Source organism: Pinus tabuliformis, chromosome 1_1, assembly GCF_031772625.1.
Source record: "Pinus tabuliformis cultivar Carrire ecotype Pingquan chromosome 1_1, CPIR1, whole genome shotgun sequence".
Taxonomy (NCBI): Eukaryota; Viridiplantae; Streptophyta; class Pinopsida; order Pinales; family Pinaceae; genus Pinus; species Pinus tabuliformis.
Window position 1 is genome coordinate 308,139,236 of NC_142297.1, and position 72,089 is coordinate 308,211,324.

General features: G+C 38.3%; 2 pseudogenes; both read left to right on the plus strand.

Moving 5' to 3' along the window:
• The first annotated feature begins 9,044 nt into the window (after positions 1-9,044).
• On the plus strand, positions 9,045-27,160 carry LOC149212777 (ubiquitin-conjugating enzyme E2 enzyme activator PEX22-like; annotated as a pseudogene).
• A 1,495-nt stretch (positions 27,161-28,655) lies between these two features.
• Positions 28,656-29,816, plus strand: LOC149212778 (metacaspase-4 pseudogene; annotated as a pseudogene).
• The last annotated feature ends 42,273 nt before the right edge of the window (positions 29,817-72,089 follow it).

Sequence of the window (72,089 nt, forward strand, 5' to 3'; positions counted from 1 at the left end):
ATATTATTATACATGTTAGGGATTAATATTATTAACCCAAGGGATTATTATTATTATAAATGAAAGGATTCGTAGACTCAATGGATTAATAATATAAACCAAAGGGACTAATAAATCTAATGAATTATAAACCCAATGGATCAATATTAAACCCAAACACATTAAACTCAAATGATTAATATAAAAACATAGGGATCAATATTAAATCCAACATATTTAGAATATAAACCATAGGATTAATATTAAACCCAAGGCATCAATATTAATCCAAATATTAGATATCCTAATATTAAAACTAATATAATAAATCCTAATATAAAATATTTATATTTTAATCCCAACATGAGACTGATCTAGGGAGGCCCCCAAGATCTAAAAAAAATGAAATGCAAGAAGAAAAGAGGAGAATACATCGTAAACAAAACCACAAAGAAACATTTTTTAATTGAAACATAGAATAAAGGTAAAAGCTACATTGTGGTGGACGCTTTATTATTTTACAAAATGTGACTTGTTACTTATAACATTTTTTAATTACAATACCACGAGTAAATCACATGGGTGGGTAAATACCATGGGTGGATGAATACCATGGGTAGATGCCAATTACAATAACATGGGTGGATAAATACCATGAGTGGATGAATACCATGGGTGGATGCCACTTACAATATCATGGGTGGATGAATACGATGGGTGGATAAATACCATGAGTGAATGAATACCATGGGTAGATTCCACTTACAATACCATGGGTGAAAAATGTGAGTGGATAAATATCATGGGTGGATGAATACCATGGGTGGATGCCACTTTCCTTTTGAACCATTCCCCCCGTTAAGAATAAATGGTCCCCATTGTGTGAAGTTCCCTCTTGAGAAGCCTTTGTTTAATATGAAGAGTAGTTGAAGAGAAGGGTTTTTTGCAGTTAACCCATAACTGTGATGAACAAAGATCTGAGGATAAAGATACCCTATAATGCTTGTGACCAACTGTGACACTCACAATCTTCAACCTAGCAAATGGAATTTGATAAAGTGTGAGTTTGTAGATGACCCATAACCATGAAAAATGAAGATCCGAGGATAGAGTACCCTGTAATGGTTGTGACCCACTATGATACTAACAATGTGCAGCCTAACAAATGGACTTCAATGACAAGGGTTTTGTGTGGTTGACCCATAACCTTGGTTTGTGGGTGACCCATAACCATGATGCTTGTTATTCTGCTTGGTAGAAGTATGACGGCTTGTCTAGTAGATTCTCCTATCTAATGAGATGTTGTAAAGGCTTCTTTCACATTATAAACCTCTTACTGCAACTTTGTTGATAACTTCCTCTACAAGTGATGGAATCAAATTCCTCAAAGACCCTTTTGATATATTGAAGAGATATTTATATTGATATAAGACACTTGAACTTTAAATTCATGGTATGCATAGTTGCACAACGGTCCAGACATATGTAACTTCAATTGCTCATATTTCTCAAACTGGGTTACGAAATCAAATTCCATAAAAAACTCATTTGAGCTCACAAAAAATAATTTCAAATGAGCTATTTTGCACCTTATAAAATTATTTTTGGAGGTTGTAGAACTTGCATGAAGTTTGTTGAAGATTGATGTGAATCTTTGAAACTGAAATATGCTTTAATCCTCATTCCCATGTTGTCGTAACCTGAATCTGATACCACTAATTGGATATTGGGGGGAGGCCCCATTATCTAAAAAAACTTGAAATTCCAAAGGGAAAGAGGAGAATACATAGTGAAAAAAACCACAAAGAAACTTTTTTTAATTAAAAGAGAGAATAATTGTAAAAGCTACAAAATGTGACTTGCTACTTATAATCTCTTTTAATTACAATACCATAAGTAAATTCCATGGATGGGTAAATACCATGGGTGAATGAATATAATGGATAGGTTCCACTTACAATACCATGCGTGGATAAATACCATGGGTGGACAAGTACCATAGATGGATAAATACCATGGGTGGACAAGTACCATGGGTGGATGCCTCTTACAATACCATGGGTAAATTCCATGGGTTGATGAATACAATTGGTGGATAAATACCATAGGTGAATGAATACCATGGGTAGATGCCACAATACCATGAGTAAAAACTGTGGGTGAATAAATATTATGGGTGGATGAATACCATGGCTGGATGCCACTATTTATTCAAATCAAAGACTCAATAATATAACTTGTAATTTTAAACCCAAATTTTGCAATGATGTGATGCTACGTCTAAGAAATTGCAATGAAATGTAACATTGTGACAATGATTAGCATATTTATTATAAGATTGCGACAATGTTTGTCATAATGCGACGTAGGATTGTTTTTTGTACCAATCCAACGTCATAATATCAAACCCTAATAAAATGTTGCAATGTGATGTTGAAAAATTGCAATGTAATGTAACATTACAATAATGATTTTGATATTGTGGTTGTCACATTACGACAATGTTTTCCACAATGTGATGTTGGATAGGTTTCAAGATAGATTTTTGCGATGTTAGATAATATATATTTATAATAAACTCAAGGTATCAATATTATGTACATAAAGGATTAATAAAACGAAGGTATTTTTACTATTATAAATCCAATGGATTAGAAACCTAGGGGATTAATAACCCAAAAGCATAAATATTACAAACTCAAGGGATAAATAAACCTAAGGAACTATTAATATTATAAAATCAAGGAATTAATATTATAAACTCAAGGGATTAATGTTATAAACCCTAGGGATTAATAAACCCAAGGGATTAATATCATACACAAAATGGATTTTTAATATTTATTTATTTATTTTAATTTTTATTTATTTATTTATTATTATTTTTATTTATTTATTTATTTTTTATTTATTTTATTTTTTTATTTTTTATTTTTTATTTTTTCTCTGAATTTGGCTACTCCTATATTGATACATAATATAAGTATAGAGAGGCAGAGGCCTCGAGAGTTCTAGCCTCAAAGAAGGCATGCTTACAAAAAATCACTTGAAAACCTGACAAGAAATCCTTCATAGTGACTTGCTTTGAGACTTCTTGTGTCTTGAAACTGTAACTGAAAACTGGGACAGAGTCTTTGGAACTAGACAAAAGCTCAAAACTGCACGGCCTTTCCATGACCGAATGAGGACCTATAAACCTATTGACCCAATACAAAATCGAAGAGGACATATACCGTAAGACAGTGGTTAAGATAGTAACCAAAAAACTGGAGAGGGTTGCCCACGCAGGGGAAATCAACGAGTCAATATTAGCAAAAGACCTGATACTGATAATTGTAAGACAAGAAATGACTTTGGATTCTAAGAGGATAAGACGTCTTCTTACCACTGCGGAGCAAAAACAGAAGGTACGGACCTATTCAATCATTTAGCAAGGTAGGAGGCAATTCCTCAATAATGCGGTAGCCAAATTGTCAGAATCTTCATACTCAGAGGGTTGGCCTTTTTTGCCTGAAGAACCACCCTCTGTAGGAGCGCTAGGACCGGCGTGAATGGTAGTTTCCTGATTTGCTGGGCCACCTGGATCCTTTCGCTGAGTAGTCTCAGTTTGCGTGGAATCGATCTTGTCTGTTGTCGTCGGCTCCAAGGGAGCACCTGGACCAACAACCCCCGAACCAATAGCTCCTGAACCAACAGTGTCTTCACACAGCTCAATGGTGACTGACGCAATGAAGGAAGAGTTGCCTAGGGAGCAGGGGAAGCGGAAGTGAGCCGTGTGGGATTGGGAGTGGTAAGAGCAAGCTTCGGTGATAATTTGCCCTCTTCCTCTGCCACGACCACTTCTGGTTGCAGGGGATCTATTAAAGTTGAATTCCGAAGCATCAGACAAAGGTTCAGAGGTCATGGAGGATGGCTGGCGAGAGACATGACCACGGGAGCTGCCTCTCCTGCAGCTCATCCTAGAGTGAGTTTTGGGCATTTTGAGGAAGGCAAGAGGAGCGGAGCCAACAGCAACGGAGGAGACAGAACGGGAGTTGCAGAGGAAGGGGCAGGACTGATTAAAAGGAAGATGGATGCATTGATGAATGGCAGCGTTCTTATCCCGAGCTAGATAGTGGACTAATCTTTCTCGAGAGCTAGGAGTGACATTCTCGCTGGAACAGCTTAAGCACAAGGGAGGAGCTAGAATGAAGAACAAACAAAGTGCCATTACAATTATACTGTTGAACTGAAGGGTGGTGGGGTGTTGTGTTAATGCAGCAATTAATTTGTAGTCTTGATTCATTAATTCAATCCTCATGCGAGGTCGGTTGGCGGTAGTGATGGGCCACGCACCTCCCTTCCACACCGTCGTCCAACTGTATGCCATATTATACACCCACATCCGGGTGGGATAGATCTTATTGCACCAGGAGAGTGCAGTCGTGCTTGAGTTGTGAATCATTGGAATTATTCAACGGGCTAGAGAAAAATGGGAGCTCTTGATCGGCCCCTTGATTAGCCAGTCTTTTTGCTACCTTATTAGCTGTATGTCGGATGTGCTTGAAGGATATGTTGCAAGGAACTTTGAGCCATTCTTCAATTTGTTCCAATCTACTTAGAAGCATCTAACTCGAAGTTATTTTTGTAGCTTAGGATCCTAATTGTAGCCTGATTGCAACCTCTATAAGGATTTGAGAATCGCCTTCGACCTCTAGAGGGAGAAAATTTTTGGTTTCTGCTATGCATAGACCCTGCCATAAGCTTTCCAGCTCGGTAGCGTTGTTGGTGTCTTTGCCTAATGTTCCATGATAGATATGCAAAACTGAGCCTGCCGCGTTTCTAAAGATGCCTCCATAGCCAGCCGGCCCAGGATTTCCCTTAGCCGCACCATCAAAGTTCAGCTTGTAAGGGTGGATGGCAGGAGGTGACCAAAAATGAGCTGACTCAGAGTGAATGGAGGTGCTGGGTTTGATATGATCTATAGAGGTGAGATCAAGGTTCCAATTGGCGAGAATGAGATGCTCCTGGGGTAGGACTGGCATATCTGAATCTTGCCATCGTTTAAGAGCCAAAGTTTCTTGAAGATTCTGCCTGAGAAGAAACCAAAGGGTATCAAGAGGCGAATTATGATTTTTGAAGATCCTGTTGTTTCTTTCCTTCCAAATGATCCAATAGATGAAGCCTGGAAGGAGGTGCCAGAGGGAATTAAGAAGAGGACTTTGGAAAGGGTTCCGAGGCCAATTTCTGATGGTGTTTACTGTGTCTCCCTCTTTTCTACCTGATCTTCTATTGCACTGAGCTGCTCTTTCCCACATTTGAGCTGCTAATGGGCAAGTGTCCAAGAGATGATTAATGTTCTCTGAATGTAGATTGCAGTTGGAGCATCTGGATGGCCCAATAAATCCACACTTTTGCAGGTTATCCCAAGTGAGGATCCTTTGTTTTCTTAGAAGCCAAAGGAAGGTAGAAACCTTAGGCCAAATGTTTGGTTGCCAGACTTGGTCCCAAAGTGGGTCTTTTATAATCTACAAAGGTTGATAAAGGATTTGATAAGCCTCCTTGGTAGTGAACAAGCCCTTGGTAGTGTATCCCCATCTCAATCGATCTTTCTGATCTGATAGTTTGATTTTCCTGAGTTTGAGCTCATTGTCAATCTCATCATAGGTTTCCTCCTGCCAGTTGGCTTGCCATGTATTTTTCGATCTCCAAAGCTGAAATCCGTGGGAAGAATGTTGTTGCCAGAATTGATGTACATAGATTTGCTCATTTTGCTGCATGGTTATTTGCCACTTGGGTTTGTGAAAAAGAGAGGCAAGTTTGGGAATTTGTTGCCAGGAATCTTCCCAGAATCTTGCAGTGTTGCCTGAGTGGATTTCCCAAAAGCTGTGCGCTTGAATGAAGGCACTATGAATTTTGGCAACGTTCTAGATTAGTGAGCCAGGAGTGGTAGAGGAGAATCAGATTAGCTCCTCCACAGGACTGCCTGGAGCGTATTTGGCTTGCCATAGACGACCCCAGGGAGTAAGCGGTTTGGAGAGCCAATTCCACCATATACATGCCCCCATGATATTGTTGCTATGGAGGGGGTCCCTCAGGCCTAATCCCCTAGCTGATTTTGGGAGACAAACCTCTGACCATTTAACTAGGGCCCATTTTCTGTTGTGGCCTGAGGAGCCTCAAAGAAAATTTCTTTGAAGATTGTGAAGAACCCATTTTGGGGTAGCCAAGATTGAGAACCGGTACAGAGGCATGGCTTGGAGGACAGATTTCACGAGGATGATTCTGCTTGTAATTTTGAGAGAGTGGTAGGTTTAGGAGGAAAGCTTGGTTTCTAAATTGTTAAAGGAGGGTCCTCCAGGTGGCATGTTTGATGGCAGAGTTAAACAGGGGAGCCCCCAAATATTTCGAAGGAAGCTTGGCTATCGAAAAGCCCAGAATCCAGGCTATATTCCTTTGAGTGAGAATGGGAGTATGGAAGAAAAAGAGTTGAGATTTGGAGGCATTGATGGATGTGCCAGAGGCGTCTGAGAAAAGATTGAGCAGGTGTTTGAAGGCAGAGGCTTCTTGTACTGAAGGATAGCCAAAAAGCATATTATCGTCAACAAACTGTTGGTGAGTAATGGGGGATTGGCCATGCAGTGAAATGCCCTTTAAAGAGTGTGAAGTAGTAGCAGAGTGAAGAAGGCGGCTTAACCCTTCAGCCATGAGAACAAAAATGAATGGGGAAAGAGGATCTCCTTGACGAATACCCCGAGAAGGATGAAAAGGAGGGGAGGGGGATCCATTGAGAAGGATGGAGAAGCAGGGGGAGGAAATGAGATTCATGATCCATCGTGTCCAGGTGGCATTGAAGCCGAATGCTAATAAGATGTGTTTAATATAGGTCCAGCTGAGTTTGTCGAAAGCTTTGGAGAGATCTAGTTTGAGAATCATACCTGGTTTTTTCAATATCTTGAGTGAGTGGATCACTTCGTGGGAGAGAATGATACCATCCAGAATCTGGCGCCCTTCTACATATCCTGTCTGCTCTGGCGAGATAAGGAGAGGGAGAAGAGGTTTGAGTCTATTCACCACTACTTTAGATATAAGCTTGTAGATGACATTGCATAATGCAATCGGCCTAAATTTATCAGGAGTCTTGGAATCTTCCACTTTAGGAACGAGCGCTATGAAGGTCGTATTTAGGGAAGGTAGAACCCAGTGCATCGATCGTGATTCATCCACGAGCTCCCAGACCTCTGTTTTGATATGCTCCCAGAAAGCATGAAAGAAGTTGGTTGTGAATCCATCAGGGCTGGGCGCCTTACCATCCTTGAGCTGGGCCATTGTGTTCTCCACTTCCTGCATGGAGATAGGCTAGAGAATCCTATTGTTGTGATCCTCATTAATGATTTTAGGAATGTGTTGCACTATAGTTTGTATGGCTTGATTTCTGCTACCCGGCGGTTCTCTAAGAGTGTCCTAAAAGTATTCTTGGAATTCCTGTACTATGTCTTCATGCACATCCAGGTGCTCCCCTTGTTGATTGTTGATGAATGCGATGTTGTTGTGTATTCTCCTTTGAATGGTTGACCTATGAAAGAACTTAGTATTTTTCTCCCCGTCCTTGAGCCATCTGATCCTGGATTTTTTTTTACAGAGAGTCTCTTCTTGTTGCCTACGCATTTCAATCTAATTTAGGAGTACCTGCTCTTGTAGTGCATAATCCTCCATTCAACCCTCTGATATGATACATTGTTGCAGTGTGTTCATTTGCTGCTCCAGTGCTTTCCTTTGATTGAATATGTTGCCAAACTGAGTGCGATTCCAAGTTTTCAGCACTTGCTTAAGGTATTTTAGCTTTTGTTGAAATTTAAACATCTTGGCTCTGCAGGGGGAGTGAAGGATTTCCAGGTAGCTATTAACACATCTTTGAAATTGGGATGAGAGAACCAGAAGGATTCGAAGCGGAAAGGTCTGTTGCTCTTTGACTCTGGACGCGACCACTGAAGCATTATAGGCCAGTGATCTGAGCCTGCTTGAGGCAAAATGGAAGCATGGAAATCTCCGCCCAGATGAATGGCGTTATCCGACAGGAGGAAACGATCAAGTCTGGAAGCTATATGCTGAGATCCTCTTCATTTGTTGGTCCATGTAAACATACCATTCGAGGTCTGAAGATCCATGAGATGATTTCTAGATATGAAGTCTTTAAAGCCAATGTTGTCCCCTTCCAGTCTTGCTCGACCTCCAGATTTTTCCTCCAGCGCTATAATGATGTTGAAGTCACCACCACTTATCCATAGGGGATGGCTTCTGCCAGAGCTAAGAGCTGTGAGAGTGTTCAGCAAATCCAGCTTTTTTTGAAGATCTTGAGGAAAATACACATTAGTGAGAAGACCATGGATATTGGTACCAATGAGGTGGAAAGTGGTTTGAATGAAGAAGTGAGAGGCATGAAAATCTTGAAGGGAGAGAATTTGAGGGTTCCATAAGATTTCTAGCCCTCCAGAAGCGCCTGATGCATCCACAGAGGCTGAGCGAAAACTTGTCCAAACTTTGTTTAGAATTTTCTCCAATACAGTGCTATTGCCTTTGGTTTCTTGTAGAAAGACTAATGTAGGCCTTTCCTGCTGAATCATGTTTTTCAAAATTCTATGTTTTGTAGGGTTGTTAAGCCCTCACACATTCCATGAGATTAGCTTCATGAGGAACCGTGGGGAAGAGCTTTAAAGAACTTGGTCAGCTTGGGGAATTCTCTAGAATCCACCAGCATTTCTCCAATAATGATAGTCCTTTGCAAATCTGTTTTGCGCCCTCATTTTTTCGTGTCTTTCAAAAAAAAATTACCATCCCAAGGACTACCTACCTGAATGCCAAGATATTTGTTTTGTTGTGCTCTGATCAGAACTCCTTCAAGTTTGTCGATCTCCCTTGGGGGAATATCACTGAAATATTTCTGTCGACACGCTGCTTCCAGTTTGAGTAGGTCCAGACCTCCTAGATCTTCACTTTCTGGTCCCTCCTCCATGAGTGATGGTTTGTCCTGTTCCTCCTCATCTGACCTTTGATTAATATTGTGGGCTAGAGAAGCATCAATCTCCATGGCGGAAGATGGTATAGTTGTTTCTGAAGCGAGATTTTTGTCAGTAGAGGTTGAGGCGGGAGTGCTGATTGGAGCGGACTTAGAGGGCAGAGCTGAGGGATTTGGGGGAGGCACAGGGGTGGAAGAGGAAGGATCTGAAGGCGGGATGAGTGTATGATCCTCCATGAAGATTGGAGAGGACAAGATTCCAAAGCTATTCCGAGTTTCAGGTTTCTTGGGATCTTCTGGAGCAACTGGAGGTTTCTTGGTTTGCTTTCTACGGCTAGGAACTCTTGTGAATCCTTCAATGTCTTTACTTTTCTCTGATGCGGATGCTTTTGACTAAAGATTCAGAGGGAAATCCGTGAAAAGATGGCCATGCTCATGGCACTTTCTGCAGCGAAAAGTAATGTGCTCGTAGTCTATTGTTTGTACCCATTCATAATCATCATGGAATAAACTTACCGAATCCGTGAGTTCTTTGGTTAGATGCATGTGTACACAGATCTTGGCATAGGAGGTGTATCTTCGGTATTTGGTTTCCTCAGCGACTTTGATGAAGACTCCTAGGCTGTTGCCAATGTCCTTTAAAGTCTCCTCGTTCCAATATTCCACAGGAAGAGAATACAAGCGTATCCATACCAGAGCCCAGGTGAAGTCCTCTTTGTTTGGATTGAACCTCGCTTTCCATTCTCAGAGATATAGGCCTGCAGAGTTGAAGAAATAGGGACCAATATTATAAACACAAAGGATATAAACCCAAGGTTTCAATATTAAACCCTAAAATTAATCCCAATATTAGAAATCATAATATTATAGCTAATATAACAAACCGTAATCTAAAACTTTAATATATTAAACCTAATATGAAGCCCAACAGTATAACGTGTAATTTTAAAACCTAATTTTGTAATGTTGTGGTGTGACATTGAATAAATTACAATGAAATATAACATTGTGACAATGATTAGTAGTTTTAGTATCACATTGCAATAATGTTTGTCATAACAGGTCGTTGGATTGTTTTTTGTATCAACCCAACCTCACAAACTCAAACCGTAATATAGTGTTATAATGTGACATTGAAAAAATTGCAATGTAATGTAAAACATTGTGATAATGAATGTTAGATTTGGATGTCAAAATGCGACATTGGATAGATTTCTGCACCATTCAAACGTCACAACAATAAACCCTAATGTTAAATCAAATATTATAAACCATAACATTATAGAACCAAAAATATCAACCCTAACATCAAAACAACGATTATAACCCTAATTTTGTAATGTGGTAATGTGACTTTGAATCAATTTTAATTCAATGTAGTGTTCTAACAATGATTGTCTTTACCACCTACACTAAAATTCTTTATCTCAAACATCACAACATTAAACCCTAATGTTAAACCAAATATTATAAACCATAACATTAGTGACTCCAATGATTCCTCAGAAATCAGATAACTTTGCCAACTCACAGAGTAGTGACACATTAATAAAGATGCGCAGTGGAAAGCAGAATGATAAATCAAAAAGAAAAGTAGTTAACCTGTCCTATCTGGAATTGGATCCTGTAGTCATTAATATTCTCAACAAAGGTTTGGGGTTTGTAGTGACACCTAAAAACCTTCCCTTTGAAAAGATGATTTGTAACATAGAGGAGGGGATCAGTAACCTTACTGTGGAGGATAAAGAAACATTGAGGCAAGAATGCTCTCTAATCATGAGGAAAACCAAACTCCCCAAAAGAAACCTGAGTAAAGAGGAACAAAAAGCCTTCAATTCCTTGCGAAGCAATGACAAGGTCGTGGTTCTTAAAGCAGACAAAGGAGGAGCTACGGTCATACTGGACAAAGAAGAATATGTTTGTAAGATGAATGATCACCTAAATTGTGGCAGCTATAAGAAGCTAAGCAGCAATCCCATCCCCAAAATCGTGAAGGATGTAAAGAAGATTATCTCTAATTCAAACCTCGACGAAAAGTTAAAGAAGAAGTTGATCCCCTCCTGTGAAACTATTCCCAAAATCTATGGATTACCCAAAATCCATAAGGAAGGGGTCCCCCTTAGACCAATAGTTAATACTATTGGTTCCCCAACCTATGAGCTTGCGAAATATGTTGCAAAAATTCTCAAGCCCCTTGTCGGAAACACTGATTCCTTCATCAAGGACTCCCAGGACTTTGTGAATCTTATTAAGAATGAAAAATTGGAACATGATGATATCCTTGTAAGCTTCGACGTGGTATCCTTATTCACTAAGATCCCTCTTGATGAAGCCATTCAGGTTATAAAAGAAGTTGCTGATCCTGGGACTGCAAAGCTGGCTGAGATCTGCCTAAGGTCGACTGTGTTCACCTTCCAAGGAGTATTTTATGAACAGACATCCGGTGTGGCAATGGGGTCCCCCCTTTCGCCAATAGTGGCCAACCTTTACATGGAATACTTTGAAAAGAAGGCCCTGAATTCATATCCTTTGAAACCAGCCTGGTGGAAGCGATTTGTCGATGACACCAATATAAAATGGACTCATGGTAAAGCAGAACTCGAAAAGTTTTTCACTCACTTAAACTCGATCTCTCCAGATATAAAGTTTACAATGGAACTTGAAGAAAACAAGAGCATTCCGTTTTTAGACGTCCTAATCATCAGAAAAGAGGATGGCTCTTTGGGCCATAAGGTTTTCAGGAAATCAACCCACACAGAGAGTTACCTCCATGCTGATTCCCACCATCACCCTGCACAGAAGGTTGGTGTTCTAAACACGCTGGCCATCAGAGCCCTTCGAATTTCCGACTCAGAGCACCTGGAAGAAGAGAAGAAGCATCTAATCTTAACTTTTAAAAGTATAGGCTACAAGGAGCAGGAAATTAAAAAGGCCATAGAGAAAGCTGAAAGAAAGTTGTTGTCTCATGAGCCTAAGGCTCAAGACCAGCCTAATTGTGGTATTGTTTTTCTACCGTATATCCATGGGATTACGGACAAAATCGCCAAAATCCTAAAAAAGAAAAACATTGTCACTCATTTCTCAGCCCCAGGTACTATCAAACAAAGTTTGAAGTCCGTTAAAGATGATATCGACAAGCAACAGCTTAAAGGAGTTGATAAAATAGAGTGTTCCTGTGGAAAATGCTACATTGGTGAAACAGGTCGCTCCCTCCAGACAAGACTCAAGGAAAATGGCGCGGATATTAAGAACGAAAGATCTCGTACTTCAGCCCTGGCAGAGCACTCCTTAAAAACTAAACACCATATCTGTCTGGAAAGCGCATCAATTATCGCTAGGGAAGAGAAACATCAGAGACGAAAGATCAGAGAAGCGCTTGAAATTATCAAACATCCTCATGATCTAAACATAGATAATGGTGTGGAGATTAGCGGGAGCTGGCTTCCCTTGATCAAGGAAATAAAAATCGCAAGCGCATCCCCTGGTAAAGGCCTCAGCAGGTAAGTTATCCCTCTCCTTTCTTGTGTCTTCAGTCTTTGTTTTCATTTAGATCTAGGTATAGAATTTCGGTTAAATTCTAGAATATATTAACCCTAGATATTAAATTAATTTCCTACTAGTATTAATATTCCCTAGGTTTAAAATCAATTTCATATTAGAATTAATATTTCCCTAGGTATAATATTAATCTCATATTAGAATTAATATTATATATTAAAACAAATTAATATTAATAATATAATTAATATAATTAATTTTATTAATAATAATTAATATATTAATAATAATATAATTAATTAATATTAATTAATATATTAATAATATAATTAATATAATTAATATTAATAATTTAATATTCCCTAGGTTAAAATCAATTTCATATTAGAATTAAATATTTCCCTAGGTTTAAAATTAATTTCATATTAGAATTAATATTATATACTAAAACAAATTAATATTAATAATATAATTAATATTATTAATATAATTAATATAATTAGTATTAATGATATTATAATTAATAATAATATAATTAATATAATTAATATTAATTAATATATTAATTAATTGATAATAATAATATAATTAATATAATTAATTTAATTATTATTAATTAATATATTAATAATAATATAATTAATATAATTAATATTAATAATATAATTAATATAATTAATATTAATAATTTAATTAAATTATTTAGAATTAATTTTTCCCAGTTTCAAAATTAATTTCATATTAGTATTAATATTCCCTAGGTTAAAAATCAATTTCATATTAAAATTAATATTTCCTTGGGTATAAAATTAATTTCTTGTTAGAATTAATAATATTATATATTAAAACAAATTAATTTTTAAAAACATATTAACATTATATATTAAATCAAAAAAAATTTAAATATTAAAATTATATATATAATATTAATAAAAATTAAAATTAATATTTTTATAAAAATTTTAAAAATCTAATTAATATTAAATTATATAAAAATTAAAATAAAAATTATTATTTCAGCCGACAGTTTGTTATTCCAAATGTTTTATCCTCATCACTATTTATTATTATTTCTCCGTTGCTCTTCTGTCATCATCATTCTCTTATCCTGAAGATGGATCCCATTTGGGATTTGAAACGTTGGTACAAAAATGTTAAAACTGTGGATTCTCCTATCAATGATTCAAAAGATTCAAGCCACAGATCTCTGAAATCCATAACCATAACATTATAAAACAAAAAAATATGAACCCTAACATTAAAACCCAATATTATAACCCTAATATTAAACCCAAGATTACAAACCCTAATATTAAATCCTAATTTTGTAGTGCGACAATGTGCCTTTGAATATATTGGAATGCAATGTAACATTCCAACAATGATAATCATTATCTCTTACAAAAAAAACCCTTATACTAAACACTATATATTAAACACCCTATATTATAATCTCTAATATTATACCTAATATTATAAACCATAATATTAAACTTAATAATAGTTGACCATGGTTGACCTAGGTTACTTGTGGTTGAACATGACTGCCAATGGTTGACAAAAGTCAACCATGCTAAATAGTGTCAACTATGGTGGACAAGGGTTGACCATGGTGCCCACAAATAGCTATTTAAAAATCCTAAGAATTATAAACCCAAGGGATCAATATTAAACCAGACCACACTAAACCGGTGGGAGCAATAAATCAAAGGAATTAATATTAAAAACACAAATTTTAATATAAACGCAACAAAATTATATTATAAACCTCAGGATTAATATTAAACCCAAGGATTAATAACATAAACCCAAGGGTTTACAAACCCTAGGGATCAATAAATCAAAAGGATTATTATTACACACACAAAGGATTTTCACTATTATAACCTCAAGGTATTATTAATAATATAAACCCAAAGGATTGATATTATACGGCTGATATATAGTTGATATAACAGAAGTCAACCATGAGATTACTATTATATGCTTGATATATGGTAAACATAGAGTTAACCGAGTTTGATCATAGTAAACTATTTAAACTTTCAATATGATGCTAACTATAGGGGTTTAGCTCTATTTATCTAGTATAGTTGACTATGTTTGACTATGTGATTGAGCATGGTAATCATGTTGACTACAATTGACTATGATTCTCATGTTTACTATAGTTGACCATGTCAATAATTGTCAACATGTCTTAATGTATATATTATTTATAGTTAAGACATTACAAACATGTAGATTTTAATATATCACTAATATATCATTAATGTCATAGTACACTTTTATCAATCTTATTTAAATTTTATAATAATTTTATTAATTTTATGAGTATATCTTAATATTATATTAATATCATAATTAAATATTAATAATATATTTAATATTAATGATCTATTAAGTAAATATGGTATTACTACGTAATATTATAAACCGTAATAATATAAAGGTAACATAATAATAAAACATATTAAAATGTCGTAATACTAGTTTATAGATTAATTTATTAACCTATAGTTGTTAATATATTATTAAGTTATTAATAGGTTATTAATAGTAATAATGCTAATTGATTTAAATTGTAGGTACATATTTAAAAAGGAAAAGAAAAAATTTATCACACGTATATTAAGTTATAATAATACATATATTTAATTAAACATTTCATTTGAAATTACATTTTAATTTTAATTAAAAAATATTATTTTAAAATTCATTTTTCAAATCTTTTTAACCTTATGAACTACTTTATCTTTTTCTATTAATTAAAACTCAAAATTATTTTTAATTTTATTAATTTTTTATTAACTAGTTCATACCAATTTGGTGAATTTGGTTGACTTTTCATATTTCCTTTTCTTTGACTGTCTTTAATTTCTAACGTTTGAAGAAGGCTTTTGATTTCTTCAGCACTCTTATTCTCTGTCTCATCAGAAACTACATCCCTACTCACAATAAATTTTTCATTGGTCAAAATACGGTACCCTTTCTTCTCATTAGAATAGCCAATCATTGTGCATTTCAAACTTCTTGAGTCAAGCTTAGTTCGTTTTTCTTTCGGAACTAAGGCATAACATACTAATCCAAAAACCCTAAGATGTTTAACTCGAGGTTTGAAACCAAACCAAGCCTCAGAAGGTGTGATTCTGTCTAAAGAAGCAGTTGTAGATCTGGTTTTTAAGTAGACAACTCTATGAATTGCTTTTGCCTAATATCTTGGACTTAACCTTTTAAAAGTTAACATAGATCTCGCCATTCCTAAGAAGGTGCGATTCATTCTTTCTACTACCCAATTTTGTTGTGGAGTGTAGACATTTGTAATATGTCTTTTATGCCATTATCATTGCAATAAATTTTGAATTCATTTGAAGTGAATTCTCCCCCATTATCTGTCCTGAGAGTACCTATCTTTTCTTTGACTTCATTTTCAACAAGTTGGCAAAAAATTTTGAACTTTTCAAATGCTTCTGACTTTTGCTTTAAAAAATAAACCCGAGTCATTCTACTGAAATCATTAATGAAAAGTAAGAAATATTTGCTACCACCGAATGAAGTCTGTAGTGGTCCATAAACATCACTGTGAACTAGTTGTAGCAGCATGTTTGCGCGCCATGAAATTGTTGGAAAGCTTTCTCGACATTATTTTCCATAAATGCAAGCTTCACATTTTGCATTTTCCTTTTTGAATGTGGGAAGTCCTTTAACCATCCCTTGTTTCTACAATTGAGAAAGACTATCAAAATTTAAATGGCCATATCTTACATGCCATAATCGTATAGGTGAAATTCATGTAGTCACTGCCCCTGCAAAATCAAAATGCCTTGGAATAACTGTACCTTTCATCCTTAACAATTTTATATCTTCATAACCTGTCATCACAGTTTTCAAGCTTAGTTTGACTGAATTAATCTTCACTACGCCATCTTCCATAATTACCTGTTGTCCTGCTTTTCGAATCGTGACTAAAGATAACAATTTTTTCTTAAAGGTTGGCACATACCATACATTTGAAATCATTTTTTCTCCAATGCCAAGGAGAAAAAATTTAACTGTTCCTTTTCCATAAGGAGCATGTTTTGTATCATTTGCAAGAAAAATGGAATTAAGTTGGAAATCTTGAAAATTCCAAAAAAATTCAAGTTAGCAAGTCATGTGCTGAGTTGCTCCTGAATCCAAGATCCAAGCATCTTCATAATCACTTCTAAGATGGGATGAAAGTTGTAATGCCGATGAAGAAGTAAAAACATATTCCGAGTTATCATCATCTTGATCATTTGCAAATTTTGTTGAGCGCTGATGAAACTTGGGAATTTTATTAAGAGAAGTTCAACAATCTTCAGCATAATGTCCAACTTTGTTACATCTTCACCATACAATTTGACTTAAGTCTCTTCCTCTTCCTGGAGATTGTCCTCTGCCTCTGCTTTGACTTCTGTTTTGAGGTTGTCCTCTACCTTGATTATTATTTCCTCTTCCTTGATTGTTTCCTCTGCCTTGAAAATTACTCCTGCTTGAACTGTTTCCACTATTAAAGTTGTTTCCTCAACTTTGGCTTCTACCTCTACTTTGTACATTATGTACTACTTGATTCTGATTGAAATTCCCTCTGGCTCTGCTTCAAGAACTGTCAGTTGATGATTTACTAGTGCTGGCCTCTGTGAAAAGAACATCTTCACCAACTTTCTTTTTCTTCCCAAAGGTTTTATCATGTTGGGTCAACATATCGTAGAGCTCATCAAACTTTAGCTTCTCTAACTTTCCAGTTAATTGTAGAGTCTCCAAAAAATGTGTGTAAGAAGAAGGAAGTCCAACAATTAAAATTGTGACCATAAAACTATCATCTACAGCTAGAAACCCAACATTAATGATTTCCTACCTAATATTCTTAAGTCTTGAGATATATTAAAGAACATCACCTCCTTCAGTCAATTTTTGTTGCAACAATTTTAATTGTAGATCAACTTTCTTTGATTCAGACTAAGTATCAAAGAATTCTTTAAAATTTCTCAAAGCAGACCATGCATCTATAGCATTTTCTATATGGACATACATTTCATCGTTCAGAGAAGATTTAATGAGAGCTAATGATTTGGCATTCTTAACTTCCCATTTTTCTAGTGCAGCTGCATTTGTGGGTTTTATTTGACTTAATATCACCATCACACATACCCTGCCACAATTCATTATAAATGAGAGTGCTTTCGATGAGGCGTTGCCATGTTTTATAAGATTTTGTACCTTCAAGTTTGTTGGAATCATAAAACAAATTAATCAACTTTGACATTGTAGTGTTGAAGCTTCGCACCAAGAATCAAGCTCAAGAAAAAATATAAAGATGGGCAACACAACACGCAACACACTACACAAAAACGATCTATCAGGGCTTGGCCTTGACCCTCATATAGTCGTTGAAACAGAAGAAAAATGACTGAGCTTTGCACTTGGCTCTACTCAATTCTAAAAAATTTACAAGGTAACTTTCAAAATTTGACTTTTACAATGATGCCCTTGCAAAACCTGGTAAAAAATTGTTACCCCCCCTCAAAGTAAAATTGCTTTGAGTTACAATGTCACACTTATCTCTCCATATATAAAAATAACTACAAATAAAATCACCTAATTACTCCAAAAAAATTACTGCCCTAAGCATTTACAAATAATAATTCCCCAAATACAAAAAAAATAATCACTCCAAGGAAAAAAATACTCCACGCACCTTATTACTCCATTCCAACAAAATCAACGTCAATAATACTTATCTCTCCATTAAAAAATTACCATTATTGCATGGGGGTGGTTACTCTGTAGATTTGTCCTTCTTTTCTGCAGTGAGATGCTGCCAAATTAAAAAGAAAACTCAAAACCATAAACTCATATTCAAGAGGGCTAAGAAATATATCAAAAAGTACAGGGACAAGGGCGAGATCTCGTCAGATAGAAGAGAGAAACCAAACTGAGTGCAGGTTTCTATGTTGATTCAGAAGCCAAGATGTCGAATATCATCGCCCTCTTGATTAATCACAAGAATGTTGGCTCGATTGGCGCCCTTGCAGGATTTGCTCTTGTAATAGTTTTTACATAGAAGTACCTGAAATCTCCTGGTGGACAGCATAGAAGACTAGAAAAACAAAGAAATTCACCAACAACAAACTCTGATGACAACTCCCAATCAACTGGAGAAACAGTCTTGTCTTCTACTGTTTGTTTCACCCCAGGAATCTAGTACGATGCAGTTAAGTGTGGCACAAGTTGTGAAGCAGCAACTGAATTGTGGTCGAAAGATTACATGCTAGTTGCTTGGCGTGGTACTTGAGGAGTCTACCCCAGAAGAGCTGTTGAAGCATGTTGTTGTGAGGCCCATGTTTGTGGATGTTCTATTGGAGATTGCAAAAGGTTGTGATCTCTATCTAATTGCAAGGGTTCTTGATGATGATAATGCGGAAAAGGTTATTCCAACGTTGGATGTTGTTGGAGTATTTACAGTTGGTGGCATGAATAGAAACAAGGTTCTCTTTTACAGTACAGAGACTGGGAGATCATCCTTTGTTCGGCAGCTGGAACCAGATTGGCATATCGACACTAGTGCTGAGATAATTTCTCAATTAGCTAGATTTATTCGCTATCAACTTCATATTTCACCTATTGGGTCGGGATACATTGTGTCATGCCCCTACACCTGCGGTAGTCTTTGAACTGCTTATAGCGAGGTGCGGCACCACCAAACACTTTCTTTTCACCAATACTTATGTTTTTGGACTACGCCTAACATTCAACTTTTCCTACTTAGTTTGTGTTTCGCAACCAAGTATTATTATGTTTATCCTTTATACCAATGAATACCCATACACATTCATTATCAACAGCAATTATAAACGAAAACACAATTGCACAGTATAAAGGGAGGGGCAACTCCCTGCAATATGAGTCTACCCAATATCAATATATTATACAATCTTCACTTTTACAATGCACAAGTTAAGTCATGGGAAACTTCAAATTTACACTTAGTCAATTTTCACAACTTCGGCAAACTCGGTTGCCCGGCTTGTCGGCGCCTCCGCACGGTTGTCGTACGACTCTCCAACCCTTTGTTCACCTCGTCGCACAATCGTGTCGTTTTCCCAACTTGGGCGCGCCTCCAAGTCGCCACATACGGGCGCCTCCACCTAAGACACACTTCCGTTCACAGCCCAAAACACCAACAAGACTTCGTGCACACTTGCACAATGGGCGGGCGCTCACCCGAGCCACCAAGACACCCATGCTAAGACTTGGCACAAACGGGCACTACACGTTCACCGTGCACGCATCAATTGATCACCAGGCACAGCTTGCCCAACGCCTTCACCCAACTCCAAGTGTGTTTCCAAACCGTGCGGCTAAACCAAGAAGTGCGCATGAGATATGCGCCTTTACCTCCTCTTATTCTCGCGCACAAGACTGCGCACTCTTCTCTTGGTGCGAAGTGATGATCGAATTCGTGATGTCCAAATGCTCTCCAAACACATTACATTTATACTCATCGCAAGTGTGGGTGGGGCTTGCCCGGCTGACCACCCAACCATCGTTCACACACCCCTTAGCCATCGTTCAACGCCCAACTTTAAGTCGGCCTACCCGCTATCGCAAGTCGGCCTCAATTTAAACGCTCCATGCTCTAATCCGGGTATAAACACTGTCGCATTTAATTTGTATCACAGGTTTCGTCACAAGTCTTTTATCGCAAGTCTATCGCACATGTGTCATGCCTCCATCGCACAACCGCCGTGCGACCCAACTCTCCTCTTGCCCCCGCGCGCGCCCAGCTCGACTGGTGCCCAAACGCATCGCACATCCGCAAGATGTTACATCCTCCTCCACCTGAAATCGTTATCATCCTCGAAAACATACCATCCTGGTAGCCATCCACCAAGATCATGAATATCCATGATGTCAACTCCTCCACATACTGCAACCATCTCTGCATCATATGTAGAACCATCGTCTCCACCATATCTCGCCCCGACAACCATCTGTCACCAAGATCACCATACCAAGGTATACACCTCATCGGTATGTCATAAATCGGAAATCATCTCAATCCATGACCATCGATCACCTTGTCACAATTTCCACATGCTGCTCCTCATCATGGAAGGCTGGCCCCTCCATCCAAGCTACATGCTCACTGCAACATCTCGTGTCGACCTCATCATGTGTCATCATGTGAACTGCTGCCATGATACTCCAACACAATGCTAACACATCTCTGCACACTTCGCGACCCCATGTCTGAACTAGTTGGGTAGCTAATCCAACTGTCACGCTCAAACCATGAGAGTGAACATCCTCATGCCATCATCAGTCGTTTCTCAAAACATCCCGTCACATCCTCAACTCGATCAAGAATCCATCTCCATATAGGTGTAAGCCATGCTCAGGTCCATGAAGTAGTCCTCATCTCATCTGCAACATGATGTCCATGATGTTTGGTGTCAATGTGCTACATGAAATTAGCCACATCTATCCCAACATTATCCATGTGTGCATCTCTTCCATATGAAGAGATCATCTTATCAATCTCCAACTCTCGGTGTGCCACATCCAGGTCCATGAAGAAACCTCCATCGTATCTGCAATGTGCCATCCCTCAAGTCTGCCATAGAAACAAGTATACACTTGTCTCATCTATCCATGTGCTACCCATAATCATAGATCAATCAGCTCCCATGTGTCAAAAGTAGTTAAGTCTTGGCTCAACCCATGCCCAAGTGTTGCCACCAAGGCATCATCATCATTGTAACTCCATCACTCCAAAGTGTCTCATATCGATCCTCCACATCAAGTCACTCTTTCAAGCCATTCCCATACATGTACTCAGAAGTATGCACCTGCATCATAGTATCTGACCTAAGCTCCTCAATGCATCAGATCCCCCAAGTCCACCATATATGAAGTCTCCCTAGAAGTCACAACAATCTCATGTCATCATGAGCTCCATAAGTCATCCCCAACCAACACTCTAGCAAGCATACAAGTCTCGGCCCAAAGCTCTCTGCAAGATGCCTCAGCTCTCCATGTAGTAGGAATGCTCCATATTCTGCTCACAACTCCATCAAATTCCATGGCCTTGTTGTACATAAGTGCACAACCTCTCCATCAGCTTATAAGTAAACCATCTCCACGTCACATCAGTAAATCCACCTGCACAACATCCCTGCCTTGGCACTCCTCATTAGATGCCCATAAGTGACACCTCTACAAGTGCTCCTGCACAATGTCCCTGCATAAGATTGCCATGCTCCATGTTTTCAACCTGATGTCCATAACTAAGCTGCCCATGTAGTCCAACCAAGTAGATTCATCACAACAATCAGTCATCCTCATCCAAGTCTGCAATCTTCGGTCTAGTGAACTCGATCACCCAACCATATCATCATCATCATCACGAGTCCCTTCCATCATAGCTCCCCCCTGAAGATCCCACCAAGACTATCTCTTGGTCTCGGCCATGAGAAGTCCACCCAAGTATCATCATACCTCAAGTATGTGCCCTCCAATCTGTCCATGAGTCATGCCGGGCACTTAGCCAATTCTCCATGTGGCTAAAGCATGACCCAATCCTTCGCAATGATCATCATGTTCCTCCCTTGTCACGGGCCTTTGTACCTTCTACCATAAGGTCACAAACAACCCCAACAAGTCCTGCAACAATCAACAATCCTTGCTTCTCCATACAAGGTCTCATCGTAGACATCCATGGTAAGATCCTCCCTAGCATCGACAAACTGACTTTGCCCTTCCCTGCATACGGTCCATCTACCAAATGCTCAAGTGAAACACAAGTATCAATAGTACTTACATCATCATCATCATCATGAGGCTCCTCCATGTGAGTATCCTCATCCATCCATGTCTGCAAACTGCACGATCTTGGTCCAACTTGATCAATCTCAAGTTCATCCTCCATCGTTCTCACAACTGCAACATCCTCGATCATCACGGCTTCCTCTTCCTTGTCAGCACAATCTGCAACTTCATCTTGCTCCATTGTCCAACCAAGTTGAAGAAGTTCGTCTTCAATATTCCTTTCCAAGACTTCAAGTTCCTTTCAAATCCTGGGATTCTCCTCTTTCATCTACTTCAACCTATATAAGATAAGCAAGAGCTTCCCTTCGCATTCTTCCAAACCAACCATTCCTTGTCGTTCAGCTTGGCCCAAGCACTAAGCTTCACCTCTGCTAAACCTGTTTGACCATTCACCAGCTTCAGCAAGTTTCCTGCAACCATGAGTCAGCCCTTGTTCCACTTGTATGTGAAACTAGCTTCCTTCACCTGCAAGTACCTGCTTCCACTGTCACTTCGTCATGAGCAACCCTGCTCTAACACCACCTCCAACCAAGCTCTGATACCAACTGTCGCGCCCCTACACCTGCGGTAGTATTTCAACTGCTTATAGCAAGGTGTGGCACCACCGAACACTTTCTTTTCACCAATACTTATGTTTGTGGACTACGCCTAACATTCAACTTTTCCTACTTAGTTTGTGTTTCACAACCAAGTATTATTATGTTTATCCTTTATACCAATGAATACCCATACACATTCATTATCAACAGCAATTATAAACGAAAACACAATTGCATAGTATAAAGAGAGGGGCAACTCCCTGCAATATGAGTATGCTCAATATCAATATATTATACAATCTTCACTTTTACAATGCACAAGTTAAATCATGGGAAACTCCAAATTTACACTTAGCCAATTTTCACAACTTCGGCAAACTCGGTTGCCCAGCTTGTCGGCGCCTCCGCACGGTTGCCGTACAACTCTCCAACCCTTTGTTCACCTCGTCGCACAATCATGTCGTTTGCCCAACTTGGGCGCGCCTCCAAGTCGCCACACACGGGCACCTCCACCCGAGACACACTTCCATTCACAACCCAGCACAGCAACAAGACTTCGTGCACACTTGCACGATGGGCGGGCGCTCACCCGAGCCACCAAGACACCCACGCCTAGAGTTAGCACAAACGGGCACTACACGTTCACTGTGCACGCCTCAACTGATCACCGGGCACAGCTTGCCCAACGCCTTCACCCAACTCCAAGTGCGTTTCCAAACCGTGCGGCTAAACCAAGAAGTGCGCATGAGATATGTGCCTTTACCTCCTCTTGTTGATGCGCACAAGACTGCGCACTCTTCTCTTGGTGCAAAGTGATGATCGAATTCATGATTTCCAAATGCTCTCCAAACGCATTACATTTATACTCATCACAAGTGTGGGTGGGGCTTGCCCGACCGACCACCCAACCATCGTTCACACACCCCTTAGCCATCGTTCAACGCCCAACTTTAAGTCGGCCTGCCCACCATCGCAAGTCGGCCTCAATTTAAACGCTCCACGCTCTAATCCGGGTATAAACTCCATCGCATTTCATTTCTATTGCAGGTTTCATCGCAAGTCTTTTATCGCAAGCCTGTCGCACCCGTGTCGCGCCTCCATCGCACAATCGCCGTGCGGCCCAACTCGCCTCTCGCCCCCGCGTGCTGCTCGTCCGGCGCCCAAATGCGTCGCACATCCGCAAGACGTTACACATTGCTTTTAATATGTTGGGTTTTGATAGTTTAGAACGCTACTTCGAAGGCGTCATCAGAGGCATATTTTTTTAATAATAACAAAAAAATATTTTCAGATTTAAAAATCTAAAATCAATAATAAAATTTCTTTTCCTTCAAAAAAACTAGAGAATTTCCATACCAATCATTTGTTGATCAATTCAATGGACTTTTTTAGGAACTTGTAGAGTTGGAATCTCTTCCTCACATCAGCTGTAGTACTACTGGAGCTCTAGTACCACAATAATGGCAAAAGTGTCCTTAGACACGTAATTTTATTAATCAGAAAAAAAAAACAATTACATCTGGAATTTTGCAAGAATTTACACCCGAACAACCAAACACTCTTGCAATGAGCTATTTATAAGTTCAATGTCCTAACTACATCTAATTATCGATCATTTATGCAATAACAAGTGTCCACTTACAATAAAAGCTATTCAAACAATTTTACTAATAATTTTCCTAAAATAGAGCATCAGATACGACACATTTGTAAAGTCATATCTTTTACAACAATATACTAATTCTAAATGTCTCCATTAAATATACTAGATTAATAATTATTAATTTAATATTTTAAGTTAATAATTATTTTATTCAAACTTAATACCCTATCATAATATTTATTTTTAATCATCTCACATAAATATCTTTTTCATTCATCCGCGAGTAGACAAGTACATGTGCATGCATATATATTCTTAACTAAGTGCCATTGGAACTTTGATATTTTGTTGTCATGGAAAACCATTGTACATGCAATATTAAATCACTCGATTTGTGGTGCAATGAGAAAAACATAGCTTTAATTGAGATATGGATGTGATATCTTTTCGTAAAAGCGAGATAGTGTGTCCCTAATTTCGTTGGGCTATAATTTTTTCCTTAAGAAATTCTGCCCCTCATTTTATTAGAATATGACATTTCCCTTACTAAAGAAAGTATTGGAATATGATATTTTCCTTAAAGAAAGTATTTTGTAAACCAACGGCACAAAATCTGTGTAGTTAGAAGCAATCCCACGAGTATTTCATTATAAATTTTCCAATCCTATCCTATAGTTTTGATCATTGCCAGGCTTGGAATTTGAAAGTTTTGATCGTTGGCAAGCTTTGAATTTGGAATCGATCGTAGGCAATGTTGGAATTTGACATCAGACCTACACGTCAAATTTGATGGCTAAAAACATATTTTCAGAAGTATTGAGTGTGTGAACTATGACGAGTATCTAACATTGGTGACCGTATTAAAAAGTTAATTTGATTGTGATGAGCAGTTTACCCTTCATTTAAATTATCCATAAATAAACCATTATATTTTTTTACTTAATGAATCCCTAAAATAGTTTTTTTAATTAAAAGATAAAACTAACACAAAAAAGATTTGATCATAAGAACAAATATTGACCAGCCTAAAATAGTTTTTTTAATTAAAAGATAAAACTAACACAAAAAAGATTTGATCATAAGAACAAATATTGACCAGCCAAATGCTATGTATCACTTAATAGCTGCATAATGAAAATGACAACACAAATATAAAAACCACAAGCTAGGAGGAATATAACCATTTAATTGTTAGAAATTAACGGAGAATAGGTTACATAGTTATGGGATTTCAGAGATCTGTGGTTTGAGCTTTTTGAATTTTTGACCGGAGAACCCACAGTGATGGAATTTTTACACCAACGTTTCAAATCCCAAATGGGATCCATCATCAGGGTAAGAGAAAGATTTTCTTTTTATTTGACATTCAGTTCCTATTAATTAGGAATCTGTTTTTACCTATATATCTATTTAATTCCTGATGATTAATGAATAATACTGAGCGAATGCATTTGCTGGTGGGAGCTCCTGGTGATCTGCACCTGTGAGCTCCCGTGTGTTTGGTCCAAACTTCTGTCTTCTGCATTTCTTATCATGGTATCAGAGGTAGATCTGAACCTGTGTTGTGAGGAGGTGCATCTTGATGTACCGGAGCTACAAGACTGAGAGACTTGTACGCTGATTTGAAAGAGGGCGACTGAGGCCAAATCGTCGATTGGATTGGAGGCTAAATGCGTCGATATTCGCGAGACTGTAGTGTATAAGAGCGACGACTCTGTGTTTTGAAAAAATGCTGTTGGCGGTGACTGTCTCCGTGATTGAGGAGATGTGGCGTGTAGGAGGCCGTGGATGAGGCCGATTTTTTATTGTACTGATCGGAGGAGTGCGTTGGCAGTTGATTCGTAGCTGGAGAGCTACTGAGGAGCCACTAGGAGGCCAGATTTAGCTGAGCGTCCAGGTTAAAAAAAAATTGTTCCGTGTTTTTTTTTTTTTCTCTCTCTTGTGGTGGGCAGCGAATCAGGCCCAAAGCTTGCGGTTTCAGTGAATCTGTGGTGCTCACGCGCACTGGCTGATGCTGCTACAAAATTAAATTTGAGCGAGTCTTTTGAATAGGGATACTGCCAAGGGTGTGACTCGAATGTTGTAGAGATCCAATGACTAAGAGGTGATTGGCTAGTTCACTCATTGATAAATAAATAATCCAACTCTGCTGCTCGTAGCTGGATTTGATGGCTTCTCTGCTTCTCCGTGTAAGATAAACGCCAAATTTCCCATCTCTCATTGCAGGAGGATTTGATCCAGCTGTTCTGAGATGAAATTCGATCCGCAGCGATTAAAATTTACAATTGCTCATCAGAGGGATCGTTCGGGCTGCGCATCAGAGGGGTTGTGAAATAAGAAAATTGTGTGGAGGCAGCGTGGTGCAGCAGATCTGTGTTGGCAGCTGGTCCAAGCTGGTGCCTGCACAGAAATGAATATCCTTCCGCTTCGGGAGGAAGAAGTCGCTTAGATTGCGAGAAGGCCTCGGGAGCTGTTGTTGTCGCGTGATTGAGAATTGTGAAGTGAATCGTTGCTCCATGCAAAGAGATGCGGTTGGGACTGTCGAGGAGGCCGAAGGGCACTGTAAAAGAGGTCGGGACTGTTGAGGAGGCCGCAGGAAGCCGGAACTGCCGAGGAAGACGCCGCTGCGTGACAGAGTGGACTCACTGTTGCGGGCGAGCCAGAGGAGTTGCTGCTGAGGATCTGCTTTTTTAAGTTGCCGGGGTAACCTTTTTTTTTTCAAGATGAATTCTCAGACGGCAGATTATTTAAATGAAAGCAGCAAATTGGATGGTTCCAATTACATAAATTGGCAATTTAAGCTTCAGACTTTGCTTGAAGGTCAGAATACCTACAGCATTGTCATCGGTGATGAAGGTAAGCCAACTGTTGCAAATGGTGGAACGAATGCAACAACTCAAGAATGGGAGAAAAGGGAGCTGAAGGCAAAGGTCCTACTAAAATTGTCAGTTAAAGATTGCATCATCCCTCATATTCGGGATTGCAAGATAGCGAATGAGATTTGGACAACTCTGAAAGACATGTATGAAATCAAGAACACCAGCCGAACCTTGTTCCTCAGGAAGAAGATCCTCTCAATCAAGATGGAGGAGAATGAGTCTGTTTCATCATTCTTATCTCAGATAAAGGAAGTTAAAGATAAACTATCTGATATCGGTCAAACCGTGGCAAATGATGATCTGGTGACAATCACCATGAACGGTATGACAGATGACTATCAGATGTTTATAACTGGATTGAATGCAAGGGAAAAGCCTCCAAGTTTTGAAGAGCTTACTGGAATTTTGCTACATGAAGAGGAAAGGAGGTCGTCTCTCAAGCCTCAAGATCCAGATCTTGCATTGATAACAAAGTTCAAGCCAAAAGGGATAGCGATGGCTGACCAGAGGAGGGGCAACACATCAGAAATGACACCACAAGGTATGACCTTGTATAGAAATGACTCTGCTCCTGAATGTTTTTATTGTGGTAAGATAGGCCATATTGCTAAATTTTGTCGCAAGAAGAAGGCAAATCAAGAGAGGTACAATCAGAAAAGGCATGGAGGTCATTTGGCAGATGCAGATGCAGATACAGACCCAGATCAAAATCTGGATGTTAGACTATTTATGGCCGAGGGTGACACTGCTACTGAGGAGGATGAATCAGATATTTTGATCGTGGATTCTGGAGCCTCCTCGCATATGTCAGGTAAAAAGAAATGGTTCAGAAATTTTAAAGAATCCAACACTGGAGTAAAAGTCTATCTTGGAGATAATAGTGGGTACGAGATCAAGGGACATGGAGATGTCCTTGTTACTCTGCCTGATGGTAAGATCAGGAATATATTTGATGTGTGGTATGTTCCTGGCATTAAGAAGAACCTGATTTCTGTGTCCAAGATTACATATCAGGACCTCAAGGTAGAATTTTTTAAATCTTATTGCATTATTAAGGATTTGTTGGATCAAATGAAGCCCATTGCTACAGGTATTCGCATAGGAGGACTCTACAAGTTGGATGTGAAAAGTATGCCTCAGCAAGCCTTGATGACGTCAAATAAGTCTGCTGAAAATCTGTTACGGGACAGCAGGTATCCATCATCAATGGTACCTGCTGAGAAGGTAATTGGAGCGCTTCACACCCGAATGCTTCCGTTTCAATTGCTATCCCGGCCCCTAAACCCGAAGAAAATGAAGATCGACTCCGACACCATTCAAAGGGCCCGAGAGTGGATCCGAACAGTAACAATGACTAAGAAAGCAGTGCTGGTGGGATGCAATTATCCAGGAACCAAGGCGGAGCTGAAGGGGTGCGTGAACGATGTGAACAGAATGTACAAATGTCTCTTGGAGCGCTACGGGTTCGAGGAGGAGAACATAAGAGTACTCATAGACACCGATGACAGCTACCCTCAGCCCACGGGAGTCAACATCAGGAGGGCCTGGAAAACACTGGTCGAGGGCGCTCGGCCAGGAGACATAATCTTCTTTCACTACAGTGGCCATGGCACTCGCCTGCCTGCTGAAACAGGGGACCAAGATGATACCGGCTATGACGAATGCATTGTGCCCTGTGACATGAATATCATAACAGATGATGACTTTCGCGATTTTATTGATAAGGTCCCAAGGGACTGTTTGTGCACGATAGTTTCATATTCCTGTCATAGTGGGGGCTTGATTGAGAGGGCAAAGGAGCAAATTGGAGAGAGTACCAAAGATGGGGATGAGCAGCCTGAGCAGAAGAAACACAGTAGATTTGGCTTCAGAGACCTTTTATCTGAGAATGTCCATGATGCCTTTGAGTCTCGAGGTATTCATTTACCTTCCCATCATGAACACAAGGATAGACATGAATTTGATGAAGGAGAAACACAAGAGATAGAATACCGCGGGAGAGGACATGCTAAAAACCGCTCTCTTCCTCTGTCTACCTTGATAGAAATTCTAAATGAGAAAACTGGTCGACATGACATTGATGTTGGGAAAATTAGGCCAGCTCTTTTTGACATATTTGGAGATGATGCAAGCCCCAAGGTGAAGAAGTTTGTTAAGGTTCTTCTGACCAAACTACAATCTGGTGATAATGATGGTGGCCTCCTTGGGGCCATTGGAAATTTGGCTCAGCAATTTCTGAAGCAAAAGTTGGATGGAAGTGATGAGGGTTCTGAGTATGTAAAACCAGCATTGCAGGAGAAAGTTTCAAGTACCCAAGAAGTCTATGCTGGATCCGGCAACAGAGGGCTTCCAGATATGGGAATTTTGGTCAGTGGTTGTCAAACTGACCAGACTTCTGCTGATGCAAATCCCACAGGAACCACAATTCACTAAGCCACTAGGAAGACTGAAGTTTGATTTGTTTAGGGACATTTTAGGTGTGTTTAAAAATCCCTTTCTCCATTAAGGGGGGATGTTAGAAATTAATGGAGAATAGGTTACATAGTTATGATTTGCTCTTTATTTGACATTCAGTTCCTATTAATTAGGAATCTGTTTTTGCCTATGTATCTATTTAATTCCTCATTTTGCTGGTGGGAGCTCTTGGTGGTCTGCACCTGTGAGCTCCCGTGTGTTTGGTCCAAACTTCTGTCTTCTGCATTTCTTATCATTAATTGTATCCTCGGTTGTCATTTATATTAATACATTTCACTGTATACTTTAAGTCTCTCCATTTTCCTCCGATCCCGGTGCGAGCTAGCTAAAGATCTGCCTAGGGATCATCGTCATGAATGATTGTTTAATGGTTCGGGTCGGCGTTTCCCACAACCTCACACGCTCCTCCTCCTTTATGATATGAAGGGTGGTAGATCACATCTTATCCACTACATGCAGTTAGGCAGTCTATTAAAAGTACAGGTGGTGGGAGCGGAGGATTATTTGCAAACATTTGTCTGATCATCAAACTGGTAGAGGGGGCCTGTAACAATTGTTTTCTGGTTCCTGGCACGTGGAACACAGGGAGAAAACTCGATAGTGGTCTGTCTCTGCTCGCCGTTGCCTATCTGGTATGCTTCTATGCTTGTCATATTCCACGGGTTGGGGCTGGAATTTGTGATTCGCTTTGCTTTTGGAGGGGAAAAGAAGCCATGGTTAATTGGAAAGTTTATGGGATTACAAGCTCGAGCTTTCTCGACTATGTTATGTGGATATTCGTCTTTTTTTTGGTAATTTTCTATCTTGTATGTTTACTATGCTAAATGTGGGTTTTGTTGAATGTGGGTCTTGCCATTCCAAGTTAGAGTCTTACCATTCCAAGTTAGAACTACATTAGAAAACCTTGTGGCGAGCAAAGGTTTTGGATACCTCGACGGGGCCGTGTCTATGGGCTCTGGTATTAGGGGTGCAAGGGGGTCATAGTTTTCATTCATAGGGTGCATCACACTGATGGAAATTTCTGTTAATTTCAAACACAAAAAAATTGCACAGAGAACAACGCTATATTTTTAATACAGGATCTTAATCATAACGGAAGAAGAAAAAAAAACTGTTACAAAATAGTCTTCCTCTACTCAGAGGGATTACAACAGGAACGCTTCAGTTCCAGAAACTAATTTCACTATATCAGCACTGTTGTGTGTTTCAGAAAATTACAAAAAAAACTCTAACATTCTTCTCACATATATGACTTTAAAACAATAAGATAACAAAAATATCTTACCTATATTTACCAACTGTGGTAAATATCATTAATTACTTCACATGGGGATAAATTAATTTCTCGTCCTTCACGGCTGAAAATATCTTATCGGATTTTAATGGGTGGCTTATCACAACATCGCACCATCGCATCGGCGGAAGAGAAAAGATGTGCCGCCACTGCCATAACCGTTGAATCTTGCGATTTGCGATATGCGATCAAATCGCATCGCATCGCGGACAAGGAGTGAAGGGCTTAACGCACAGAAGTTTAATGTTTGCGATCTACGATCTGCGATTGCAAATATCGCATCGCAGACAACACAGGGACGCAACGAAGGGTGACAAGAGAATGTGCGATATGCGATCTGCGACTTGATCGCATCGCAGGGAACTCCAATGGAGGTTTTCTAGAAACAGAATGCTACGGTTGTTGTCGCTCCATGACAGTTTAGATTATCATTCCAACACACACTCGTGTTTTTCTCTAAGTATTGGCTCTGGTGACCGATTCATGGTGTAGGGTAGTGTGGTTCGATGCTACCTCTCTTCACTTTCCCTCTCATTAAGTTTAAGTTTAATTTCTAGGTGGTTTTATGTATTGTTGTTATTCCAGGTCCACTTAAGTCACTTCTCCCTCCGACCTCTACATAGTGGGTTGGGTCTTAAGTGTGGTTAGGTGTGAGAAAGCCTATGAAGGGTGGTCTAGTTTAATTCATTATGGCGAAGACTCCTCCCCTTGGTGGTGCCTCTCGACCCACAAGTCGTGGTCGCAAGATTCAAGGTGGGTGGTGCCTCTCGACGCACAGGTCATGGTCGCAAGATTCAAGGTGGCAAAGGGAAAGGAAACATGCTTGACCTTCGACAAGCCTCCGTGCTAAAACGGATGCTGAGATTTTGCAAAACATTGTTGAGGCGTATTCTGTTGGGACTCCAAGTGGGGTGAAGAATCTAATTTCCACCTGGTGAGGTCGAAATCAGATTCTTCACCTATCTTGGGGTCCCAACACAATAAGCCTCGACAATGTTTTGCAAAATCTTTGGCATGGAGGCTTGTTAGAGGTCAAGCATGTTTCCTTTCCCTTACCACCTTGAATCTTGCTACCACGACTTGTGCATCCAGAGCCACCACCACCAGGAGGAGTCTTCACCATAATGAACTAAACTAGACCACCCTTCATTGGCTTTCTCACACCTAACCACACTTGAGACGAGACTAACAAAAGATTGGAGTGATTTTATCCCCGATCCTGGTTCACACACACCACCGCCTCATTTTGTATAAACAGTTTGTTCATATTTTTTAGCTAATGAAAGGTATTGTGCTTAAAGAAATGACTTCCTCTCTTAACATGAATGAAAAGGCACATCGTAATGTGAGTTTCGGCGACATACATAAAGAACTCCAGCTAATTGAACTCGAGCTATAGCGCTAGAATGCCCGCCTTGGTCGCAGAAAGAACTCCAAACTCTAGCTGTAGCACTAGAATACCTGGCTTGGCCGCATTGAGTGCCCTATTTCATGTTTGCCTCAATATGAACTTCCAAGCTAAGGTGAATCGTGAGATGACTAATTTCTCGAACTTCATGTGTGATTATTTTTGGCTTATATTTTGATGTATATCTCGGGTAGCATTTATGTTTATAGTTTTATTAGTTTTATGTCTACTAGATGGTTTACACACTATAAGTCTTATCAGAATTAGATCGAAATAATGAGACTATTTATGTTTTGGATGACTTACAATGTGATTTGGTAGCCAACAGACCTAGTTTTCCACTAGATAGATAGAGGCCACAGAAAGTTTCTTATATTTTTAAGCTACTTGATTTTTGAAATGAATGAATAAAAAAAACTACTCAACTTACAAAACAAAAAGAAAAAAAACTCTCTCCATCTTCAAAATTTTATATAATTCACCAATTCCTATTAAACAAAATTAGTAACACAAACCAAAATTAGTAACACAAACCGTAAGCTAAGCTAGATATTAATAACCATATTTCAATTCTTACATGACTAATCAAGCTCTTCCCTTAAAAAGACACTAAAAATAACCATGTCAATGATGTATACAATGTTCAAAGCAAAACCTTAAATTATATTTTACAACTATCCGTGAAGGCATAAAAATTATAAATGAATATTTACTAACAAAATTGAAAAAAAAAATCTAAATATCAACTATATTTTAATAATCACTCAAATATGCAAATCTAAAATGTATGTGGAGCTCCTCAAGTCCGTTCGAAGGGAAACACAACATGTTATTTTGAACGAACCTGTACAATTTATTTACTGTAAGGTTGTAACTGGTACACGAATCGATAGCCATCACCTCCATTTGTTTTTTAAGAGCAAATTTCCATAATTTAATTGAAAGCCGAGTCCCTTTTCGCTCTTCCTATTTTTGATTTGAAACCTAATTATCTCATCGATATGGTTTCAACTTGCTTTTATTAGCTTTATTAATAATCCCTCAAAAATATTTAAACTATCTATTTACCCAGGGCTATATTTTTATAATACGAATAAACTTAATTTTCATGACCCTTTTCCAGACATCCTGGACTTTATTGATGGATTTGAAATTTGTGTTTTATTATTAATATTGAAAATAATATTTTCAATGACAATAATATTTCTCTAAAAATTGTGTTATTAATATAGATAAATGAATTTTCGTATGGGATAATATATTTCCTTTGGCTTTCTCATTCATACTAAAGAAATGTGGTTACTGCACAAACTCCAGTGACTTTATGGTAGAAGCCTAACATTCATATCGTTTAGTCATTTTTTAAATTTTATGAGTAGCACAACTCATTCTATTCGTCCAACATTTTCTGCACAGAACAGGGAAAACAAATTCTATGAACATGGTGAATTCAATTAATTTGTGAATATTGCTATTTAATGTACAATATGATCATGTATAGTGTGAAATATAGGTTAAATTATATATTGTAAATATGGTTGGTTGATTATATTATTAACTAATAATTTCATTATATGTTGCAAAGGAAAAGCAGTAAGGTAGTAGTATAGAGAAAAATAATATAGATGAGAAAAATGTGATATGTTGTGTCATTTATATAAATTATTGTATCTAACAATATGTAATATATTAATTTAACTTTACAAGAAGTTGATAGTTTAATAGTGAGTGGCCCTATGGAGTCTCACAAGATAATTTAGCCTATTGGACATTGGGATTGTCCTACCTGCCCTATTAAGTTTCAAATCATTCAAATGCATATACTCTCTTGGGAATAAACTTGGTAAGCAACAAGAATTAAAGGTGTCTTGGTGTCCACAACCCAAGACACTTGCAATGAAATAATGTAATTCTAAAACTTATAATAGTTAGACAATGTCAATACCAAAACAATGAATTGAAAAAATTAGTTGCTTACAAATATAGCACTGAATTCTTGCTCAAGTCCTCACATTAAACTAATATAGCAATGAATTCTTGCTCAAGTCTGCACATTAAATTGATATAGCACTGAATTCGTGCTCAAGTCCTCACATTAAACCAATATAGCAATGAATTCTTGCTCAAGTCTGCACATTAAATTGATATAGCAATGAATTCTTGCTCAGGTTTGTACATTAAATTGAGGCAGGAAATGGTAGTAAGATGTGATCATTGTGGGGAGGAAAGAATGTAATTCCAAAACATATAATAGTTAGACAACATCAATACCAATACAATGAATGGAAAAAATTAGCTACTTACTTACCAATATAGCATTGAATTCTTGCTCAAGTTTGCACATTAAACTAATATATCAATTAAACTAATATATCAATGAATTCTTGTTCAGGTCTGCACATTAAAGTGAATGACAAAAAATGGTAGCAAGATGTGATCATTGCAACGCTATATTTGAACTAAGATGATCCATCAATATTCTATAGATTGGGTATATAGAATGGGAAAACCTTTGCATTTCCCCATTTATTGAAACTCGTTAAGTGAATGCTCCCACTGCCAAGCATGATTGAGATCTACTGTTCTCCAACCAAGTATAACGATAACGAAGTCGTGACAAAGCCTGAAGCTAGTGTTAGGCTATATCTTACATAATAGCAACGTATTCCCCTCTATTCACCATTAACAACATTACGTACTTCTTAGAGCCATACCATACCATATTCTCTAATGACCTTGACCAACATTGATCAAGTATTTCGTACCGAAGTAAACTTCGCTCACTAAATCTTGTAACAATGATGACAAGAGCATCTTTAACTGGTGAAGTGTCGGGCCTTGTATATTGAATGATTGGTCAGAAATCCTTGTGATGAAACAAATATCTATTTACATGTTATTAAAAACATTAAATCAAATATGTCTTATACATTTCCTTAGAAAGATGAAAAAGAATTCAAACAATTCTGTTTCCATCCATGCCCTTTCTTGTTTTGTTGTGTTACATGAATAATTCTGAAAAGTTGCATATTCATCTACTTAATTCATATATTCCCCATTTCACAGTAACTAGTCACCATGCCATGCTTTAATTGTTTCTTAGTAGATACAATTGCATGCAGAAAAAAATGTCATCAAGATCTATTAGATACTGGAATTAAAATAATTAGATGGAAGTCTGTTCCTTCTCCAAAGCTTGCATTGCATATGGAATATGAAGTGTAGAAACATACAAAATTCAAAATTCATGTTATAATGTTCCACTCTGGATTATATGTACAAACCAATGGCAACATACTAAAACTGGGTTCTATCTTAAAAAAAGCCTAGGGGAATTCTCGACGGCCAGCAAAAATATAAACCAGACTGGTGAGCAAGTTCTCTCCCTTGCTTGTCCTTTGTTATGCCACATATGGATTTTAATTGCATTAGGGGATGATTAGGCATAATAATCTGAAAATTGATAATTTGGGTAACCAGTTGGGGTTGCTTGTTTGGAAACTTTGTTCTTGCCTCTTGTGCCCACTTTCTATGGGATTTTGAAGAAGGTGAAGAAGAGAGCACAAATTATGAGATGAAGCAAGGGATGTAGTGAGCTCCATGATCACCTATAACTCTGCAATAGTGGCAATTTGAAACATTAGGAACTAGTTGCATCTTATGTAATTAGTTATTTATGTCAAGAAAAATTTCCATGACGACCTTCATAGGGAGGCACAAAGGAATGGATTGAGACACCAAAGGAAGGCTCTCATAGAGACAAGAGAATGGAGACTGGTTGGAAACAAGCTAAGTTGGAAAAGGGTTGTTAGAAGCTTTTGTGATTGTTGAAAGAGACGAGTCACAACAAAATTTTTGTTCTAAAATAAACTCCTGAAGTTGAAGATGTAAATACATTGTTCCAAAGCTTCCGTAAGTTTCATAGCCTAAACCCTATGCTTCTGTGTATCTAATTAAAATCTTTAATGCTGTAATATCAAAGGGTTCTATGATGTTGAATAACATCTAAAAATTTAGTAAGAATTGTTTCGATGTTGAATAGCATCTATTAATTTAGTAAGAATTGATTTGATGGGGTTTGGCCTTCTTTCATAGAACAGACGACACCTTCACGCAGCAAAGGGTACTCTTCCTCAAATAGTCAACGTAGAGAAGGAAAAACAATCTCTACGTGAAGTGTTGTATGAGCAGAGCATGAAGAGTCTGCCAAAACTATCTGTGAAGAGTCTGCCAAATCTATCTCTGTGGAAGGTGGAAATTTTCATGTAAATAGGTATATGACTGTAAGACCTGGTAAGGCATGTGTACTCGGGTAAATCATTGGTAAAGTCTGAACCATTGATAAAGTCTGAACATCCACTTGGGTGATATGGGGACGCATGTGGTTGTATGATGAAGCATGCTGAACTAATATAGTGTGTGAGATTATCAAATACCCTAACATTGACTCGGTAGGGCCTGGAGGTGAGTCGTGGCTGGCTCACTTGGCAAATTTGGCTAGATTTGGCCAAGGAAAACCCAAAGTCAAGTTTAAAGGGGGGATTGTTAAATAAAATTGACCCTATGGTGGAGTTGAGGTTATGTCAACAGTTATGGTTAACAGTTGTGGTTTTGGGCACCTAGTATTGGTGACTCATGGTATTGAGCTCATAGTATTACATGTAGTTGAAGCCTTTAAAGGGCTTGTGTATTCTCCATTGTAAGCAGCCATGGTTGAGCGGTGAAAGCTCAGGTTGTTAGCCGGCTTGCCCTTGTTTTAGCCAAGGACAATAATAGATCTATTGTTGGTTGGTTTTTCCCCAAAATTGGGGTTTTCCAGACCATCATGGTGTACATGGTTTGACTTGAAAACCTCTATATGACAAAATCATTAACCAACAGAATTTATCTGAAACGAAAGTTATACAATCTTCGAATGAAAGAAGGTTCAAGCGTTGTAGAACATTTGAATGTTTTTAATACACTAATTTGTCAATTAACAGATATGGAAGTCAAAATACAGGAAGAAGATAAAGCCATAACCTTGTTGTGTTCTCTGCCTGAATCATGGGATCACTTCGTAACTTCAATAAGCTTCAGCTCTGCTGATTCTTTGAAGTTTGAATCAATCGTGGGAGCTCTTATGTCTGAAGAAGTACGAAGGAAATCCGGCACTGAAACAGCTGCATCAGAAGCCATGGTCGCTAGAGGACGCTCAAAGGAAATAGGAGAAAAACCAAGGGGGTCTTCCAGGTCGAAATCGAAGGGCAAGAAGTGTAAGGCAAAATGTTGGAACTGCGGTAAAGTTGGACACTTGAAGAAGGACTGTTGGAAACAGAAGGAGTCTGAAAACCCGAAGAACGAAGCAAATCAGGTCAATTCAGGTATGATAGACGAAGTTTTATCTGCTGAAGAATTATGTATGGTAGATGAAACTTCACCTGAATGTAATGTCTCTCAGAGTTTTGATAGCTGGCTGTTAGACTCTGGTGCTTCGCATCACGTGTGCCCACATAGAAATTGGTTTACTTCATATGAAAATGTAAACGGTACTTCTGTGTTTATGGGTGACAATATGTCATGTCAGACTGTTGGGATGGGAGATATCAGGATTAAGATGTATGATAACACAGTTAGGACATTAACTAGTGTTAGACATGTACTTGATTTGAAGAAAAATTTAATCTCTTTGGGAGTGTTGGATTCAGATGGTTATAAGTTTACAGGTCAAGATGGTGGCTTGAAAGTCTTCAAAGGAGCCTTTATGGTTATGAAGGCAGAAAAGGTCGGAAATCTTTACAGGTTAAAAGGAAGTACTCAGGTCAGTGAAGCAGTGGTTGCGTCAGAAAAGGAAGAAGCAGGTACTCGTCTGTGGCATTAGCTTTTGGGTCATATGAGCGAGAAAGGTCTTCATATACTGATGAAACGTAAATCTCTTCTCGATCTGAAATCCTTGAATTTAGATTTTTGTAAACATTGTGTGTATGGAAAACAGTGTCAACGGAGATTTAAAGTTGGAAATCATAATAGTAAAGATGTTTTAGACTACACTCATTCTGATCTGTCGAGGCCTTCCCCTGTTGTGTCATATGGAGGTGCATTGTATTTTTTAACGTTCATTGATGATTACTCTCGTAGAGTTTGGGTCTATATGATAAAAAGGAAAGCTGATGTATTAAGTGTCTTTAAACAATTTAAAGTTATGGTAGAGAAAAGAATAGGCAAATCTATTAAATGTCTAAGAACTGACAATGGTGGTGAGTTCACTTCTGTTGAATTTGAACAATACTGTAAGGATGAGGGCATTGTTAGACACAAAACTGTTGTTTATACTCCTGAGCAAAATGGTGTTGCTGAGCGTATGAATCAGACTCTTATGGAAAGAGCCAGAAGCATGATCAGCAATGTTAACTTGCAAAAGGAGTTGTGGGCAGAAGCAGTATCTACTGCTTGTTATTTAGTTGGCAGATCACCTTCAGTAGCAATTGATTGTAAAATTCCTGAAGAAGTTTGGACAGGTCAGTCTTGTGACTATTCTCATTTGAGGATATTTGGCTGTGATGCTTATTCTCTTATTCTGAAAAATCACCGTTCAAAATTAGATCCAAAGTCGAAATGTTATGTCTTTTTTGGGTATGACTATGCAGTGAAAGGATATAGGTTGTGGGATCCTACATTGCTGAAGATAGTCATTAGTAGAGATGTAACATTTGATGAATCCTCTTTGTTAAAATCAAATGTTGAAAGAATTGAACAGGAACAGGTATCGCCGAGTCAACGAGTTCAGTTGGAGGCTAGATCTTTCGGTGACAGTCGAAAGGAAGGAGAGACTTCTGGAGACAAAGGTGTTGAAGACACAAAGGAAGCCGTCGAAGCTTCTGAACTAGTGCAAGTTTCTGAACCAGTTCAGCAACCAATCGCTCTAAGAAGGTCTACAAGGGAAAGGAAAACTCCCAAAAGGTATGAAGATTCTGCTTCATCTGTTGCTTTGGTTACTGAAGATGGGGAACCTTCTTGTTATCAGGAAGCAGTAGATGATACAGATAGCGAGAAATGGAAAATGGCTATGGAAGAAGAAATGGACTCCTTAGCCAAAAGCAATAACTGGGATCTTGTAGAGCTTCCTGAAGGGAGAAGTGTTGTTGGATGTAAATGGGTCTTCAAGCTGAAACAGAAAGTTGATGGTAGTATTGAGAGGTATAAGGCACGACTGGTAGCAAAAGGGTATTCTCAGGTTGAAGGTATAGACTTTCATGAGATTTTTTCTCCAGTTGTAAAACTTGTTTCTATACGTACTATGTTGGCACTAACTGCGTTGCTTAATCTTGAGTTAGAACAATTAGATGTTAAAACAAATTTTCTACATGGTGATTTGAATGAAGAGATATATATGGAACAACCAAAAGGTTTTGTACGAGGTCGCAGCAGAATATTAGTTTGCAAGCTCAGGAAATCATTGTATGGTCTGAGGCAGTCTCCCAGGCAATGGTACAAGAAGTTTGATTCCTTCATGGTGAGCCAGAACTTTATAAGAAGTGAGTATGATCATTGTGTGTACTTCAAAAGTTTCAATGACATGTTCATTATCTTAGCTTTGTATGTTGACTATATGCTTATTGCAAGCAAAATCATGGAAGAGATCAGCAGGTTAAAGGCTCAACTCTCTAAGACGTTTGATATGAAGGATCTTGGAGTAGCAAAACATATCTTGGGCATGGAGATACACAGAGACAGGAAAAATGGTAAGCTTTTGTTGTCACAGCAGAAGTATGTGGAGAAGGTACTTGAAAAGTTCTCTATGAATAATGTGAAACCTGTTAATGTTCCTTTAGCTTCCCATTTTAAGCTTTCTTCGGTTTTGAGTCCTAGAGCTGATGAAGAAAAACAGTATATGTCTCATGTACCATATGCAAACGCTGTAGGAAACTTAATGTATGCGATGGTATCTACAAGACCTGACATTTCACATGCAGTTGGAGTTGTCATCAGGTTCATGGAAAATCCAGGTAAAGAACATTGGCAAGCAGTGAAATGGGTGCTTCGATATCTAAGAGGCACAAGTGACCATTGCATCGTCTTTAGTGGTAGTGAAGGATCAGTCTGCGGATATGTAGATGCTGACTATGCAGGTGATTTGGACAAAAGAAGATCTACTACAGGTTATGTCTTTACTCTTGCAGGTGGAGCAATTAGTTGGATGTCAAAGCTTCAAGAAACAGTTGCGTTGTCCACTACCAAAGCTGAATATATAGATGCTTCAGATGCCAGTAAAGAAGCAATCTGGTTAAAGGGTCTACTCGATGAGATTGGAAGGACGCAAGAGAAAGTGAATGTACTTTGTGACAGTCAAAGTGCTATTCACTTGGCTACAAACCCTGCCTATCATAGTAGAGCCAAGCACATTGATGTAAGGTATCATTTTCTGAGACATGTGATCGATGGCGGAAAAGTAGTTCTTAAAAAGGTCCATACACGAGAAAATTGTGCAGACATATTCACAAATCCAGTTACAGTAGAGAAGCTGCAGTGGTGTTTAGCTTCTCTTGGCTTGCATGAAAGATGATGAATGGGAAAATTGTTGTCAAGGTGGAGTTTGTTAGTTTGACAACGAATTAGGTAAAATTGTAAATAGACGGTTGTATACTGAATAGTTAGTTATATAATAGTAGTTGGTGACATAAAACTACCGAATGCTCATGAAATATAAGACGGTGAATCATTGTTTAATAAAAGTCCGATCCAAATTCAGTTTCGTATCTCTTGGTCATTCTGTTGTGCTTTCTTCTCCTATTTTTCCTGTTATTCCTTCAACAAAAATAAAATGCATGAAAGCATTTGGTGTGCAATTTTCAAACATATGAAAGTCAGACAGTACACAATCTAAGGATAGCCTTGGCAAGGCCACTGTCCATGTGAATTTTGGTACAATGGAAGTCAACTTCTTGGATTTCCAATATAGATAAATATGTATTATTGTGAGCATCTTGGATCTCAATGACATTTGTAGTAAATTCATAAAATCTATGCACTAGTTAGGTGACATGTTCCGCCCTGCAGAGTCTCACAAGATAATTTAGCCTCTTATACATTGGGTTAGGCCATCGCCAACAGTGCCCTATTAAATTTCAAATAATTGAAATGCATATACTCTATTGGGAATAAATTTGGCAAGAAACAGGAATTAAAGATGTCTTGGTGTCCACAACCCTATACACTTGCAATGAAAGAATGTCATTCCAAAACATATAATAGTCAGACAACTCCAATAACAATACAATGAACGGAAAAAATAGCTACTTAGTTACCAATATAACACTGAATTCTTGCTCAAGTCTGCACATTAAAAATGATATAGTAATAAATTCTTGCTCAAGTTTGCACATTAAAATGATATAGCAATAAATTCTTGCTCAGGTCTACACATTAAACTGACTGACAGAAAATGGTAGTAAGATGTGATCATTGCAGGTCAGAAAGAATGTAATTCCAAAATGTATAGCAGTTAGACAATGTGAATACAAATACAATGAATGGATAAAAATTAGCTACTTACCAATCTAGCACTGAACTCTTGCTCAAGTATGCATATTAAACTCATATAGTAATGAATTCTTGCTTTGCTATGCACATTAAACTAACTAACAGAAAATGCTAGCAAGATCTTATCTTTGCAAGCCTATGCTGAAGGAAATATTTGAGCTAAGCCGATCAATCAATTTTCTATAGAATGGGTGTATATAATGGGAAAATCATTACATTTCCGCATTCATTCAAACCTGTTAAGTGAATGCTCCCACTACCAAGTATGATTGAGGTCTACCATTATCCAGCCAAGTATAATGATAACGAAGTCGTGACCAAGCCTGAAGCTAGTGTTAGGCTATATCTTATATAATAACAATGTTTTTACCTTATATTCACCGTTAGAAAGATTACGTACTTCTTAGGCCCATACCATACCATATTCTCTAGTGACCTTGACCAAGATTGATCAAGTATTTGGGTACTAGAAATATTACATACTTCTTAGGCCCATACCATACCATATTCTCTAATGACCTTGACCAAGATTGATCAAGTATTTGGTACCCATGTAAAATTTTCTCACTAAGAATATAGGCAAGTAAACTTTGCTGAGTACTCTAAAGACTCAGTGAATCTTGTAACAATGATTACAAGAGAGTCTTCACCTGGTAAAGGGTCAGGCCTTGTACATTGAATGATTCACTAAAAATCCTTGTGATGAAACAAATATGTATTTACATGTTATTAAAAACATTCAATCAAATCTGGCTTATACATGTCCTTAGAAACATGAAAAAGCATTCAAACAATTATGTTTCCATACATGTCCTTTCTTGTTTTGGTGTGTTACATAAGAATTCTGAAAAGTTGCATATTCGTTTACAAATTCAGATATACATTTGATTAGCTTTTGATTCAAATATTAACATATAATAAACCATTTTATGGTGAAGAAGAAACCAAATAATAACCTACAGAAGTTGAAAAAAATTAACCATATGTCTAAATGTAACATAAATCAAAAGACAGACACTTGATATATTTGTTCTTTTGAAACATGTCTAGTCATTACAAAGATAAAATATAACTCTTCTCAACAAAGAGTCCAAAGTCTCCATCCATGTCTTTAGGTGCCAACAAAGCCACTTACTGTGGTATTTCAGCAATTTGGGTTGAAAATAACCAGAATTCTAAATGTGAGACAAACATTCAGGCTACCAGGATTGATTTCTCCTTTTGACAGAACAATTTTTCCTATTAAGGGCATCAACTTTATATAGCGAAAGGGGATGCTTCAACCCTATAGCTTTTAATTACAGGTTTCAAACTACTTAATGGCACCCAGAGAGCTGGAGGTATTGAAGGTGTATTCCTTTGCAAAAACTTCTTAACTGACCACCTGCAAGATTTTCTCAATAGTTAGAGGCCTCAATCATGGATATATCAAATTTTCTCCATATTTAGAGGCCTCAATCATGGATATAACAAAAAAAATAAATTTCAGGTTAGAAATTAGAAAGAGACAGATACCACATTTTTTTACAATTTGATGATAACAAAAAAGAATTCACTTGTGTATAATTCTTTATTAGCTATCATCCTGAGCAGAAGCATAAGCCCCTGTAGAAATATTCAAAATGTGGCTGGAGTTGCTTTACAATATTTGTAGATGAGGGTATTCCATGTTTGTCTGCTATGGTGAAGAGCTCGACTCTTGCTATGCTTACCTCATAAAACTCATCCTCACATGTCGGCTACACTGTCTTCTTTGGGCGCAAGAACACGGGTCCTTGTGCTATAGCCATGGTTTTAATACCAATCCATATTTTGACTTATTCCTTCAAGGCCTTCTCATTTAGTATGAAGGGTAGAGGGCTAACCTCTATCTGGTTTTCGCCTTCCATGATAGGTCGGATATAGTAGCTATCTCTTATCACCTCGAACTGGAGCCACTACTTATAATGGTTTATGATATGTCGGGGGACCTAAACTTGCACTTGAGTGACTTCGTTTATTCTGTCATACCATTAACTAACTCATTTGTCATTGAATTCCATGTTATCTATATATTTTTGCAACCTTCAGGGTGCATATGCCACGGAAACAACGCCACCTCGTTAACCAGGTTCTCTCTTTGATCCCCATAAGGTCAACCTCTCGAGTCAGGATCTTATTTAAAACCTTCCTTACCTCAATGGCCACCTGGGCTTTGTACTCCACGTCCTTCTTAATAACATATAGGTACTTTATAACCTACTCGTAGAGACCATTGAGCTCCATGTAGAATTGCAAGTGCTCCCTGATTTTTTGTGCATCATCGGTAATATAGCCCCATGTTTAGTACTCTTGTGCTTCTCAAACAACACAACTAATGCATGTTAACCACATTAGCTAGTGATTTCCTGCGAACCACATCTTATAAGCATGAGAAATGATTCCATGACAAATTCATCAAAATTTGAAGCTTATAATACAGTTCTCAAAGAAATTTTCTGTATTATTTTGTATTTTCTACATTGAAAAAATTTATCCTTTATTGACCTATTTTCCCTGTTTTTAAAACAAGGCCATAATACTCAATACATTCTCACTATAAAGCTATATTGTCACCATACAATGAATGCAAAGAAAAATGAAGACACCTTGGGCCAGTCACAAGAACATATGGGGCAACACTGGGACATAAATGGTGCCTCTATTTTTCTGTCTATGGAAAATAGTAGACCAATAAATATAGCCATGGTAGATTCCAGTTAAACAGGCAATCATCCAAAATTGGAAAAGACATTTTTTCCGAGTCAAGAACATGGCTCATATATTTTGGAAGAAAGAAATGTATCGACATATCATGCTTTAAACACATGCATAATACATTTCTCTAAAACATTTTCTATGGGCTTGAATTCAGATTCCTTGATCCATCTCTCAACATCTAAGTTTCCACTAGCATCTACTTGAAAAATGGCCAATATATCATCATCTAGGCTCTCAGTAATCTCTGCCATTACACACACAGTCATCAAAATTATCATAGCCTACTCATAAACTCCTGTTAGAAAATCCTTCTTCCTCATGTCAGTGACCACTTAATCCACCATCCCAATATGGAATTTTGTTAGGATTAGTCTTCAGAACACCCACTGCTCTCTTCTCTAAGTTCTTCTTATTGAGTAATATCCCCTTCCTCATCAAGTGATATGTCTTCTTTCTCAACCTAAAAGGAGGTTGTTGATCCACTGCTTGACCATTTTGGTATCCCTCTTTGAGCACCACTGTTGAGGTAGAACATTTTCAAGAATAATAAAAGATTCTCAAATACCACGTGAAAAGCTTCATAAACCACTCACATAAACTCATCTCCTCACAAAAGTAATTTATATTGTTTCTTTGAAGTTTTTTATGAATAGTAAGGCTCAACAGCTCGTGATAGATACCCAAAACATTCTTCTCCATTACAGGACCCTTAGGATCGAGATTGGAATGATCCTCGCAAGGAGACACATATGGGAGCCTCTTCCATTCCTCCATCCATGAAATAACCTTGTTTAGACATCTATACCCCTTTGGAAAATTGACTTATATTCATCTCATAAGTAAAGTGCACATTGGCTTTGAAGTTCCTGTAAGCCAATTGGTTTCCACCTATGGCATCATCATCAACCTCGTTCTCGAGGGCAGATATAAGAAGCTCATCATTCCATCTCAAATGCTTCAACCCTGGATCCTCATCTTGAATCTTTAAAATGCTGAAATAATCACTATACTTTTGGATCAAGGTCTTTCCATAATCTTGTGGCAGACCCAAATCCCACTTCAATGGCTCTATGCTCTTCAACAGAAGTTTCTTGCTATGGGTCATCATAAGCATCTTTCATAATCTCTTCACAGAGTCTCCTGCATTCTGTTCATGGATTCTCTACTCTTCTTCGTCAAATTCAAGGGCCTCTTTGGTTAATGAAAACCATTGGAACATCATATTTAGGGCCAGAAAATTCCATAAAAATCCTATGGTATCTTCCCATAAACCTTAGCACTTGGAAGGTCAGAGCCAACTCCTTCTACCTCCTGGAAACCACAGTTGTTGGCAATGACTCGTGTGGTGTTTTTTGACAATGTCTTTGAGCATGAAAACCACCTTCAAATCAACATCCTTCTTGATCATATGATTAAAGTCTGAGTGCTTGACCCATTTAAGCCTCACAAGAGACATTTAGACATAAATCAAAAGCTAGACACTTGATATATTTGTTCTTTTGAAACACGTCTAGTCATTACAAAGATGAAATATAACTCTTCTCAATAAAGAGTCCAAAGTCTCCATCTGTGTCTTTAGGTGCCAACAAAGCCATTTACTGTGGTTTTTCAGCAATTTGGGTTGAAATTAACATAGTTCTAAATGTGAGATAGACATTCAGGCTACCAGGATTGAATTCTCCTTTTCACAAAATAGTTCATCCTATTAAGGGAATCAACTTTATATAGAGAAAGGAGATGCTTCAACCCTATCTCTTTTAATTACAGGTTTCAAACTAATTAGTGGGACTGAGAGAGATGGAGGTATTGAAGGTGTATTCCCTCGCAAAATATTCTTAACTAAACACCTACAAGATTTTCTCAATAGTTAGAGGCCTCAATCATGCATATAGCAAAAAATTTAAATTTCAGGTTTATATTAGAAAGAAATAGATACCACCTTATTTTTACAACTTGATGACGACAAATAAGAATTCACTTGCGTATAATTCTTTATTATCTAGCATCATGCGCAGAAGCATAAGCCCCTGCAACAATATTCAAAATGTGGTTGGAGTTGGTTTATAGTATTTGTAGATGATGGTATGCCCCCTTTGTCTGCTATGGCGAAGAGTTGGGCTCTTGCTATGAGTACCTCATAAACCTCACCCTCATATGTCAGTTGCAATGTCTTCTTTGGGAACAAGAACACGAGTCCTTATGCTACAGCCATGGTTTTAATACCAATCCATCTTTTGACTTCTTCCTTCACTACCTTCTCATTTAGTATGAAGGGCAGAGGGCTAACCTCTATCTGGTTTCGGCCTTCCATGATAGGTCAGATATAGTGACTATATCTTGTCACCTCCAACTGGAGCTACTTATTATAATGGTCGATGATATGTTGAGGGAGCCAGACTTCCTCTTGAGTGACTTCAATTATTTTGTCACACCGTTAACTGATTGATTTGTCATTGAATTCCACGTTATCTATATATTTCTTGATTCGGATTTAAACAATAACGCAACAAAATACAGAGATAACCATATACACAAAGATTTAGTGGAAATAATACTTCATTTCATTAATGTAAAATACTGAAATATGGTTACAAATAGAAATGGAAATAAACCAACTAGGGCGATGGTAGCTTATCTCTCAAAAGATTTGTGGCGGCTACATGCCTCTGAACTGTGTTATAATGAGGCTTGAAGGCCTATTTATTGTTGAGAAATAATGGAAAACCCTAAACATCCAAAAACCTAACCCTAGAAGATGAAACACCAAACTGTGGGCCTCGCTTCGGTAAATTGGTACATCAACTTCCCAGGGTTGTAACTTTGGCATATGATCTCCATTTGATGCGCACAATATCTCGTTAGAAAGATCTATTCGAGAAATAAAACTTTGGGAAGAACAACATCCATCCATGGACCCATGTTTCTCCTCCTCTTCCCAAAAAACATCGTTTAGGACCTCAAAACGGCTTCAGAAGTTCAGGACCCAAAAAACTGCTAAAAATAGTAAACTGTGCTACAATTAAGGAAATTGAAAAGCTAAAAGAAACAATGGTGGGGGTCGAAGTGGACTTGGCCGGTGGCCACAAATATCCACCAGGATCATTCCTCTCCCCTTAGTGAGCAGTGGTCCCCATTTCATTAAGTTCCTCCATGAGATGAGGAAACTTCTATTGGACTTGGTCCCTGGTGAGCCACATGCCCTGGTGAAGGAGTTGGCCGACTTTGAAAACTCAATAAAATTGGATATTATGCTGGCCAGTGTGCTGGATCTGTGTGTCCATGATCCGATCAGTTGCTACTTGTTCCATGCAATCTAGATTTGACTCTGTGGGTGTGCGTTGTTCTACAATGTCGGATGTGTCTAATAATGGTGGAAAGTATGGCCGAAGGAGGTCCACATTGAACACTAGGTGTAGGCCAAAGAATGGGGGAATCTTGAGCTCAAATGCATTATCTCCCATAGCCTTGGTAATAGTGTAAGAACCATATCAGAGTGGTCTGAGTTTCCGATAGGCTCTGGTAAGGTGCTCCTTTTGCAAATGCAACTAGACTTTGTCGCCCACCTGAAACTTGTGTGGCACTCGATGTTGATCATGTCACTGTTTTTACTTGGCATTTCATTTCTCCAGAATGTCATGGACCTGCTGGAAAATATGTTGGATGTGCTCAATGAAGTTGTTTTCCTTATCTGTTTTAGACTGGACATGAGTCGAATCTGCGTGAGTAGCTTCAAATGGCATGGCCACATCAATGGGACATAGTGGTTGGAATCCCAAGCCCACCTTAAAAGGGTTGTGGCCAATCGAGCTGTGGAGAGCCCAGTTGTAGCTGTGCTAAACATAGGGGAGGCTCTCATCCCATGTGTTTGGATGCTTTGAGTTGTACATGCGCAGAATTTGTACGATCATCCTGTTGACAACATCTGTTTGGCCATCAGTTTGAGGATGGAAGGTTGTGGACTTAGTGAGTTTGGTGTCTAGCATTGACCAGAGACTGGACCAAAATGTACTAAGGAACCTGCTGTCCCGACCTGAGATAATAAACCGTAGGATCCCAAAGTGTACCCACACTCATTGAAATAATAGTTTAGTAGTGGCTTCTGCTGTGATATTCTTCTTGCAGGCCACCATAATGGCCATCTTCGAGAACCTGTCGAAGACCACAAAAACAGAGTCATTTCCATGCTTAGTGGAACGAAGGCCTGACATGTAATCCATGGAGATGGATTCCCAAGTTTGAATTGGGTTAGGTAGCGGGGTATATAGGCCTTGCTTCTTAATGGCTAGTTTGGCAATGGCGCAGGCAGTGCATGATCTGATCTACTTCTTGACATCCTGTCGAAGATTCGGCCAATAGAAATAATTCTTCAGTACTGCCACCGTTTTCTCGACCTCGAAATGTCCAACATCTCGACTGTAGTGTGCTTCCCAAATCATCTTGGCACGCTTGCTTGAAGGAACACAAAGCTGAACCAGGTGGCATAACAAGGCATCCTAGAGGTGAAAATTTGGAACATGCTGACCCTCCAAAAATGTCTAGTATGTGTCATCAAATTCTAGGTCACTTTTGTAGAGAAGTGGCCAATCAAAAGTCTCATGCCCACAGGGGTTGATCATGGTGGTTAATGCCATGATCGGTGGTCCACTGAGGCAATTTGCAAAATTATTGGCATTGCCCTTCTTATACTTGATATTCAAATGGAATTGTTGTAAGTATGTGGACCACTTCTGATGGCAATCATTCTGCAATTTCCCTTGGGTCTGTATGAACTGCAGGGGTCAGTGGTTTGTGTGGGTGACCGTTTCCTTCCCCAAAATGTAATGCTTCCATTGCCAGCTGGGTTGCACATTGGAGTACATCTCTTTGTCAAAAGAGGGATACTTTCAGACTGTGTCTGAAAGTGTCTCACTGTGATATGCCACTGGATGCTCGTGTTGACTAAGGACTGCCCCAATAGCATAGTCAGAGGCATTTCTCTCGACCTCAAATGGTTGTTGCAAGTCTGGTAATAAGAGCATTGGTGCCAAGCAGAGGTGATCTTTCAACTCTGTGAATGCCTTCTGTTGAGATTCATACGAAAAGAAATTTTGTTTCGCTCCTCCCTTGGTGACTTGACTCAATGGCCAAGTGATATTAGAAAATCCCAAGACGAACTTGTGGTAGAAGTTGGCAAGACCTAGAAAGCTGCGGAGCTCTATTATAGTGGTTGGATATGGCTAATCCCGAATGACTTGGATCTTGGATGGATCCACATGCACCCCCTGTTCATCGATAATGTATCCCAAATACTGAACCTAGGTCATGCCAAAAGTGCATTTCTCCAAATTGGCACATAACTTGTGTGGACGCAGTGTTTGGAGAACCTGTCAGATGTGGTGGAGGTGCTCTTCCCAACTTTCGTTGAAGATCAGGTTGTCATCCAAGTATACCACTACAAATGAGTTGGTGAATGGCCGCAAGATGTCATCCATTAGCCTCGTGAAGGTTGCAGTAGCATTCCTCAATCCGAATGATGTATCTAAAAGGAAGAATCACACCTTAAAAGAAATGGCTAATTCTATGCTTCAATCTTAAGGACTTAGTCTTAAATTTTGGGCAGAATAAATTAACTGTGAAAATTACATAGTAAAGGTTTTAAATATCACTCTAGAAGAAGCATGGAGCTCAATTAAACTAGATGTAAGTCACTTTCATGTTTTTGGAAGTGAATCATGGGCCCATATTCCAAATGAGAAACATAAAGGCTTAGAACCTAAGAGTGAAAAATTTATTTTTGTTGGATATTATGAACATTTCAAAGGATGTAGACTTCTTTAACCTAAATCGAAAAAAATGTTATTGTTAGAAAATATGTAAAGTTTGCTGAAAATATATCGGCCTACGAGCCTAGTTCAGCGGATGTGCCACCTCTCTTTATCCCTTTTACTTCTGAAAATATTTCTTCTTCATATGATGATAGTGAGGATGAAAATCCTCCCCCACCTTCTCGGTATCCTCCTTTAGCTCCTCAGCTTCCAAAATGGGCCTATGCTACTCGGGATGCAACAGGTGCTCTTGCAGGTGATCCTACAAATCATCGTCGTACATGTTCTCGGTTTGATAGAGCCTCTTCTTTACTAGCTCAAGCTTCAGTGAATTATGATCTTGAAACCTTTACATAAGCTTTAGGCCATCCATATTGGGACGCAACTATGAATGAAGAATATCATTCACTGTTGGCAAATGATACATTGGACCTTGTTCCTCTTCCAAAGGGATGAAAACTTGTTAGATGCAAATGGGTTTACAGAACTAAGTTTGGACTAGATGGAAAAGTTGATAAACATAAAGCTTGTCTTGTTGCTAAGGTTTTTTCACAAGTTGAAGGAATTTACTATACTGAAACCTTCGACCCTATTGCCAAAATGAAATCTATCTGCCTTGTTCTTCCCTTGTTACCTCTTTCAAATGGGAATTCCATCAAATGGATGTTAAATCCACCTTCTTGCATTGGTACTTGCATGAATAAATATGTATGGAACAATCTCATGGATTTAGACAAACAGACTCTAGCCTTGTATGTCATCTTAAGAAATCCTTTTATGGTCTCAAGCAAGCCCCTCGGGCTCGGTATGCCAAAATGGATAGCTTTCTTCTAGATATTGTCTTTTCTAAGTGTCATTCTGGCAATATTGTCTACACCAAGAAAGTGGGTAAGTCTCTTATCATTCTTTTTATTTATGTTGATGATATTATCCTTACTAGTGGTGATCCCAACCTTATAAACCATGTGAAGTCTAGCCTTAAAAAGAAGTTTAAAATGACATACTTAGGACACTTGCATTATTTTCTTGGTCTTCAAGTCTTGCAATCCAAATAAGGTATTTCCCTTTCCCAGTCCAAGTATGTTTGCGATCTTCTAGTCCACTTTCATATGGAAGACTGTAAGCCAGCCCCTTTTCCCTTTCAGCCTAGAGCCAAACTTTTAGTCACTTATACTTCCCCTCAAGTTGATGCTACCTTATACCGTTAGCTTGTTGGAAAAATTTTGTATCTGACCCATACCCATCCTAAAATTTCCTTTGTTGTTGGCCTTATAGCTCAGTTTATGAAAATCCCACATGAAATACATTGGAAATCAGCTAAAAGAATACTTCATTATGTTCGAGGTACAGTTCAGTTTTAGATTCATTAGAGTGCAGAAGCATCTCCTCTATTGGTTGGTTTCACTAATTCTAATTGGGCTGGTGACCCTAATGATAGGAAGTCTATTGCAGGCTATGTATTCACTCTTGGTTCTAGACCTATTACATGGGCTTGCAAGAAACAAAGTTCCATTTCTCTTTCTTCAGCAAAAGCAGAGTATCGTAGCACCGTAGAAGCAAGTAAGGAAGCCTTATGGCTTCGTCAAATCCTGTCGGGGTTTTCTTTTCCGCAAAAGCATCTGACTACACTTTGGTGTGATAATCAAAGTTCCATTCAAATATGCAAAGATCTAATCCAACATTAGCGTAGTAAACACATTGAACTACACATGCACTTTATTAGAAATCTCATTCATGGCCATGTTCTTGAAGTGCAATATTGTTCAACAGATGATCAAGTTGTAGACATCTTTACAAAGGCTCTCACAGAGGTGAAGTTTACTAAACTTTGATTATGGTTGGAGTTTAGGAATTTTTCACTAAGGGGAGATAAGATCTAATGACTCCTTCCTTCTCCTATTGTGTCATCTTTGTACATATTTCAATCCTATCCCAAGTTGTTCTTAAGGGGGGATGTTAGGATATTCCAACACATAGGAAATAGTTAAGTATAACTTGGTCTAGTGTATAGTTAGGTAAAGTGTGTTTCTTTACTATGTAATTTTTGTAACTTACAATCCGACAGTCACAATATGTTCTATACATGAAGTGACGCGATGGTTCATTCTCTCATTAGTATTAACAACACTTGATCTGTGGCTTAACACCCAATTGGTCCATGATATCTATTTAAAGAGCATGGATGGTCATTTGTAAGGTGACTGTTCATGAGAGAAGATTATGTAAATTTTATTTCTTTTACATTAGTAAATTTCCTGAAGTGGTCGCGTTGGCTCAGGCCATGGACTATTTCCCTCTTTGAGGGTTTTAACCACATCAAGAATACAGGCATACCGATCTATGATCTATTTGTGAGTGGTGTCCTTTGGTGTTCTATTTGAGGAACTTACCCTGAAAATTCCTACATTAACCTGTGCATAAGATCCATGTACCTGTCATCTTGTTGTCTGGCCTGTAAGATATGATCATGTAAATTTGTCCCATACAAGATCACTGCTACAACATGGTTCATTTGCACTCTCCTACTGAGAGTATCTGCAACCCTGTTCTCCTTACCCTTAATGTATCTAATCTCAAATTCAAACTCGATGATCATGTCCAACCATCTAGCTTCCCTAGCACTCATATTTAGTTGGTCAAATAGATATCTCAACCGACTGTGATTTCTCATTAATAAAAATTTCCTACCATGAAGATAATGCCTCCACATCTTCAAGGCATGAATATTAGCTTCAAAATCAAGATCATGTGCTCATGCTCATTCATTTTCCTCGAATCATAGCATACCACATGTCCCTCCTGCATCAAGACTCCACCAATTCCTCTCTTGCAGCCATATGTACACACTACTGACTCTTTATCCAGATATGAAATCTTATGAATTGGAGCATTTTTCAACAACATCTTCAATGAGGTAATAGGATATGCAATGTGTGAGAAGTTCTTGATGAACCTCCTGTAGTAACTTGCTAGCCTCATGAAGGATTTGACTTCATCCAGATTATTAAGAGTTTCCTACTCCATGATAGCCCTGATATTTTTTGGATCCACTATTATACCTTCTTTGGAAACAACATGTCCCAAGTAATGTACCTATGTATGAAAGAAACTATACATGCTAATCTTGGCATACAACTGATGCTCTCTTAGCAATCTCAACATTGTTGCTAAATGCTCGGCATGCTCTTCCTCATTCTTGGAATATAACAAGATGTCATCAATGAATACATTCAAAAACTTTTCCATATAAGGACGCAACACACTATTCATGAAGCACATAAAATTAGTTGGAGTATGTTGACGATGCTGGACCTGCCAACATGTCAGGGGATCTCCCCAGTAAGAAGTCCCAATTAGACCTCTGACCGTTTGATGTAGGAGTCCCAACAGTGGGTCGTACAGTATCACCTTGACCACGGTTTCACACAGAGGCAAGTAAGATGTCCCTGTTGGTGACAAGGGTGTGACATATGAAGTAAGTCAAGGAAGGTGCATGAGCGGTTCTAACACACGGAGGGTGAGGTGAATGCACCCATTGGAAACTTGTGACAACATGGAGTTAAGAAGGGAACACACGAGAAAAGATGCATCACAACATGGAAGCAAGTAAGATAGCAATCCAAAGTGATGGTTAAACCAACAACACATTTCAGTAAGATTCGTACATACATATATAGAAAATAGCTATACATGCATGTATAAGCAAACATATACATAAATCATTTAGAGTACTCAAGATAGCTGAAATACAATACAACATATGCATGAAATGTATTGGCTATGTTATATTAAGAAGAGTAAGTTCCAGTCATACAATACATCTATGTCCAATGACTAGTTCCGACAGCGGAACGTTATAGTCATTGTCTCTTGCTCCTCCAAAGAGATATAATAATCCACTTAACCCTAACATTATTAAAAAAAAAAAAAATAGGTTAATTTTATCAACATTAATAAGCATGAGAAATTATTTAAAATTATTTTATTCTTTCAATTATACCTAATAATACAAAAATAAAAAATTATAATACCTTAAAAATGAAAACTAAACATTAAATAAAAATCTAAAACTAAAATCATTAACAAAATAAAAAATAAAAATAAATATTAAAACTGTGTTAAAGCATTACCATTATTGTTGGCTACCATTCATTCCAAACCCTACCCTCACCAGTATTTATCTACACCTTTGAGTTTTGACTTTTTAACTCATGGATCTATCCTGATGATGAACCACAGATGAGGGTTCAAAATGTCAATTCTGAAAACATGAACGCGATGACTACAGAAAATAACACACAGAGATATACTAGCTTTACACAATGGAGAAGCCAATGCTCTTTACAATGCTATCCAAGCTCTCTCTAAGATACTCCTATCGGAAGCTTGGATGACCAAAAGCCTCTACAATGAGTTATGAGGGACTATTTATAGCAAAGGGTGGGGTGACCATTGACATTCCCCTTTGTGACCGTTCATCTATCTTCATGACTCTTCAACTACTCTATGATTGTTACGTTCAACTATCGACACTTGAACTTCCACTTGAAAAGATGTTACATTACAATGCACATGTACAAATGTGAGACAAAATGGCTTGAGAAAGCTATGCAAGACATCACTAACACTTGAACCGTTGTGGTGAGACCAACTCTTCGACATCCTTATGATAGTTGGCGGTGGTGAACTGGTGCCAAGCTTGGTCGTCCGTGATGGTGTCTGTGCGCTCAATGGTGACATCCTGCTGAAAGCGAACTCTTGCCTCCATTGCACTAGGGTACGCTGATATGGTTCCTTTGTCCAACTCGCCCAACAACATGTGCATCATCGTCTATAGTGTAGTTGGACTAGAAACATATTGATGCATAGTGTCTGTGTTGATCTCCAAGTGTGTGTTGGTGACCATGCGCATCAATTTTTCAAGATACATGTTCAACTCCAGTCGAACTTACTTCTTGTCTTTTCCTTGGGGAGTGTGCCAACTGGGTGGGATTGCATGCATGCGCATAATGACATGTATGTTGTTGGATTCCCTTGCATGTGATCAACAACACTACTCACCTTGTTTTCTTTGTGCCAGCTACTGGGATGGAACTATAACTTGTATGGGTGCAGTTTCATCCATCTGTGTATGTTGCTCCCCCTGTTGTACCTGTTCTTGCTACAACTCATTCTCTTATTTGTGCAACTCTTGTTCTTCCTTGAGTTTTTTTCTTCAGCACATGCAAATCCTTCTTTGTTTCTCTCTCAGCCTTCATGTTATCTTTGTGTCGCGCCGTCACCTCATAGCCTCAATCTCCAAAGCTGCTTTCGTCATGAGTGGATCTACTTTGAACTTGCATCTTTGTACTTCCTCTATGCTGTCAGCAACCTTCCTCTTGCATTCATCACATGCAGGTGTGCTGCTCATTGTGATTTCATTGTCATTCATCTTAATATCCTTGTACATGAATAACTTGTTGTCTTCATGGATAGGCAATTTCATAGACACTTGATTGACTGCATCCCCAGTTGCACTCTTGATGGTGTCTTTGACTTTTCTCTCCTGGAAGCCATTGTACTTGTGCTTCTGAGAGACAGATGAGCACCTATGATTGATGGAGACATAGAAAACTCATGGTAAACAATTTGTTAGTTGAAAACTAAAACAAACTAGAGGACTAACATACACCATACCTGTGTGATTGTCTGTGAAGATTGCACAATTTTCATCGAGAGGTCGGGAGACTAACTGCCAAAAATACTCAAGGCATATTCCAGGCTATCAGGAGGCTGACTAACTACTGGAACTACGCAATTCATAGTCCATCCTGGATTGCTAAGGACTGAAACTGCGTAATGCACAATTTTAGTCAGTAGTGACATGCAACCAGAAAACTACATTACATAGTTTCTGGGGCCAGCCGGGCACTGCCTCCAAGAATTGCACAATGCAAGCCTGGAGTTCAATGTTGTGGCAGACTTGCATAATTTCTAGTGGGAAGGCAGAGCCTTCACTTCTAGAAATGCACAGTGCTAGCCGGGCAAGGCATGGTTTGGGCCAAGGCAGTCCAAACTGGCCAATGGGCGACTGAAAACATGAGAAGTCTGAATGCATGATGAGATGAGTGCAAACAAGAGTGAATGATCATACATGCAAACAACAAGAGCATGATTCAGAAAATGGGAAAGTATGCATGTGTGTGAAGCGAGCCGCCACAATGGCGACCGTCTATGCAAAACAATGTCATGCATGCGACAACAGTGAGATGAGAATGAAAACTGAAACGGTGCTTCTACAAGCTGACACTCATCAAAATGATAGCAAGCGCTCATTGAAATCAAGCAGACAAAACTCACACGAAGCAAAACACAAAAAGCAATAGAAACGCAACGTGAGACATGAAAAGCGGGCTTACCCCGAAACATCTAAGTTGAATGTGTCGATGAATCCTAGATGCAATGTGGGATGTCAAATCTGGAAGTTCAATGTGAGGAATGAGCTTTGTAGCATCCAGTTGATAATTTTTGATCAAATCGAGGTTGTGATGTGCATGCCACGAATCTAGGAAAAGCGACACCTGGCGGGAGGTTTCTGAAATGATCCTTGCATGTAACCTCCAGCTGCTAAAACTAGATCTCTGAATCAAGGGATGCCTTTGCATGCTACCTTGGGAGAATCAGTCCATGCATGAAAATCAATTTTTCTCAGTCCTGGAGGGAATGTTGAAATATGGAAACAAGAATATTCCAATTTAATTTTTCCTTGAATTAAAATCGAATTTACTCTTAACAGCTACATGGAAATAATTAATTAATTTATTTTAAATTAATTAGTTGGAGAAATTCAAGTTAGAAGTCTTTTTGAAGTCATGCAAGAGTTATCCCTTAAATTAAGGAGATAAGATTAAGTTATATTTGAGTTGTCATTAGTTAACTCAGTTTACTAAGTTAAGTCCAGTTAAATTAGTTCCAAACTATTTGAGGAACTAATAGTGAGTTAATAGTCACTTGATGCATTAATGCACTCAACTAGTGCTACTCCAGTTAATTGAAGATTCCCTCATTATAAACTCATGCATGTCTATTCTGAGAAAGACCCAGTTAAGATTAATGTTCAAGGAAAGTGTACTATTAGTTGCATATGTTTTCTCCTGGAGCAAACTCATGCATGCAGTCAAGGATTCATCCTTGAGGATTGTGTAGTTTTGAAGGCTTGTTTTCCACTTGGTAATAGGCTAATCATCCTCAAAGAACCACACAGGGAAATAGGAGTTTAAAGGGCAGAGAGGAAGGCTGGAGAGAAGCTAAGATTGCCTATGAGCATATGTGAGGATTGTACTGAGAGCTGGCTAGTTGTGAGAGCTAAGGCTTTGTATAATACCTATGTATTTTCACAATGTATGATAATACAATAGTGTGGGGTTTTTAGCTAAGGCTTTCCCCAAAGTATTTTCATGTGTATTGTGCCATTGATTCTTCTTCTTCTAGTTATATTGTTCAGCTCGATCTTTAAGCTTCCACAAATTGATAGTAGAGGTAGGTTATAGTATTCTGCTTTGATTTATATTACATTATCGGGTTAACCTATCACATATTTTCTACATGGTATCAGAGTTGTGAATAGTATACTGAGAAAAGAATTTGAAGTTTGAAGTTCCGGATTGCAGTTGCAAATCAAATTCATATCATACTTCAAGGTTGGCCAATGGCGTTCTATGGCTTGAGACTCGAGTATGCCTTGGAAGGTAGCTCAAATTACATAGCATGGAAAGATAGAATGGAGGCTATATTAGAAGACAATGGCTTGAAGGAATTCATTGATCAAGAAATCCCAAAGCCAGCTTCAACTAATTTACAAGAGTTGGTTGAGTGGAAGAAGTGTGTCGCGAAGGCGAGACAGATCATCCTTGAGGGAGGTCGAGACCATATTGTCTCGAGTCTCCATGGGAAGGATACTCCATTTTCAATGTGGAAGACATTGAAGGACCTATACCAGAACAGTAGCGACCAAAGGAAATTCACGCTCAAGGATAAGTTTCGAAGAATCAAGATGGAGAAGGGCGATACTATTTCCACATATCTGAACAAGCTCACCACCTGCAGAGATGAGCTTGGAAGTGTGGGAATAACTACTTTCGATGATGATATGGTGAACCTCGCTCTCCTTGGCCTTCGAAAGAGTTGGAATAGCTACCAAGACTCTGTGAATGGAAGGGAGAAACTGTCGGATTGGGAACAACTATGGTTGGATCTTATGTAGGAGGAGATCAGGATAAGAACACTGTTGGAAATAATACTAGGGGGGAGGGGGGGGGGGGGGGTGAATCAGTATTAGCAAATCAATAACTTTTTCATTTCCATAATCAAATTCATATACGCTACTTTAGTTAAGGGAACCTGCGTGTACACGCAACTGTGTTAAATGCAACTAGTGTATATCCAGTAAACTTATCATTTAGTTAATTCATCATATGTTGATCTTTAATCAGTGCATCAAAAATTCATTAACCATATAAACAGTAACCAGGTGCAGTAAAACAGAACAGATCATCACACATAAGAAACACACATGAACACCATGATATAAGGTTGAAACCCAATGTGGCACAAAAACCACCTACTGTCATCTTCCTTTAATATAAGAAAAACCTGTTTACAATATTGTACTGGCGCAGACGCATACCAGTATGTAGGCACCCACTTGTAGAAGGCTACAACTAGAAGGAAGCTACAACCCCATGGCTCTTGTACTAGCCGATATATTTACTAATACGTAGGCGCCGACCTAAAAAAGGCTACAACCCTCTCTCGTTTTCCAGCTACCATTGGAAGGGAACTCAAACCCCCTGGCTCTTGTACTAGCAAATATGTTTACCAATACATAGGCGCTAGCCTACAGAACGCTACGACCTTCTCTCTTTCTCCAGAGACTATGTTTCATTAATTTTCAGACTGGATACACCTGGAACACAACACCATAATATGAAGGCCACATTTCATCCAATTTTCATACTGGACCCATCAACAACATTGAAGCTCAAAATCAATCACCACTGCAATACAACCATCAATTACACCTGCATCATCAATCTCTGAATCACCCAACAACTGAATCACTGAAACCTGTCATCAAAGCACAGTCACCAGAACAAAGAGCAAAACCTAGAACTCTGCAAAAACCACTAGAACCAACAACAACCTCAAATATCAAATCTCATAATGTATACGCTACTCTGATGAACTAAACCAGTGTGTATATGCAATTTTACCAAAGCCAACCAACGTACAGTTCTGAAAATAATTACTTAGACCTTTGCTGCAATTTTCTACTTCAGACATACCTAGATCATCATATATAAAGGATAAAGCATACGTCAGTTTTCAGATCTGAACTATTTATACCATATAATGATAATGTATTTTAGTCTTCATGATCCCGGTCCATCAACCATCATCATCCACATAGGTGCATCCTTAGTTCAAATCAAGCAAAACATCACAAACCCATAACTTGCATACTGGATCTCTTATTTCATCAGATATTCAATCCTTGCACCACTTGCACACCTTTGGCCTAATGACCTTCTCCTCCTTATATAGGTTTAGGCCTCTCTCAATACCATGGTCCAAAACCACGTAGGACCAATACCTTGAACCCAATACCTGGGGTCAATACCTCAGACCAAATACCATGGATCAAAATACCATGTGTTGAGCGATAAAAAGGTGTCTTTTTAACTCTTAATTATCTTCACATTAATTTTCAACCCAGAGACGAATTTTTATTTCAAGAGTGTACTTAGTTTGAGGTGGCTATTTACTCAAGAGTAATGTTTTGCAGTATAGTGCTTAAAAGTAAATGGATGCTTGAAAAGAAATCTAACTACAACAACATAAACTCAAATGCTCTGAAATCCAACTATTCACTCAGCAAACATCAATCGAGGATACAGTAGCAATAACTCATTCCTCTAGATATTGATACAATTGAAATCAAACTAGAACAAGACAACCAATCTAAGAACAAGGAAGTAGTAACCAATGTTCTCTACAGTTGACACCCCTGCCGCACACCAAAGAAATAGGATTGAACAGCAAAACTCTATCCTATGTAAATGAATGCAGCAATAATTATAATCTTCAAGAATTAAGTAATAGCCTTTGAATTGAATAGGAAACAGAAATGGAACAACAGATTATCAAAGATAAAGTATAGAACAGTGGATTAAATATGAATGTAAAGTAACCCAAGTCAAGCACGCAACACACTTGTCATTAAAAGGGACAGTAATCTAAGCTTCAATACAATATGCATGAATCACGGCCATGAAATAATAGCAGTTGTAACCGAACAACGATTGTTTCAGAACAACAATGATAACAGAACAACACTTCCGAATAAACAACAGTCACGATTTAAGAATAAATCATACGGTAGTACCAATTCAAGAATATACAGTGCGGTTAACTTGTAATCTGTAAGGAACAATGATGATATATGATTTTCCAAAATAAACAATAATGTGATGTAGGGTTAGAATGGTAACATATCATTCTCGTTGTAAGTAACAATAATATTCAATCAAGTATAACAGAGCCGATATGTGAAATAGTAAAGCGCTTCAGATTACTGAGAAGAGTAAAAGAAAGAAATAAAACCACACATGAATCGTAAAGATATAATATAGCAGCAGCGTAATCCACTAGAGGCTGGGCCCTTAGATGCCAGCGGATGCTGCTGGTCTACTTCAGATGAGAAGAATGAACAACAACTTCCAAATCATATATTAATCATCAAACTGTGAAATCATTACAACAGCTAAAGCTTTGAGAGTCACAACATGCAACAATCTCCTTTTCCTCCTATTCTATCCTATCCCATCATGAATAATCCATCATCATTCTTGAATCTCCAATTCTGAATCCTCAATTCTCCCTCCCCCTATCTCTGATCTATGTTTTCATTTAAATAGAGAGAGATCAGAGAGCAGTTACAACAGAGATAATTACAACATGATTTCTATTACAAAATTGGATTGTTTCCAACCAATTGATCAACAAAAAAATATATTTCCATCTATCTTTCAACAAGAGCAAGGAGAATTTGGCTGTGAAGCTGAGATTTTGAAAACAGCCACATAGCGAATCTGATAAAATCGTGCTCAAAGAACCCTGTGTTTCTCTCAATACAAGCCAAATTTGGGCAAACCGTTCTTCACTAAAGCTAACTTGGTCCATTTTGGACAAAACCCATGTTCCGGATTTTCCATATTCTTCTTCATTTTCCTAGAATCTCAACCGCAAAACTATCACTTCTTATTCCAACGAATTTCTGAGTTGGCACTTTTAATTATCAAATCTTCAATCTGGAAATTATCTTGGAAGCTAAAAATGGTGAATAATGTTACAACCAATTTATTAAAACTATCATTGATAAAATCATGCATAATCATCAATTTATTAGAAACAAAGGAGAATAGATAATATTTTTACATAAGAGCATAAATCATTGTAAAATAGAATTATATGATAAATTATGATAAATGACGTGATGAAGAATAGTAGAAATGGGTGGAATAAGCGTTCAAAAGTGATATTAATAATGGCATATTAATGGCCGAACACCACGGACCAAATATCATGGACCAAAACTTACTTTTCCAACATGTACGCACCTTTCCTTCTGTGAAAGTGTGTGTTTACATTGTACGCTCCTTTTGGTCTGCTAACCCATGTGTGTACGCTCCTTTGTCACTGTGAACCTGTGTGTACCCCTTTCTAATCATTAATTCTTTTCTATTGACTTGATGCACTATGATTTTTCATCTGAGTGAGTTTCCATCAACGACAAAAATTGTATCATAATGCCAACAATCTCCCCCTTTGGACTTGATGGCAACAACCACACCAAGTCACTCTCCCCCTTTGACATCAAGGGCAAAGGGTGGACCAAGATATTCTCTCCCTTTGATATACATTATGCTGTCCATACCCCCCCCCCCTTTGTACATGCTAAAATCTCTGATTGAGCTCCCCCTTTGTACATGCTAAGATGTATCAATCCGTCCATGCTCCCCCTGAGCACATGCTGAGTCTGCAAAAAACAATTTCAATAGAATAACATAACTCTACAACTCAACTAAGTGAGTATGACCTTCCTATCACCAACGACTCATACATACATCAATCTCCCAACCAAGTGGGGATACACCATTTTGACTCAACCACCCAACCAATTGGGGATATACCAAATGTTTATACATCACTAAAAATAGAAATTATTACATCATCCTTCCCATGCATAGTGGAGGTACAAATTAGGTCTTTGCATGACCTTTACACCAAATTATATTCATGACTTTTATAATAAAGACCAACAATCTAAACAAGACCATGATAGTCATCAGCAACTATCATACACCATATATGATCTGCACTATAAGCATCTGTCAACAGTATCTGGACCTGTAACTTGCAATGTCATTCTCTTGACCAACCAAAAATAAGTAGAAAGATGTATCATTTAGCCACATAAGCATAATCACCAAAGTCTTCTAATCATAATGCCAATAATGCATTATTCAAAGCATATGCTCCCCCCTGAACCTATTCCATCCGTTCACTGTCAGATCTGATCATGCATATTTTAGCAAGAATTATCAAGGAATCATCATCATCAAGTTGGGATCAAAAGCACTTATAAACAACATCTTATGAGTACCAAAACATTTCCACACATCATCAGTATATTGTAACCATCATCAAATAGAGAAAATAATTGACTAAACCATATCAGACCCTTTTTCCTGAGTCTATCCCACAACGTTTCCTCAAACTAGCATATACGCGACTGTGCAACTTCAAACTCACGTATATACATGATTTGTCTTCATGAAACCTGCGTATAAGATTTAGAACACTAAAATTTCACACTTTCAGCTCCCTCTGAGTCTATCATGTTTGTATACTCTGCTATGCTACATCTTTCTGACTGTACTTCCTTCTTCTTCCATATCTTCGACTTTGATGATGTTTTCTCCTTTTGGTATGGTGCCCAAAATATTCTCCTACATTCCTTTGCTATATGTCCAAGCTTGTTACATGCATAACATCTCATATGTTTCATATTCCTTCTATAGCAGTCAATGGCTTTGTGACCAAACATATTGCAAGTAAAACAATATCCCTTAAAGTACCTGGAACGTGATGATCTTTCTGTGTGATGGTCTTGAACCATTCTACTTCTGCATTTGGCTACAACATGCCCAAAATTATGACATATAAAACGTGCAACATTATTTATCGAAGGAAATAACTGTCTATCACTTCCACAGTTAGGATTAAATGATTTTCTTTGAAGACTTTCTTTCTTTGGTTGTTGATGGGGTTGACCTCTCATCTCCTTATTGATTATTTCAGATTTTGCATTAGAGTTCCTTGCCTCACCTTGTGAGATAGATTCACCTTCAACAGATTCATAAAAACCAAGACCAGTTTTGATAGCAGGCGACCTTTGACTACTAAGAATATCATCCAAAATCTTAGTACTATCTTAAAATTGTAATAGTTTATCTTTTTCTTCTAATTTACCTTTCAATATATTTACCTCAACCTGATTTTGTTCTTCCTTTTCCAAATATTGCTTCTTCAAGATTTCTTCAGAATTTCTTCCTTCTTCCACTTGTTGCCTTAGTTTGAGAATCTCAATTTTCTTGTTCTTCATTCTACTCCTAGAACATTTGGCATACTTTGAAGGCACACTCCAGCTAAGCTTTTAAGCTAATAATTTTTTCTTTGTGGGCACTCTCCCTTTTGTTAAATAGATATTGTTGATCTATGATTTTATCTGATGCTTCATTTGCTTGCTCTTCTTGAGGTGATTTGGAATTTGAATCCTCGCTTCCATCTGATGGCCAATTGTCTCTCCTACTGTCCCAATTCCTTTGCGCTATGTTCTTCTTCTTTAGCTTCCTTCCCATTGTGTCTACGGATCTCCTTCAAGCGATCAAGCTTCTTCCAAAGGACCTGCTCTGATACCAATTGTTGGAAATAATACTAAAAGGGGGGGTGAATCAGTATTAGCAAATCAATAACTTTTTCATTTCCATAATTAGATTCACATACGCTACTTCAGTTAAGGGAACCCGTGTGTACATGCAATTGTGTTTAATGCAACGAGCGTATATCCAGTAAACTTATGATTCAGTTAATTCATCGTGTGTTGATCTTTAATCAGTGCATCAGAACTTCATTAACCATATAAATAGTAACCAAGTGTAGTATAATAGAACAGATCATCACACATAAGAAACACACATGAACACCATGATATAAGGTGGAAACCCAATGCGGTACAAAAACCACCTGCTGTCGTCTTCCTTTAATATAAGAAAAACCTATTTAAAATCTTGTACTGGTGGAGACTCATACCAGTATGTAGGCACCCACCTGCATAAGGCTAGAACCTTCTCTCATTCTCCAGCTACTACTGGAAGGGAGCTACAACCACCTGGCTCTTGTACTAGCTGATATATTTACTAGTACGTAGGAGCTAGCCTACAGAAGGCTACAACCCTCTATTTTTTCCAACTACCATTAGAAGGGAGCTCCAACACCCTGACTCTTGTATTGGCCGATATGTTTACCAGTACGTAGTCACCGGTCTATAGAAGGCTACGACCTTCTCTCTTCCTCCAGGGACCACGTTTCATAAATTTTCAGACTAGATACACCTGGAACACAACACCATAATATGAAGGCCATGTTTCATCCAATTTTCATATTGGACCTGTTGACCACTACTGGTCAACTACCCATGCTGTACACCCCCTTTTCTTGGCAAAAAGGGGTAGCACCTGATCGACGTGTCCGTGCCATCCTGCAGTCATCAGCAGTTACATCATTTTAATTGTAAACCCAATCTGCATGAATGAATTGTAAATAATCCTAACAGATATGAGTCGTGTATGTAAATTGCCTAGGTGGACCTAACTTTCTAATGATAATCTACGTCCCGGAAGGTTTTTCGTCTCACCGATCTACGATCGGCAGAGTTTTCCTTCAGCCTGACCCCAAAGCCGGGATGCATTTTGTTATTAGAACTTTAGGAGAATCCTAGTGTGTTAATCTGCTAGATTATAGTTGTGTTGCAGAAACTGGGTGATTTATGAGGGTCTATGTTAAGTGGGTTTGTCCCCTTAAGATGTAAATTGTAAAAGTCATGATGTAATGTGTCTTGAGGGTTGAAAAATGTTTTAAATCCCCTCATGAGTCCTAAGTCCTAGGTCCTAGGTGATGTTTCCGAAGGCTTAGTTCGATGATCCATTTGAGAAAATAAATAAAAATAATAAAATAAATAAAAATTAAAAAAAATTAAAAATGAAATAAATAAAAAATTATAAAATAAAGCGAAAACCCTAAATAATAAAATAATAATATTTTAAGTGAATGCATGCAAAATATCATTTTTTAATAAATCGACGGATGAGATTAAGAGATGTCTTGATCCTCATCGACGGTCGAGATCATTTCGACATGGATCACTCGAACTAGCCGTTGGGATCATTTCCTTTAAATAGGGTGCTAGGGGTCATTTCAAATCAATAAGATCTGTGAGTCTGGTACTGAAGAAGCTCTCTTGTAAACTGTTTCTGTTTAATAAAAGAAGACTTTGGGGTCCATATCTTGCTGGTGTTACTCTCTTGAAATGTTGTGAGATTGTTTAATTTTCTGCATATGTTATTTTCAGCCATTAATAATAGCTTATTGTAGAGTATTGTGAGCACAGGTATCTTGTTCACTTGCTAGGGTTTGAGTGTTGTTAGGGTTTCTGAAGTAATGGCAGGTATCTCCATTACTTTCTGAGACCTAGCAGCATTTTTGCCCTCTTTACTGATGGTTGTTCTGAGCTGTGCAGAAAACCCTTATCGAAGAAGATTTGTGGGCGTTTGGGGAAGTTCTCGGCTGAACCAGCCAACTCCCGCAAGCATTTTTTGCTGAGCCCAGTTGGATTTGATCCTGGGTCTATCATTCAGTTTTATTTTCTAATTTGCATGAGAGATTTTCTGAAGTCCTTCACAGTGAAAATCTGAAATTTCTGTTCTTTAAATATTTCTGTTCTTATTGCTGAATCTGGCTGTTAAGGGGCCAAATCTGTACATTAATTAGTTGTTCTAGGGTTTCAAATTTTTTTATTAGGGTTTTGATTTCGGTTTTGTGTACATATTATTTTTTGGGTGATTTCATCATTTCAGGTTGCAGGGTTTCGTAGCAGGCTGCAAATCATACATTAATCCTGGACGAAATTTTTGGGGCGATCCATTCATATATCGATGCGTTGGCTGAGCAATTCCTGTCAAAGGAGGAAGGTTCTCTCTGCGTATGCACGAAGAATCATTCCCATCTACCATCAAACGAAACTGCTGAATACGTGAGGGCATCGATTTATACTTTGACGTTTTCAAATCACGTAAACTATGGGCGTATCCCTCTTACTGTTCTATCCTCAGAGATCAACTGTCACACCGTCGGCATAATTTCAAAGAAAAGGAAAGAAGGAGACAGCGTGGGTAAAACACGTGGACGAGTCAATAAATTCATGAATTTTGGTAACAGATCTGATCGTTCCATTTACAAGCGCTCAGATTTCTCCATCGAAAGCAAACACTTAAGTCTCCAAGCTGCTCCGCACACCATCCGGTTGACCTGCATTCACGACTGCTCATCACCATCGACTGAGGCAAGGTACGCGTTCATTTTTGCCTTATGCTTGAAAACTGGGTGATGATTTTAACCGAGACATTTTCATTTGTCATATCTGTGGTTCAGCTCATCGTATTTCTATATTGCCTTCGAATAGAAATTTGTATGAGCAGGAGGGCTGTGACGTGCAACGTAATTCCTTTGACGGTTTGAGCCTTTCTGTTGTGATGCACTTTCGCATATTTTCTTTCATTCATCTGGCTTTCTCATCTGCATGCTGATAAATGTTGAGCCGTAGCCGGGCCTGCCCCCTTTTTTTTATCCGCTGTCTTCTCCTTTCGCTGCCTGTGCCCTACTCACCCCGCCGTCGAGAGCTGGAACTCGCAGTAATTTCATTTTTCATTTTGTGGGTATATGTTTTGGTTAGCGTAAGTCGAGGCATTTTTTTTTATGAAGCATAAAGCCCAAAAGGTCATGCGTATTCCCAGTCGCTTGAATATTAAGTTACGTTAGATTTAAGATTTATGTATGTATTTTGTTTTTCTTTCATTTTTTTTTATTTCAATATAAAATATAAAAAGACAATAAAAATTTCCCTTTTTTTTATTTTTTAGAATAGATTAGACAGGATTTATTTTTAGGGTTTTAAGTTAAAAAAAAAAAAGAGGAAATTCATTTAGGTTTTAGTTTTAGATTAAATTAATTTAGATTTTTTATTTTTTGCGGTTTATTTAAAGTTTATAAATAAAAAATAAAAAAAAGTTTTGCTTAGGTTTAAAGTTTTAATTTTATTTTAATTAGTCTTGTTTGGGATTTTTTTTTTAGGATCTTAAAAGAGTAGAAATTTAGCTTTTGATTTACTTTATACTTAGATTTTTTTTATTTTTTTTTAAAAGAAAAAAAAAATCTTTCTTTTTCTTTTTCTTTTTCTTTAGATTTTAATTTTAATTAAAGTAGATTTGAAGTTTTGTTTTTCCCTTTTTTAGGATTCATTTATAATTTTTTTTCTTTAGAATTTAGATTTAGTTTTATTTTGATTAAATTTTAGTTTTTGCTTAGTTTAGATTTTTAGTTTAAAAAAAAAAAAAAATTGAAAAATTTTGTGGAAATTTTCTTTGTCAGATCTAGTTATTTTTTCGGGAATTATCATGTTTTCAAGTCGAGACACGAAATATGATATCTGGTTAATGATTTATGACTCTCGTGGTGGTTTAAAGCATTTATCTTTTCAAAATTCCCAGTTGCTGGATATCGTCTTGGTCATTCTAAGAGCATTGTGATTTAGCTGATGACAAATGATTGTTGTTCACGGTTTATGTTTCTATATCATCTAACAAGTAATCGTTTTAACCACAATCTCTTAAGGCACTGGTCTGCTAAATTAATCAAATCCATCTAGTGCTTTTCATATCGTGTCTCGTGTCTCCCAACCAACTGGTCAACAGTTGGGCTTCATCATCTCATAGGGTCTACCCCCCTTAGCCGCGGGAGGCAGGCTTAAATGGAGGGATCGGGGATCAGAGTGACAGCCCCCGGTCTGAGCGTTGTCGTGTCAATCTGCGCGACAACAGGACCCATCAACAACATTGAAGCTCATAATCAATCACCACTGCAATAAACCATCAACTACACCTACATCATCAATCTCTGAATCACCCAACGAATTAATCACTAAAACCTGTCATCAAAACACAGTCGCCAGAACACAGAGCAGAACCTAGAACTCTACAACAACCACTAGAACCAATAGCAACCTCAAATATCAAATCTCATAATGTATACTCTACTCTGATGAACCAAACCAGCGTGTATACACAATTTCACCAAAGCCAACTAGCGTACAAATCTGAAAATAATTACTTATACCTTCGCTGCAATTTTCTACTTCAGACATACCCAGATCGTCATATATAAAGGATAAAACATACGTCATTTTTCAGATCTAAAATATTCATACCATATAATGATAATGTATTTTAGTCTTCATGATCCTGGTCCATCAACCATCATCATCCACATAGGTGCATCCTTAGTTCAGATCAAGAAAAGCATCACAAACCCATAACCTGCATACTGGATCTCTCACTTCATTAGATATTCAATCCTTGCACCACTTGCACAACTTTGGCCTAATTATCTTCTCCTCCTTATATAGGTTTAGGCCTCTCTCCATACCATGGTCCAAAACCACATGGGACCAATACCTTGGACCCAATACCTGGAATCAGTACCTCAGACCAAATACCATGGACCAATACCATGGATCAAAATACCATGGACCAAATACTATGGACCAAAACTTAGCTTTCCAACATGTACATGTCTTTCCTTCTGTGAAAGTGCATGTGTACATTGTACGCTCCTTTTGGTCTACTAACCCACGTGTATACGCTCCTTTGTCATGGTGAACCTGCGTATACCTCTCTCTGATCATTAATTCTTTGCTATTGACCTGCTGCACTATGATCTGTCATATAAGTGAGTTGCCATCAAGGACAACACCTGTATCATATCTATATCATAATGCCAACACACACGAGATGGTTCTTCATCCAGGAATGATGATGAAGAAAATCTAGCCTTAGCAAGTAAGGCAAGGAAAGGGAAGGGGAAGGCTTCCCATTTCAAATTGAATTCTTCTCATGGAGGGAATAAGGGTGAGATGTCTAAAGTAAGATGCTTTAATTGTCACAATATGGGACATTATGCGACTAGTTTCCCATCGAAGAAGTCCAAGAAGGGATCCTCAGAAGGATTGGAAGGTGAGGCATGAGTCTCTCAGTTCGAAATGGACTTTACCCTCATCGCATGCATGGTGTAATCGATGATTGGTTGTGTCTGGTATCTTGATAGTGGAGCCTCATTCCACATGACTGTGATAAAAATTTATTCAATGCCTTGGAGGAGAAAGACCTTAAGATGTGCATAGAGATGGGTGAAAATGGAAGGTATAGTGTTTCAGGAGTGGGCACGATTGCTTTTTAGAGGGAGCATGGAGTTGCTCTCACCATGACAGATGTGATGTATGTGCCTGGACTGAAGAAGAACTTGGTATCAATCGTGATGTTGGAGGACAAAAGCTACGATGTTGTCTTCGATAAAGGAAAGGCATTCCTAATATACATAGACATGGGTCAGACCAAGAGGATAGAGATTCGGGTGAAGATTCTCTATAAACTAGAGGTAGATGATTGTGTGGCATTGAGTACAAAAGTAGAATTGGTGCAAAGCCAAGACATTGCCGAGTTGTGACACAGGCGGTTGGGCCATTTGCATCATGGGACTTTGAAGATAATTCAGCAGATATCTACAGGACTTCCCAAAGGTAAACTTGAGCAAGTTGACACATGCAAAGGTTGTACCTTGGGAAAGTACACCAAGTCTTCCTTTCATGGTCGAGACAATCATGCAGAGGTGATCTTAGAGTGAGTTCATATTGATTTGTGTGGACCATTCTCAACGGCATCGACAATGAAGCAAAGGTATTATGTGATTTTCATTGATGACTATTCTCATAAATGTTGGATTTATTTCATGCAGAAGAAGGACCAAACCTTCACAATTTTTTGTGAGTTCAAAGCTTTGGTCGAGAAAGAGTCAGGGAAGAAGGTCAAGGCCTTGAGAAGTGACAACATTGGTGAATATGTCTCTCAAGAGTTTAAGAACTTCTATGCAGTGAAAGGAATTAAACGAGAGTTGACGACACCTCATAACCCACAGCAGAATGGGGTGGCCGAGAGGAAGAACAGAACTATTATAGAGGTAGCACGGGCAATGTTGCATGACCAAGGCCTACCACTTCACTTGTGGACTGAGGCATGCAACACATCAGTCTATTTGCAGAATAGAAGTCTGCATTGCATACTTTGGATGAAGACACCAGAGGAAGCTTTCTCCAGTAAGAGACCAGATGTGGGTCACTTCAAGATCTTTGGCCCATCGGTATATTGCAATGTGACAAAGGATGCACGGAAGAAGCTTGAGTCGATAGTAAAGTTGGGGATATTTGTGGGCTACACTGATACACCTCACAACTATTGGGTGTACTTGCCTACTAGTCGGAGGACACTGGTTCTCAGATATCTCAAGTTTGATGAGAAGAAGGCCATGCGAGTTTCCATCGAGAGGGAGCTCCAACTACAGGCTGTGGAGGAATTGTTGGTTCCCAAGGAGGAGGAGCCTCAGACTGATGCGGAGTAGCCGCATGCAGAGGTTCCAGGAGTAGAGACATCCACTCAAGTAGAGTCTTCCAGAGATGGAAAAAAGTGCACAAGCGAAGATGACAGATTGTTGGAGGATGCGAGAGAGAATGTGGGAGCACCATCTTCTCAGCGCAGACAGGGGAGGTCACCTGAGATGTAAACTGGATACATGGCACTTGCTAGAGATTGTGTTGAGACCAAGCCATCTTCATTTGAGGAAGCAATGCAGTAGTTGATTTGGGTTGATGCTATGGTGGAGGAGTATGACGCCATAGTTCGTGACAGTGTTTGGGACGTGGTTCTGAGACCGAAGAACAAGTCAGATGTGAGTTCCCTTTGGCTTTACAAGGTAAACCAAGCTGTTGATGGTAGTGTGGAGAAGCATAAGGCAAGATTTGTTTCCCATGGCTTTTCACAGGTTGATAGGATCATGTTGTTCCAGTATATTTCGACAAACGAGCAAGATGCTGAAATTTTGACAAAGGTTATCAAAGTGTAAATTTGAGTTCCATAGATACTGGATCGGGGTGGTAGATAATCCCTTTCTTGTTGAGAGGGAGTGTTGAAATATTGTTACAGGAAAATTTGGACACATCAGCCCTAACTTCCAGATCCGTATA